Source organism: Onychostoma macrolepis, chromosome 04 (assembly GCF_012432095.1).
Source record: "Onychostoma macrolepis isolate SWU-2019 chromosome 04, ASM1243209v1, whole genome shotgun sequence".
Classification (NCBI taxonomy): domain Eukaryota; kingdom Metazoa; phylum Chordata; class Actinopteri; order Cypriniformes; family Cyprinidae; genus Onychostoma; species Onychostoma macrolepis.
In genome coordinates this window covers 35,026,658-35,098,746 of record NC_081158.1, presented here as the reverse complement: position 1 = coordinate 35,098,746, position 72,089 = coordinate 35,026,658, and the positions used below count along the sequence as shown (strand labels likewise).

Here is a 72,089-nt window from a genome sequence, read left to right as displayed (position 1 = left end):
CAGCTTCAATCACTCTCCCAAGAAACTGTAGATTGAGGATCAACCCAATTATGAAGAGCCGTAAGCTGGAACGACCAATAATACAGTTCAAAATTTGGTACAGCCAGTCCTCCTGCGCTATTAGGATGTTGTAATGTGGTAAGTTTAATTCTGGGGCATTTATCATTCCAGATAAATTTAGAAATTATGGAGTTGATCTCCTTAAAGTAACCTGGAGGAGTTGAAAGTGGTAGCATAGAGAAAAAAAAAATTAAATCGAGGTAACAAATTCATCTTAACTGTGGAGATTCTTCCTTGAAGGGAGACTTTAAGATTCTTCCATCTTTGAATGTCATTTTTGACCTTAACTAAAATATTATTAAAATTGTCTCTGGCAATCTTATGAATGTTTTTATATATGGTAATGCCCAAATAGATGAAAGATTCCTTAATAGGGATAAATGAGGGAATAGAAGAATTAACTTTAACATTGTTAACTGGCATTAAAGCAGATTTGCTCCAATTTATTTTATATCCTGATAAGCTACTAAAATTATCAAATTCCTTAATTATACTAGAGACTGAAACATCAAACATTCATCCCTTGATGAAACCAGTTTGGTCCTCCTTGATCAAACTATGAATTACCTTCTCCATACGAAAAGCAAAAACTTTAGCATAGATTTTAAGATCACATGGGATAAGCGAAATCGGTCTGTAGCTGGAACAATCTAATGGGTCTTTCCCTTTTTTAAGAAGTAATGAAATCAGTGATGTTTTTTGATCTCTATGAAATACCCCATGTTCAATTGCAAAATTAAATGAATTAAGCATAAGTGTCCCTACCAAATCCCAAATTTCTAAATATAATTCAGGGGGGAGACCATCTAGACCCGGCGATTTGCCCTTTTGAAGGCTTTTTAGAGAGACGTGAAGCTCCTCGAAACTTAATGGGGCCTCCAAAGATTCTTTATCCATCTGTGAGATCCGAGGAAGTTCCAATTTATCTACATACTGCTTACAAATCGGTTCATCAAAATCAGTTTCGGCTTTATACAGATTCATGTAAAAACCTTTAAATATGTCATTAATTGCCGCAGGGTTCGTGGTGACCTGATCATCCGATGATTTTATTGCGCTAATATATGCCTTAGACTCGCATTCTTTCAACCTAAGGGCTAATGGGTGACTAGGACTCTCTGATTCAAAATAATATTTTTGCCTAGTCCTATGTAAAATAAATTCCGCCTTTGAGTGTGAAAGTAAATCATATTCTTCTTTTAAAGAGGACAGCTGTGTAGCCTGTTGATCAGTAAAATGTTGTTTTTGTAGGTTTTGCAATGATTGGATTTTATTTTCTAATTGTGTAAACTGGTGAGTTTTCGCTTTGGCAAGAGTAGAAGAAAAAGATATACAGAATCCTCGTATGGCACACTTAGTCAATTCCCACATTATTTGAGGATCCACATCAGAGGGCATATTGATTTCAAGAAATTCCTTAAGATATTCTTTTAGTGAAGTAATGAAAGTCTGATTACTTAATAATGATATGTTAAAGCGCCATCTAGGGGACTTGGCTTTAACATCGGAAAGAGGAACACTGCACAACACAGCAGAATGATCAGATAATAAAATTGGTAATATAGAGATGGAGGAATTAGACGAAATTAAAGATGGGCTGAGAAATATGTAGTCTATTCTAGAAAAATAAGAGTGCGTGGCCGATCGGAGCCTCTCCCTCCGTCATACACGCGGTGTGCCCGGTCAATCTCAATGTCACGGCCCCTCAAGGAAGGAATCCACTTGGGAAGATTAACTCTGAGGAAACCAGCCGCGTCGGATCCCTCAGCCCCCTCTGGCAGCCCCACCAGTCGTACGTTGTTCCTCCTGCACCTATCCTCCATATCCGCTCCAGCTGATTTCTTACGTCCGTGACTGCCCTCCTATCCTCACGTGCATCTGCTTGAACAGAATCAGCGCGGTCACGTGTCTGCTTCGCCGCGGTAGCTATGGCCTCAAACTCCTCTCTTAGCTCTTTAACAGACTTGTTGGTCGCTTGTATGTCCTCACGCAGTTCGCGCAATGCTGGAATCAGTACAGAGTCCATCGCATCTCTTACTGCCGAATTCACAACCGAATTCAAAGTGCTTTGCTGCTATTTAAATGCTAGTTCAATATGGCTAGCAATAGCATCGTCGAGATCTTCTCTGGAGATGGCGGAATCTCTGAATTTTTTCTTCATTGGCGATTGCTCAGTCTCTCTTTTCTGATCCCCTTTGTCTGCCTTAGCACTCATGATGGGTCCAATGCAGAGTGGTTCAAATTTTACTGTTTACTGACAGGATCATATAATATATGGCAAAGTGAGCAGAGCGAAAGACTAAGCTTGCATCGCCGTCGAAGGGTCACGTGATCCCCCCCGTTTTACATTATTTTCGTAATGTTCTTTAATTTCCTTTTCTGTCTTTAGCATTGTATGCAGTTCCATTTTAATCAGATACACATCCGTTTCCCATTTCATGTTATCTATTTCCCAATAGCCTATTTTAAAATAAAATTTAACTCTTGGTAAGATCATTTTCTTTCGCCATATCCAGGGATATGTTTTATTCAATTCTACTAGTCTTTATCCATTCTTCTACATTCTTTTTAATTTTTATAACAGAGATAGATTTCTCTTTTTCCTTATTTCTCTTGCTTCTAAGTGGAGTGTGTGAAAGATGGCAATTAAAAATGCATGGTTTTATTGACATAACATTACGAAAAGACGATAATGGTGTGTTCCATATCCCTTGGTGGATCAAATTATGTGTGACGTGGTCATAACAGGCAGGGTCAAACAGTGGCAAACAGGTATAACATGGGCGAGACAAAGAGTAAACAGAGACAAGCGTGGGTCGACGATCGGCGTACAGAATCCAAAGGGGCAAGACAGGAGAGGTAATCCAAAACGTTAGCTATAGTCCAGGCAGGGGAAAACACAATCCGACAAAGGCAAGGCAAGGCTAGGCGAGGCGAGGCAAGACTAGGAAAACTAACAGGGCTCTGTAGGGCAGCGATAATGCATACAATACTCGGCAACGAGGGAGAGAATGTCCAGGGTTGAAATAGTGTGTGTGATTAGTGATGCTGTGTGATCAGGTGTGCAAGGAGCTGTGTGTCGTTAGTGCAATGAATGATGGGAAATGGAGTCCATGTGATGTGTGGTGTGAAAGTCCGTGTGGTGAGCGGGTGACCTCTAGTGGTGAGTGAACGGAAGTGCAGACTGGATTCGTGACAGAGTCCCCCCCCTAAGAGCGGCTTCCAGACGCTCCACACAGTCTATAATCCAGGAGGGAGGTGGAGCGGAGGCGGAACAGGGGGAGGGATGGAGGGCCAGGTCCTTGTGGAAGCGGAGTGATCTGGGACCGAGGTAGAGCCGGCAGAGCAGGAAGCCAGGGCAGAGCAGGCGGGACTGGAGCCCACCAGGGCGGAGCAGGCGGGACTGGAGCCCTCCAGGGCGGAGCAGGCGGGACTGAAGCCCTCCAGGGCGGACCAGACGGGGCTTGAGCCCACCAGGGCAGACCAGAAGATCTCCACGGCGGTGCAGAAGACCACCAGAGCCAGACAGCAGACCACCACGGCGGCGCAGATAGAGCAGGAGCCCACCAGGGCGGCGCAGAAGACCACCAGAGCCAGATAGTGGACCACCACAGCAGAGCGGGTGGAACAGGTGGAGCAGAAGACCACCAGAGCGGAGCAGACGGACCCGAAGACCACCATGGTGGAGCAGATAGAGCAGGAGCCCACCATGACGGATCAGGAACCCACAGCAGAGCCTGGGAACTAGGGAGAACGGAGACACAAGGAGAAGACAGAACATGCACAGACCCAAGGATAGAGGCAGGGAACACAGAAAGCACATAATAGGTCTCCATAGCTGTGACAGGATAGAACGAGAGTTCATTGACGGCCTCCCTAGCCGTGACAGGACAGAACGAGAGTTCATTGACGGCCTCCATAGCCGTGACAGGACAGAACGAGAGTTCATTGACTGATACCGCTGACACCCCTGGAGGTTCTGCGGCGGTTGCCGCCACCTCTGGAGGTTCTACAGTGGTAAACACAGGACACAGGGAGAGTTCAGTAATGGTCTCTTCGACCGCAACACAACAGGCTGACAGTTCATTGCTGGGCGCCACCACCATACGAGGAGCTGAAGTGAGCACCGCTGCGTCGGGAGGTTCTGCAGCATGTACCGCCACCTCTGGAGAAACTGCAGCGGGCACCATCACTTCAGGGAACACAGCAGTGAGCGCCACTACCTCAGGAGGTTCTGCAGCGTCAGCCGCCACCTCTGGGAGTTCTGTGGTGGTGTATGCAGCCCAAACACACCAAAATGCGATCCCCATCAGGGGAAGCGTTTCAGACAGGGGAATCAGTTCAGGAACAGGAGGGCTAGAGTGAGTGAGTTTGGGGATACCAGCTGCGCGTGCAGACACCAGCGCAGAATCCCTCACACTGGATATCAGACTGGGATAATGAAAGACTGACCTTGATGATCTGGGTGTGTCAGCCCGGACGTGACCCGACTCTGGAAGGTCAGCGGTGTCGTGCTGCTGTGACTCTGGACGAACAGCTGTGACGCGACTTGACTTTAGGAGATCAGCTGAGACGTGAAGTGACTCTGGACGAGCAGCTGTGACGTGGTGCTGTGACTCTGGACGGACAGCTGTGATGTGGTGCTGTGACTCTGGACGGACAGCTGTGACGTGGTGCTGTGACTCTGGACGGACAGCTGTGACGTGGTGCTGTGACTCTGGACGGACAGCTGAGACGTGGTGCTGTGACTCTGGATGGACAGCTGTGACGTGGTGCTGTGACTCTGGACGGACAGCTGTGACGTGGTGCTGTGACTCTGGACGGACAGCTGAGACGTGGTGCTGTGACTCTGGACGGACAGCTGAGACGTGGTGCTGTGACTCTGGATGGACAGCTGTGACGTGGTGCTGTGACTCTGGACGGACAGCTGTGACGTGGTGCTGTGACTCTGGACGGACAGCTGAGACGTGGTGCTGTGACTCTGGACGGACAGCTGAGACTCGGTTGATGACGACCAACTGTGACTGGACTGGGCTTTTTAACAGCAACTATGACTTGACTTAGCTCATGAAGATCAGCTCTGACTTGGCTTGACTCATGAAGATTAGCTTTGACTTGGCTTGATTCGTGACGATCAACGGTGACTTGACTTAGCTCATGAAGATCAGCTCTGACTTGGCTTGATTCGTGACAATCAACGGTGACTTGACTTAGCTCATGAAGATCAGCTCTGACTTGGCTTGATTCGTGATGATCAACGGTGACTTGACTTAACTTGTGAAGATCAGCTGTGACTTGTCTCGACTTGTGAAGATCAGCTTTGACTTGGCTTGATTCGTGAAGATCAGCTTTGACTTGGCTTGACTCGTGACGATCAGCTTTGACTTGACTTAGCTCTTTGGCATTAACTTTGACTTGACTTGGCTCTTGAATGGCAGCAATGACATGAAGGGGTGAATTTGTGGCCGCCATTTTGTGAGCGTGCTCTAGCGTAGCTGCCACTACATGAGTGAGTGCAGTGTCGCATTCCTCCGCGACACCCACAGTGAACACTGAACCAACACTCAATAAGGCATAGTCCATAAAATCACTCAGAGACGAACTTCTGTTGTGCAGCACTTTGCCAAAAATAAAAGTTGTTCAATTTTAATTTGATAACATTTTAAAACATTAATTAAAATGTTAACGTGTGATTATAGATATACATAAGGCTTATAGCTTTATTTTTTAAATTAAAAAAATAAAATAAAATTCACAAATGAGACTTACTTTCATTAAAATGGTTTTTGTTCAATCAAATAACTTGTTCTTATTCTTATTCTTTTAAGAGTCATTGTTACAGATGTAATCCTCTAACATATAATAAATAACTTCTAAGCAACTAAATATTATCTCTTCATGTAATATTTACAATCATAAGTGATCTTGACTTGAATTCATTAATGCTGCAGCAGATATGTTCAAAATTTAAGTGACCAGATATGTGTTCATTGAGTTCAAAGTGATAAGTTTGTGTTTAACAGATGAAACATCAGGACCGTGTCAGGATATTCAGGAGGAAACGTCATTATATACAAATATGAGATGGTAGAAGAGAATTCTGTGATATAAAGTGAGGAAAAATGATTTGATCCCTGCTGATTTTGTACGTTTCAGTCTATAATTTTAATGGTAGGTTTATTTTAACAGTGAGAGACAGAATAACAACAAAAAAATTTCCAAAAAGTTATAAATTGATTTGCTTTTTAATGAGTCAAATAAGTATTTGACCCCTTCACAAAACATGATTCAGTGAAGCCCTCTTCACTGGAAAGCATAATGCTGTAATCAAAGGGATAGAGTAAGTATACAAAATGAGTATTAACATTAACTACACGCTCTCTTTACATTTATTTATGTTAGGATCTTCATTGATTTATGCTTTTTTTTAAAGCAAGTTTTATTGCATTTTTTTGCCAGGTGTTTACAGTAGCTATATTTTGTCAGTTGCAAAATATTTGCAATTGCAATATTTTATAAATATAACTTCAAAACGATATCAAAATATTTTTCTTCCCCTGTATGTGTATAAGATGAAGACTTTAAATTTGCTTAACAAAAATGAAAAAAAGTGGAAATTTAAAATTTACCTCAGGAATAAAGTAATAAATTTATAAAATTAAGCCCAAATAAATATAACCCCCAACTGACATTTGTGATGTTGCTAGAATTTCAAAGAACTGTGATATGAATTCCCGGTTTCTGTAGGCCTAAAAAGTTCTTAAAATGTCTTAAAAGTAGTGCTGTCTAATTGATTAATTGCATCCAAAATTAAAGTTTGTGTTTATATAATGTGTGTACTGTGAATATTTATATTGTTAAGACCCTGTCTAAGGTAAGGCTGCAACATCTGGAGCATACACCAATTTGCACTTGTTCTGTAAACAGCTTAGATTTCATGAAGTTTTCATGAAACTTTAGTCCACATAAATGTCTTAGTTGAAAATGGCAAGACACTATCCACTATGAGAGACTGGCTTGCTCCCGTGTCCCTCAGTACAGTGATCTGCCTAGGTTTTGATTTCTTAGTGAGTGCTACTGACCCAGACAACATGAAAGGCATGTAGACAGAAGACTGAGTTGAAAAAGGGGAAGAATCCATGACAGGGTGAACAGATGCAACACCAACACATCTGGATTGAGCAAACGGATTCCTCTGTTTCCAGGCCTCACAGTCAGCTACAAGATGATCTGGCTCAAGACAGTAGAAACAATCACCATCTAAACAGATGTCTTCCTGCTGACGCTCAAAGGTGGAAACTGTCTTGTGCATCAGATAAAACTCATCGGCTAACACTGCAGCTTCAGAGAGAGAAGAGACTTTTTGTTTATTTAGATGACACACACCGTTATCTTGCAAACAACTTTTAACCCTACATCGCCCCTCGAGTAGGGTTTACTTTTAAGGTCCTTGGGGTCAGATAGACCCCAAATTTTTACAGAGCGATTGCATAAGGAAATATAAATTTTTTATATGACAAACTATATATCATTTTTTATTTACTTCTCAACTATACATTTATGCTGCGTTTTTGTGGATATTTGATAGTTTTTTACCTATTTACTGCACAATTATTCAACTACGCCATAAATTGGCTTATGAAAAATTAATTTTTTATTAAAAAAAATCACTTAAATTATAACCTAAATTAAAAATAAATGGTTTCTAGATATTGGCCCATGTGTTAGGGATAGAATAATGCCATCTGCAGGTTAGAATAAAAACTTTAGGAATTACAGTTAAAGAAAGAAAGTGCAATGACCACATATATCCAGCAGAGGTCCATAGGGACTCATTCATTTTCAGTTCGGTTTCAAGTCAATTTTTCTTCATGTTTCAGCTTCTCCTTGCAACTTTATGATATATATTTTGTGAAAATATATTTAAAAATTCTAAAATATATAAAAAAAATCCATATTTTTGTCAAAGGTTAGAATTTGTTGTTATTGTCTGGGGTCTTTTGAATGGTCTGCTTTTGCAAATTATGTTACATAAATTTGCAGAAATGTCTCTCTCTCTCTCTCTGTGTGTGTGTGTGTGTGTCACATTGTTATGCATTTATGTTCTGTGCATTTTATTTGCCAAAATCTAAAAAATGCACTGGACACCTATGTCACACCTGTGTGTGTGTGTGTGTGTGTGTGTGAGAGAGAGAGAGAGAGTGAGTGAACATGCTTGTTCCATGTTGCATTTGTGCTCTAGTACCAGTCCTTCATTTATGAGTGGAAATTTTCAGATTTATGCCAAATTTGTTGATTTTATATGCCAATTTCTATAAAAATGCACTCTATTGCAGTCACACACACGTGTGTGTTTGTGTGTGTGTGTGTGTGTGTGTGTGTGCGTATGAGATAGAATGTTCGTTCCAATTTGCATTTGTGCTCTAGATCCAGGCCTTTATAAAAATGTAAAACTTTTCAGATTTATACTGGGTTTACTACATTTTTTTTGACAAATGAAACAAAAAAAAATCATTTTTTTCACTTTTCCCATTCATTTTCAATCTGACCCCAAGGACCTTAAACGTTTTTTTTTTTTTTTTACACACCTTTAGAACAACCAAATCAAGTCCAGTTTTTTTGTGTGTGTTTAGATATTATTTAGAAAAAGTCACAGTCTCATGCCCCTGAGATGAAGGGAACATTTTTAAAAAATAAAGGAAAATTCCATTGGGGTCAGATAGACCCCAAGGACCGATTAAGGGTTAAAGTCATCTAATAACAACAACTCACACAGTTGTGCAAAATCAAATTAACTTTGCTTGCTACACACCGCTTCTGAAACAAAGCCTGCTTCTCATGGGCAAACTCCACAAAGGTCTGATTAGCTGACTTCATGTAGGCTCTAAATTGCTGCCTGTAAGTCTCAGGTACGCATTCATAAGCCCTTAACACAGCAGTCTTCACAACTTCATAATCCAACCTCTGTTCAATTGGTAAAGCGGAACATACTTTCTGGGCCTTACCTACCAACCTATGCCACAGCCATATCACCCTGCAGCCCAAGACCGGTTGCCCATGGAAGCTAAGCAGGGAAAACTAGGTAGCTGTTGGAAGAGGTGTTAGTGAGGCCAGCAGGGGGCGCTCACCCTGAAGTCTGTGTGGGTCCTAACGCCCCAGTATAGTGACGGGGACACTATACTGTAAAGAAGCACTGTCTTTCGGATGAGACGTTAAACTGAGGTTCTGACTCTCTGTGGTCATTAAAAATCCCATGACACTTCTCGTAAAGAGTAGGGGTGTATGGTGTGCGGTGAGCGCTCTGGCGCCGTTGTGCTGTGGCTGCCGTCGCATCATCCAAGTGGATGCTGCACACTGGTGGTGGTTGAGGAGAGACCCCCCACATGATTGTAAAGCGCTTTGGGTGTATTGCAATACACAATAAAGCGCTATATAAATGCCTCATTCATTCAACCTGCACCTCATGGTAGCTGCTACTTGCTCAAAAGCAGTGAAGTATGTGTCCACCTCAGCTTCCCTGAAAGGAGGCACCAACTTAACATGCTTACTAGCATCAGATACAGATGGAGAACTGATACCATACACTGGTGTTGAAACTCCAGTGAGAGTAGAAGTAACAGCTACTGTGGGCTGAGCAGAGGTAAAAGAGCTAGGTCTATCAACAGTTGGTTCTCATGCTCTTGTCTTTTTATCTGCAATTCAAGTTATTTTAACCTGATTGCCAACACGGGATCATAGTGAGCAGCAAGAGGACTCATGTCAGAGGAAGCCTCCACCGGATGCAACAGCCCTCTCTTTGTCACCAAGATCTGCATGTCCACAGCTGTGTCTGCTTTTATTCAAATGTACATGCTGCACAAATAAAAACATTTTTCTCAATGAAATGTTCATTTTATTTAGAAATGTCACATTACTTCAAATGCATGTCTGACAAATGAAGTTTTAGAGGGCGATTTGCATATTTTCATAAACATGAGCTTCACCGTCTACTGAAAGATGTCACTTTGTCAAATATTGTCATATGAGTGTCAATAAAGTCTCTCTGGGTTCATGAGATCTTCTGGTGTTTCTCTTGAGTGAATCTTGAAGGAATAAATCATAAATCAGCTCATTTCAGACTCATAATCAGCTACAGCAGCAAACACACTGATAAAGGCTGCTTTGAGGACTCACACACACACACACACACACACACACACGCAAACACACACACACACACACACACACACACACACACTGACTCACGGCATCAGGTTGTTTGTCATTTCAGTTTCTTTTCTTTGATTCTTGTTGCAGTTTTAGAGCCGTATGAAATCTGTTTTATTTTTTCCCAAATTCTGTGATTACTCTTTTAATTACTCTTTTAATTTTTTTAATTACATTTAAATGATTAAAAATGATGTATTCAATTGAATTCACAAAATTTTATATTTTAGAATATATCAATATTATAAATTTTAACAATAATAGTGAACTATTAAATGTGTTTTAGTTTTTCAGAAATTCTGTGTTGCCTGTGTAACTTTTTCTGGGTTCTGTTTAATGATTTAATACAAATGTATTATTAAAAAGTACATCTAATCAATTGAACTCATAAAACAATTTAATAATTTATTACAATTTGAACAATAATAGAACCATATAAAATATCTAATAAATTGTAAATTACCATGAGAAGCATGTAAAATGACCTCTTTAACTTATTTACATCTGTAGTTTACATTTATAATTCGAGTTTCATCGCCCTCCTGTGGTGAACTGTGTGAATTACATTAATGCGATTTATTTCTACAGATATACCGCGACTCAGAGGAAAACCTTGCACTAAATTACTTTCCATTTAATAAATAAATCATCTGGAAAACCGCCCTTTTATTGAGTAGCATTGGCTTTTATTCTGTAGAAATATATTCTTATATCTGAGCGCCTTCCTGTGCTAAATTGTGAGAATTACACTGTTTGAAACTTCATGTTAAATATTTTTTTCATTGATTCAAACTCATTTAATAAATTATTGATCATACTGTGCGGCGACAAAACATATTTTTCATAAATATAACATTTTTAAAAATGCAAATGAAATGAACTCCTGCGGTGAATTGTATGAATTACACTGCTGTTAATTATTTCTACATCTTTAATTATAGTCATGGGAAAACATTAAATGCATTAAATTATTTTGCATTGATTTAATATTTAATAAATTGTCTATTACCACGAGAAGCATGTCAAATTACCCCTTTAACTTACTATAAATATATTTTAGATCTGTAATAAACATTTAGAATTCGAGAATTGTATGAAAATTAATTAATGCATTAATGTAATGTACAATTATTGTGCAATACTTTAAAAAATTGTCGATTACCATGAGAAGCAAAAAAATATCTTTCCCTTTTAACCCCTCATAATTCCTTTACTATTTATTTACTAAATATCTGTTATATCTGTAATATACATTTTGAGTTTCATCGCCCTCCTGCGGCGAACTGTGTGAATTACATGGAGTTTATTTCTAGACATTTCCACTATGTATAAAGTTTTTTTTCCCCTGACATTTTTATTAGTTATTTACTTACTTTTATATTGCTTTATTTAGTGGTTCTATAGTGTTGATTATAATAATCTGTGCACTTTTATCCACTTTGTATTTGCGTTTGTGAACATTCACTGTTTCGAAATTTCAAAATAAAAGACTTTTATTTTGAATATAATCCGCGTATCCGGTGGTGCAGAAGTCCTCTATACTCTGCTCATTTCAACGATAATTAAATATGATTTTAGGCGGATTTTACAAAGCGTCAAACCTTGTGAAGTGCTTCGGGGTGTCTTGGAGGATCTTGAGGAGGAAGATGAGCGCTGATTCTTCATCTCTGACCCTCAGAGAGCAGCAGGACGGAATCAGGTGCTGGAACTCGCGTGACCTCTGACCCCAAACAAGCCCACTTTAAATTCTGCAGTCCTTCGATATTAATGCATAGTTTATTACTGTGACCTTAACATTATTTGGACACTTAAATCATAATTAGCTCTGTCTCAAATGCCATTGTTTATAGAGAAAACAGTGCACTTCACAAACAAAACAATTGACATAAAGTTTATTAGGCTTGTCGAATTGTTATTGTGAATATGCATTTTTCTAGTTATTATGATGTGCACTATATTATATTTCATCAGGTAAATGTCTAGCATACACTTCAGCCTCAGTTCGTGAATCATTCTTTAGTCTGCCCTGTCACAAATTAATCTCTAACTATTCACAAATCAGTGTGAACAGTTATTCTATTAATTATTATTATGTTAACTGGTTATAAAATGAAGACTAATATGTTAGTTTTAAATTACTGCAAAATAACATCATTTTTTAAAAACTATTTCCAAATCTGAATTATTATTCAACTATTATTATTTATTTTTTAAATTATGAATAAATTTAAACATTAAAATTTTACTCTAAAATTAAATATTCATATTTAATTCTAAATAATTAATATTATATAAAATATCTAAAATATTATCAAGTAGTAAGACAAACTTAAAGGAAATAGTGAATGTACTGTTATAAATTACAATTTTAAATTATTTTAAGCTATTCACAAATCAGTGAATTATTATAAAAATATTATTAGTTATTCAATAATTACTATTATTATGCTAAAAAATTTAAAATGACGACTGTAATACATTAGTGTTGTAAATTGCAATTGTACTGTAAAATAAAGATTAATTCAGTGGAAATGAAGCAGTAAATCTTACCTGGTGTGTGTGTGTGTGTGTGTGTGTGTTTGTGTCTGTCTGTCTGTCTGTCTGTGTGCGTGTTTGTGTGTGTGTGCATGTGTGTCTGTCTGCGTGTTTGTGTCTGTCTGTCTGTCTGTGTACGTGGTTGTGTGTGTTCGTGTGTGTGTGTGTGTTTGTGTCTGTCTGCATGTTTGTGTGTCTCTGTCTGTGTGCGTGTTTGTGTGTGTGCGCATGTATGTCTGTATGTGTGTCTGCGTGTGTGTGTCTGTCTGCGTATGTGTGCATGTGTGTCTGTCTGCATGTTTGTGTGTGTTTGTGTCTGTCTGTCTGTGTACGTGTTTGTGTGTGTTCATGTGTGTTTGTGTCTGTGTGTCTGTCTGCGTGTTTGTGTGTGTGTCTGTCTGTGTGCCTGTTTGTGTGTGTTTGTGTCTGTGTGTCTGTGTGCGTGTTTGTGTGTGTGCATGTATCTGTCTGTCTGTACGTGTTTGTGTGTGTTCGTGTGTGTGTGTGTGTCTGTCTGTCTGTCTGTGTGTGTGCATGTGTGTCTGTGTGTGTGTCTGCTTGTGTGTGTCTGTGTGTTTGTGTCTGTGTGCGTGTTTGTCTGTGTCTGCGTGTTTGTGTGTGTGTGTCTGTGTCTGTCTGTGTGCGTGTTTGTGTGTGTGTGTGTGCATGTGTGTGTGTGAATCCAGGAGGATCGTCCTGAATAACCCTGAGAAGAGGAACGCTCTGTCTCTGGCGATGCTGGAGTCTCTGAGAGAGAACCTGCAGACAGACTCACACTCAGACGATCTGCGCGTCATCATCATATCAGGCAAACATTCACGTTCCTCTGCAGAAAGATGCGTGAGACCCCCGGCGTCCGCAGTAACCGTGTGTGTCTCTCTGCAGCGCGGGGCCCCGTGTTCTCCGCCGGTCACGACCTGAAGGAGCTGAGAGCCGCTCGGGGCCGAGACCATCACAGCAGGGTGTTCCAGACCTGCTCAGAGGTCAGAGGTCAATCACTGCGTGTGTGTGTGTGTGTGTGTGTGCAAAGTCCCTTTCAAGGAGTCCTTAGCCATCTTCAAGAATCGGTTAAAACACATCTCTTCCATCTTTACTTGACCCTCTAACTCTAGCACTCTCTATTCTAATTCTATTCTAAAATAAAAATAAAAAACTTTTTAGACTTGCACTCTATTCATTTACTAACTGCTTGTAACACTAGCTCGCTTTATTCTTTTTCTATTCTATCTGTTTTCTTTTTATTTATTATATAATTAAAGCAAACCTTGCTGTGTGTAGCCGAGACTTGTTATTTGTTAGTTTTGATTGCTTCTTTTGTCCTCATTTGTAAGTCGCTTTGGATAAAAGCATCTGCTAAATGACTAAATGTAAAAACTGCTCGCTGAACTCACAATTAAATTACATATTTCAAATCAGCAACAAAATCTGAAATGAACTGCTCCGTGAATGTTATTTCTTCTGCTCAAATAGCGTTTAAAAAGCTGATTTTTCAGGCTAGACCAGCCGCTTAAGTCTGTGCATTGGCTGGTCCAGCCTCAGGTTTCTATGGGAACCGGAGCTTCTGCAGTGACACGATGACTTTACCGATCAGCGATTGGCTGTTTCATTTAGAAGGCGGGACTATTGCAGTTTCTCTCATTCATAAGCATAGGAGTGAACCGTCTTTGTGTTTCTATAGTCTTTGGTGTGTGTGTGTGTGTGTGTGTGTGAATGCAGTGGAATAAACTCTGCTCTTTCTCAAAGGTCATGACCCTGATCCAGGACATCCCAGTGCCGGTCATCGCTATGGTGAACGGTGTTGCCACGGCGGCGGGTTGCCAGTTAGTGGCCAGCTGTGATATCGCTATAGCGTCGGATAAATCCACTTTCGCTACACCTGGAGTCAACGTAGGCCTGTTCTGCTCCACACCTGGAGTGGCCATAGGACGAGCGGTGCCTAGAAAGGTCAGCTCACTCCTCTGTGTGTGTGTGTGTGTGTGTGTGTGTGTGTGTGTGTGAGAGAGAGAGAGAGGATGGTCATAACCTTCACTAACATTTAAATGGATCTAAAGAAAGATACTAACTTGAAGTACCTGCTGAGATTTTAAGTTTATATTTCATTAATTTAATGCCACATTAATAATAATATTAATACTATTATTGATAACAAGACAATAATAATAGCCATAATAATTTAAATTATTATTTTAATAATACATATTTTTGTTATTATTTTAACTAATTATAATAAAGACTGAAATATATTAGTTGTAAATTACTATTGTAACAAATAAAAAGATAATTATAATATTATCAAATAATAATTATTGTTATTACTATTTTATAATTTTACTATAAAATAAATTAGTGAAAAATACAAAATGTATATTTGATAATTATAATATTATCAAAATATAATGATAATTAGTAATGTTAATTACTGTTGTCAATTACAGTTATACTTTAAGATAAGAATTATAATATTATTAAATAATATCAAACCATTTACTAATAATTAGTAGTAGTAGTATGAAATAATTATAAAAGGCTGTACTGTTGTAAATAACAATTGTACTGTAAAATAAATTAATATTTGATAATAATTATAATATTATCATATGATCAAACCATATAATAAGAATATATTTTAACTAATTAAAAATGTCATTGTTGTAAATTGCAATTTTACTGTAAAATTGAAACTGTCCAATTATCAAAACATTATTATTATTATTTAAATAATTTAAAAACTGGAATATATTACTGTTGTAAATTACACTTTGACTCAAAAATGTAATATTAAAATATTTGATAATAATTCTAAAATATTAAATATGATAAAATATCTAAAATGTTATCAAATAATAAGACAAAGAAGAACTATTTGAACAATTTTTAAAAATAATGAATTTACTGTCATAAATTATAATTTTGCTGTAAAACTAAAAATGCATATTTGATAATTGTATTTTAAACTACAAGTTACAATATTAATATTTCGAGTGAAGATAGAAGAAGAGATATTATATTATAAGATAGATAGAAGTGAGTATTTCAAAAGTCTTGAAAAAAAATGCTGGACATTTGGACAACTTTAAAGGAGATTTTCTCAATGTTTAGATTTTTTTTTGCACCCTCAGATTCCAGATTTTCAAATATTGTCCGATCCTAACAGACCATACATCAATGGAAAGATTATTTCTCAATTATTATCTCAATTTTACAAAATTGACCCTTATGACTGGTTTTGTGGTCCAGGGTCACATATGTAAATGTAGAAGAAAGTAGTATGATTATGTGCCCTGTGTCCAGGTTGCAATGGAGATGCTGTTGACGGGCCGCCCCGTCTCGGCTCGGGACGCTCTGCTGCATGGTTTGGTCAGTAAGGTGGTGCTGGAGGAGCAGCTGGAGCAGGAGACGCTGGCCGTGGCCCGGCGGGTGTGTGAGAGCAGTCGGCCCGTGGTGGCTCTGGGGAAGGCCGTGTTTCACAGACAGATGACTCTGGGCCGGGACGCAGCCTACGCCTCTGCTGCCGAAGCCATGCTGGAGAACCTGACCCTGCGGGACACTCAGGAGGGCATCCGGGCGTTCCTGGAGAAACGCAAGCCTGTGTGGAGCAACACTGATGCTGTGGACACAAACACTCGCTGAGCCACAGAAACACTCAAACTCTGTCCGTCTGCAGATTCAGTCCATGCTGTTTGTGCCTTAAACACATTCATCACGTGGAATGCCTAAAAATAATTATTATTATAACCATGTGAACTCTAATTCTAAAAAAGACTGAAATATATTACTGTTGTAAATTACAATTGTACTGTAAAATAAAAATGAATATTTGATAATTACTGTCTTATCAAATAATATTATCAAACTATTGTTTAACTCTGTTTTAACTAATTATAATTTTACTGTAAAATATCAAACACCAAATCATCAAATAATATCACACAATACTAATAATTTTGAACTAATGAAAATATTTAAATATATTACTTTTGTAAATTACAATCGTGCTGTAAAATTAAAAAAATGAGCATTTTATTATTTTAAGTCTAATAATATTTTTTAAACTAATTATTGTATTTAACTATAAAAAGAGAAGACTGTTTTACAGTACAAATGACAAAATATAAAATAAACAATTATCTAATAATATTACCAAACAGTATAATAAAATTATAATTATTATTTGAACTCCAATTTGAAATATGTTACTGTTGTAAATTAAACTTTTAATACAAATTAAATAACATTTGATCATGGCAATGTAATCAAATATTATAATTTGACATTACTGAAATATAATCTCAGATTTGACAAAGCAATCAAACTCACAACTTAACTTTTTATTGAATGTTGTTTATGCCTTAAACACATCTTGCACTATAATGCATCATTTGTGTTTTTGGGTGAATTATTCCTGTAATGAATCTTTGCGGTGTGTTTGTCGGTCTGAATGTCCCAGGAATGTTTTAATTAATGAAGAACAAAAAATAATGATCTCTTCCTGTTTAGAAAAATAAGCATTTAAAGTGTTCAAATGAAACCTCTCCTGATGTCCGCCGGTCGACTTCCTCCCGGCCTCAGGCTCCGTCGGCCAATGGGAACGCCCAACCCTGGCAGATGACCCGGGAGCGGGCCAATGGGGTCGAAGCGTGGGCGGGGCAGGATGACGGGCGCCTGGTCGTAATCTCCGCCGATGATGCCGGGAGGATAGAGAGGAAGAGGAACCGGAGCGGACGGGACGGGGGTGAGAGGGAAGATCGGAGGCACGTGAGGCGGGTAAAAGCGGCATCTGCCCCTGCGTTCATTCTCCTTCCTCTGCTTATACTTCTTTTTGTAAAGCTGAGGACAAAAAAGGACAGTTAGGAGTTTAGAATTGTGTTAATTAATACAATTACAAATATAATATTCAATTTAGTTTGGCAACAGGTAATACATAAATCGAAATTTCTTCATTCATTTAGTTATTATCATAAATTATAATAATTGTATTATTGCGTTTTGTTTTTATTAATAAATATTATAATTGTTAATATAATTAACCATTAATTTATTATTATTTATTTTTTTTTAAATAAATGGTTACATTATAAAATCACTGATTATTATCTATTTATTTCATTTTAAATAAATGAGAATAGTGGGAGAAAAAACAATGAAATCAATAATAATAATGTGAAAATCATTATATATATATATATATATATATATATATATATATATATATAAATAAATAAATGCAATTATTAATTTCATATTGTATATAAAAATAAATAAATTGCTAAATTGAATATTGTGATTAATTTATTACATTTTATTTAATAATCACTACATTTATCTATTTATCTATTATTAGTTTCATTTAGGTAAACTAATAAACATTCATTTATTTTACAGTACAATTGTTATTTACAACAGTACAACAATTCAGCTTTCTTTTATAATTATTTCATAATACTACTACTACCAATTATTATTATTAAATGGTTTGATATTTAATAATATTATAATTATTATCTTTAAGTATAACTAATTGACAACAGTAATAATAGTAGATGAATTAATAACATTACTAATTATCATTATGTTTTGATAATATTATAATTATCAAATATACATTAATTGTAAGGTTTCCATTGTAAAATGGAATATAATGACAGATTCCCATCTATTTATCAACATGATCATCATTCATTTCTCTGTATTATTAGTTTCAATTTGGTTTTAAATAATTGTTACATTTTACATTATAAAATCACAGATTTTTTCAAATGTATTTATAAGTATTATAATTTAATTTTAAATAAATACAAAATATTAATTTAGATTGTATCACAGCTCAGTGAGAAATCAATTATAAGAAAAACAGATACATCAAAAATGCAACTATTAATTATTTTATAATTAAAAATAAATCAATCTGAATCTGATTACTGAATTGCCATTAATTTCTTCAATTTGGTTACTTTAATGAATGTTTCTGATTATAAAGTTGCCGATTCTTATATTAAAATGATCCTAATTAATTCTCAGGTTTTTTTTTAATGTTTATTAAGTGACAATAATGAGCCATTATAGGATTTGGTTTATAAGTATGAATAAGAGCTGTGTTTGGCTCACCTCCGTCCAGTCAGTGTCTCGGTGTTGATTTCCTGCAGGTAAACACACTGCAAAACAACACAAAACTCGCATTACTGACACTTCATCAGTGCACAATAACACATAACACAGGGTGTGTGTGTGTGTGTTTGTGTGAACTTGATGATGTAACAGAAACTATGGACTCTCTCTTTTCTAGCACTTTAGATACGGTTGCTCCTTTACGCTTAAGGAAGATTAAGGATAAGAGTCCAACACCGTGGTATAATGAGCACACTCGCGCCCTAAAGAGAGCAGCCCGGAAAATGGAGCGCAGCTGGAGGAAAACTAAATTAGAGGTATTTCGTATAGCTTGGCGGGAAAGTACCCTATCCTACAGAAAAGCATTAAAAACTGCTAGATCTGATTACTTTTCGTCTCTTTTAGAAGAAAACAAACATAATCCTCTGTATTTATTCAATACAGTAACTAAATTAATGAAAAATAAAGCATCAGCAGGTGTTGACATTTCACAAGAGCATAGCAGTAATGACTTTATGAACTACTTCACTTCCAAGATCGATACTATCAGAGATAAAATTGTATCCTTGCAGCCGTCAGCTACAGTATCGCATCAGATAGTGCACTATAGATCCCCTGAGGAACAATTCCACTCATTCTCTACTGTGGGAGAGGAAGAATTGTATAAACTTGTTAAATCATCTAAACCAACAACATGTATGTTAGACCCGATTCCATCTAAACTACTAAAAGAGCTGCTTCCAGAAGTCATAGATCCTCTTTTGGCTATTATTAATTCATCATTGTCATTAGGATATGTCCCCAAAACCTTCAAATTGTCTGTTATTAAGCCTCTCATTAAAAAAAACACAACTTGACCCCAAAGATCTAGTTAATTACAGACCGATCTCAAATCTCCCTTTTCTGTCAAAGATACTAGAAAAGGTAGTATCCTCACAATTATATTCCTTCCTAGAGAAAAATGATATCTGTGAGGAATTCCAGTCAGGATTTAGATCGTATCATAGTACTGAGACTGCTCTCATTAGAGTTACAAATGACCTGCTTCTATCATCTGATCGTGGTTGTATCTCTTTATTAGTTCTACTGGATCTTAGCGCTGCATTCGACACTATCGACCACAACATTCTTTTGAATAGACTAGAAAACTTTGTTGGCATTAGTGGAAGTGCCTTAGCATGGTTCAAATCGTACTTATCTGACCGCCATCAGTTCGTAGCAGTGAATGAAGAGGTATCATATCGATCACAAGTGCAGTATGGAGTACCTCAAGGCTCAGTACTAGGACCGTTACTTTTCACGCTTTACATGTTACCCTTGGGAGATATTATTAGGAGACATGGTGTTAGCTTTCACTGTTATGCTGATGATACTCAGCTCTATATTTCTTCGCGGCCCGGTGAAACACACCAAATTGAGAAACTAACGGAATGCATAGTCGATATAAAAACTGGATGACGAGTAATTTTTACTGCTAAATTCTGAAAAACAGAGGTGTTAATTATCGGACCTAAAAACCCCACATGTAACCTAGAACACTATCTAACACTTGACGGCTGCTCTGTCAATTCTTCTTCATCAGTCAGGAACCTAGGTGTGCTGTTTGATAGCAATCTTTCATTTGAAAGCCATGTTTCTAGCATCTGTAAAACTGCGTTTTTTCATCTTAAAAATATATCTAAATTGTGACTTATGCTCTCAAAGTCAGAAATGTTAATTCATGCGTTTATGACCTCAAGGTTAGACTATTGTAATGCTTTATTGGGTGGTTGTTCTGCACGCTTGATCAACAAACTACAGTTAGTCCAAAATGCAGCAGCTAGAGTCCTTACTAGAACCAGGAAATATGACCATATTAGCCCGGTTCTGTCAACACTGCACCGGCTCCCTATCAAGCATCGGATAGATTTTAAAATCTTGTTAATTACTTATAAAGCCCTGAATGGTTTAGCTCCTCAGTACTTGAGTGAGTGTGTGTGTGTGTGTGAGAGAGAGAGAGAGAGAGAGAGAGTGAGTGTGTGTGTGTGTGTGTGTGTGTGTGAGAGAGAGAGAGAGAGAGAGTGAGAGTGAGTGTGTGTGTGTGTGTGTTTGTGTAATTTTTGTGACAAATGAGGACATAAATTTGTATAATGACATAGGTATTACAAGGTGAAGCTGACTTATGAGGACATTGCCCCATGTGCCCACTTTTCAAAACACTTATAAATCATACAGAATGCACAGTCTCCTATAAGGGGTAGGGTTGGGTTAGGGCAGTGGTTTTTTTAAGAGCGACCCAATTTTTTTATTTTTAAATTGACACGACCCATTTATATATATATATATATTAAAAAGAAAGAAAGAAAATAAAGACAGAGCTCTGGAAGGATGCTCTGTTTCAGAATCAAATCCCTGTAGGTGCTTCTGAAATTAGTGAGGGTGCTTTGCTTTCATGCACATCTATTTTGACATATCATATTTTGTCCAGTCCATAGTTATGATTATCACTATGTCAGTCATTGCGATATTTCGAGAGAATATGCGGATGTCACTCCCGAAACTATGCTGCAAGTACACCGCATTGGTCCTCTTAGCAGCATGAAAAACAAAACTTTTATTCAAATTCTGAACGGACAATATACAGCAAAGAAAGTGTGCAAAGAGCGAAGCTGTCACTCATTTCAGTTTATTGCGATCTCAGAAAGTTCCTCTATAATCGATGAATCTGTATACACGGCATAAATAATGTCTTATTTACATCACCGCTACACTTAGTTCATTATAATGATGATAATTCGTGAGCTTCCAGAACTCAGGACTGAACAAGAAGAACACTGACGTTCTGAGCGGTGAGTGATTCTGACTCACTAAAACTCCTCTGATTGGCCATTGCATTACAGAAATCAACAGATATGTCTGTGATTTGCTACAATGTTCAGCGCTGCACAAAATATTGTTTGGTCAGTATAAAAGTAATAGAAGTCAATGGAAAATCCCCACAATTCACAGAAACAAACGTGTGTGTGTGTGTGTGTGTGTGTGTGTGTGTGTCTGTGTGTGTGTGTTACCCCGGAAGTCTCTGTGCAGCAGGTGTCTCCAGAGTGAAGGATCATGGGTAGCGACGTTCAGGTCTCGGCACACGGCTGACAGTGAGATGAGAGAGACGACGTCCAGCAGCCGTAAAACACGCAACAGCAGCTCAGGAGGAAGAACAGCCAGACCGAAGAGAGCCGGCAGACCCAGCGCTGCACACACACACACACACACTCATTAAACCCTGCGTGTGACATTAGCACTGAGAGAGGAATCGTAATAATCACCCTGTCTGGCGGCAGCCATGAGCGGATACACCAGCTGATCTTTAAAGAGACGAGACAGTCTGCGCAAGTCTGTGTAGACGACGCCTGCGCAGCCACCTGCAGAAACACACACAAAACCTGCTGAGATGCTCCGATTAAAAACAGCAGCAGCTGTGAGATACAGACAACTACTAGAGAAAATAACAAAAGAAAAAATAATACAGTTTGTCCAAAAAATAAAAGCTGTGTTTACATGAGTGTTATTTTAGTATCATTGATATACTATTAGTGCTGTCAAACGATTAATCACATCCAAAATTAAAGTTTTTGTTTACATAATATATATGTGTGTACTGTTCATTTATTATGTATATATAAATACAAACACATGCATGTATATGTGTGTGTATATATATATATATATATATATGTTATATTGATATATTAACCAATAACCCTAACCAATATATAATATAAATTATATAAATATATACATGTGAATATTTTCAAAATATGGGTGTGTATTTATATATACACAATAAATATGCACAGTACACACACCTATATTACTATATTGCGATTAATCGTTTCACAGCACTAGTATACTATTATAGGTTTTGTTAATATTTTAAAGGGGTCATCGGATGCCCATTTTCCACAAGTTGCTATGATTCTTTAGGGTCTTAATGAAAAGTCTATAACATACTTTGGTTCAAATTTCTGAATGGTAGTGTAAAAAACACCTTTGCCCTGTCAAAATCAGCTCTGTTTTCAGCAAGCTGTTTTTTAGTCCATGTTGCTTTAAATGCTAATGAGCTCTGCTGACTCCGCCCCTCTCTTGTGTGGCGTGACAAGCAGACTGTAAGCGAAACTGGTTAACTAGCACATCATTAGGAAAGGCAATTTGTAAAGATTCATAAATTCCTGATTTGAGAAAACTTCCTGATTTGAGAAAGGGGATTTAAAAAAAAAAAACACTTGGTGTATTTTTATCATTACAGGATGGATGGATTTATGTTCAAACAACTTGTAAAGTGAATGTTGCATCCGATGACCCCTTTAAATTTGATTTTATATTTTCACTTTTCACTTTAATTTTAGGTATAGATATTAAAAATATCTTTATTACTTTTTAAAAATGTCTATAATATAGTTTTTAGAATGTTTTCATTATTTTAACTATTAATATAATTTGTGTTTATAATATTGTCATATCCTAACAAACTTATTTATTCAGCTTTCAGATGTTGTATAATTCTCAATTTCAAAAAATGTACCCTTATGACTGGTTTTGTGGTCCAGGGTCACATTTAGTTTTTAGAATTGTATTTTTATTAACATAACTATTAATATAAGTTGTGTTTACATGAGTGTTATTGATATACTATTATATTGTTAATATTTTTTAATTAGATTTTATTTTCCATTTTCACAAATTTTAGTTAAAGTTTTACTTTTGTTGGTTTTTTATGTAAATTACCTTCCCAATCAGCAGTCACATGATCCTCTGGTTTCAGCACCAGCTTGCGTGAATTCTCCATACTCTTGTCCATCTTCAGAACAGCTGTTTCACAACAAATAAATAAACACTTGATCAAATCAAACGAAGCAAGACTAATAACAGCTGCCGTATGCAGATGAACGCACCATTAATGACGAGGGTTTGTCCCATCGGCACGGCGACCGCCGACACCACGCTGTTCTCCAGAAGTGGGTGGGCATACTGAAGTCTGTACACGCCCCCTGCTGCCCGCCAGCCAATCGGCATCTCTCCTGATTTCACATTACAACCCTAGAGAGAGAGAACAACCAATGAGAGACTCAGGAGTTCTGTTCAAAATGATCTGTGATTAATGTGTCTTTAACTGTTGATTTATCTTATTGATTTTCGATTAATAACATTTAACAGACTAATATGTTGTTATGCATGTTAAATGTTGATTTTCAAAGAAAAAAACGTGAAGTTAGAATTTGGTAATTAATACTGAATGCATGCATTAAAGTCAACTTTAAATGTAAGTTCATACAGTGTCATAATTTGAAATTTAAAGCGCAGAAGAAATGTTTGGAAATGTTGTTCAATCCATTAAAAAAAAATTTTTTTTTTTAGTTACTTACTTATTTTAGGACCGTATGAAATCGTTTTATTTATTCCCAAATTCTTTTCATTGTTATTTTTAAATTAAATTTTAATCATTAAAAAGAATGTGCTTTCTGTATTTTCTAGATACAATATAACATTAATAATAGCAAACATTAATCAATTAAAATGCTCTTACTATTTATAAATGGATGAAACTACAATTATAGATATTTATTAAGAATATATTTCTGTAAAATTCATATTTACATTGGAGTCACAAATGTGTTAATGGTATTCTGTGTTGTTTGTTCTAATTTTTTTATTACATTTTAATAATCAAAAAGAATGTCTTATCAGTTGAATTCATAAATTGAATACAAATGAATAAATAAACTGAACTAATTTTAACAATAGTAGTGGCCAAAGGTTTCTTGGAAAAAGAATAAGAGTTTTATTTTTTTACCAAACATTAGTCTATTAAAATGCTCTTACTATTTATAAATGGATGAAACTACAATTACAGTTAAGTTATATATTTCTGTAAAATTCATATTTACACTGCAGTTAAAAATGTGTTTAGAATTTGAAAATCTGTATGTATTCATGTAAATGATTCATCGATTATTTGGTTGTTCGTTTGAAGCTCTATTATGATTATGAAAATCTCTAAAAATGTACATCCCCACATCAGATTTGTTCGATTCTGTTAATTAATATCATTGACTCTAATTGAATGTGCTGGGGTTCGGAGAGCGTGCGAGGGGTCAGCAGGGGTCGTGACCTGCGGCAGGAAGCCGGTCTCCAGCAGCAGCAGATGCACCGTCAGCATCAGACAGTCAGACGGGTTTCTGCAGCTCGAGGAGTCCAGCAGCCGCTCCAGCGCGTGAGGAATCACTCCATCCTCCGTCTCACAGCACAGCAGCGGCGGAGACACACCCTCCTCATCCTCCACCCACTCCTCCATCCCAGAATCCCTCACACCGCTGCTGTTCGATCCACCGCTGGCTTCAGCCTGAGACAGCACACAGACAAAGGCTGCTGTGAGGACTCAGATACACACACACACACACACACACACACACACACACACACACACAAACACGCTGACTCATGGCATCATTTCAGTTTCTTTTCTTTGATTCTTGTTGCAGTTTTAGAGCCGTATGAAATCTGTTTTATTTTTTCCCAAATTCTGTGATAAATTATTTATTTTTTTTACATTTAAATGATAAACAATCAACACAAACTCAGCACACCTGAGAAATTGATAGGTGCGTAAGAAAAAACACTCCAACATTTAAATGATTAAAAAAAATTATGTATTCAATTGAATTCACAAAATTTTAACAATTTAATAATATATCAATATTACAAATTCTAACAATAATAGTGAACTATTAAATGTGTTTAAGTTTTTCAGAAATTCTGTGTTGCCTGTGTAAATTTTTCTGGGATCTGTGTTTACTGTGTAATTAATTTATTATTAAAAAATATGTCTAATCAACTGAACTCATAAAACAATGTAATAATGTATTACAATTTGAACAATAATAGAACCATATAAAATATGTTTTATATTTTCAGAAATTCTGTTTCGTCTGTTTTTATTTTAATGGATTCTGTTTTATGATTAAAAAAACAATTTATGATTATCAAAAACAATGCCAATCAAATTAATTCATTAAACACTAACAATTTAATAAGTCATAATTTTAACAAGCCTTCTGGTTTTTTTTTTTTGTGAGAAATTGTTTGTAGTCCATTGTATGTTTTTTTATTTTATTTTGTGTTTTATGATTTAATACAATTTATTATCAAAAAACGGTGGTAATCACAAATGCACAAAATGTTAACAATTTAATTAATCCTATAAAATTTAATCAAATCAGAGTTATTATAGTTAACTAAAACCATAAAATATATTATTACTTTCAGTAAAATAAAAATTAACTGAAAAAAAATACACAAAAGCAAAAAACAACTTTTCTTATTTTTATTTAGTTTAACTTGATGTACTAAAATAACTTAAACTGAAACAAAAAATAATACTAACTATATGGACATATTTAAAAAAATAAATAAATAAATAAATTAAATATTTGTAAAAATTTATAATAGTATGTTGTTACTAAAATAACACCGAATCGAATCAAAATTTGACAATTTCTTTCATTTTGCATAAATATTAACATCATCATGTGAGGCACAATATTTTATTCTGCTAAATATTTTATAAATAAATATTTATTTAAAAATATTTAAATATCTCACAATATTTTAAAATTCTAATATTCCTTAAAAATAATGTTGTAATAAACTATTATTATTATTTCCGGTCAGAGCTCACCTCCTCGCTGGACGTGGCTGTGTTTGCTCTGCTCGAGGTTTCTGGGGCAGTCTGTGTTTGCTCGGGCAAGATCACAGTGATCATATCACCAGAAACAACCCCACACGAGGAGAGCGTCTGTCCCGTGTCCAGCAGAACCTCCTTCCCGTTCAGAGACAGACTGAAGTCCACATCAGACCTGTGCAGACACACACACACACACACACACACACACACATGAGAGCTGCTTCAGATGGACAGAAGAAATGAAAGTGTGAGCAACATGACTGTGCAAGATCAAAACAAACCCATCTGGAAAACCCAGCTAATAATATTAACAGATATTATAGTAACCAGCATCACATGCATTCAGAACACAACATGGGCTGTTGACCACCAGAACAACTAATGTTAATCCATATCTGATCAGAAACCCAAACCTAACACACACACAACCAAGAGAAGCGTCTGGAACTCACCCGAGTCCGCACCGAGGCAGCAGGGCGTCTCTGACCCGGCCTCTGAGCTCGGACAGCGTCGGTTCCGGTCCGTCCAGCTCCAGCCTGCTGCTCTGTTTGTTGATTCTCACCCTGAGCTTCATTCTGCACCGAAGCAAAGCAGATCCGAGCTCACATTCACTTTCATTTCGCTGAGCATCGTGTGACGTCACTGAAACTCCGCAAACATCATCTTTACCTTAACTCAACAGCCGAACTATAAAGCAGTATTTCAGCGTCAGTTATTGCATTTAGTCCAGTGTTATTAGGCGACTGTAAATTAAACAGGAAAAGCCTGTGCTGAATGTGTTTATATTTAACAAAACAGGAACCAAAATAAACGTACCTTTCACGTTACGTCAAAGTAGCGCAGTGAAGCCGGAAACTCCGCGGCCGAACAAAACAGCTGCGCGAGACTTTCAAAATAAAAGTCCGTCAATTATTATTATCAATGCTTTATTAATTCAGTGCCACAAGAACAAGATGAATGTGATTAGCTGGCAGAGAAAAAAGAAAATTGAAGAAACAATAAAAAATAAAGGAAGAAAATTACATGAATCTCAATGCTTTCAGAGCATTACGTGTTTCCAGTGCTTTTTTTTGTTTTTGGCTTGTTCCGAGAGATTTACATATAATTTAAAGTTATTTATAAAATGTGAACATTTTTGTCTACATTGAACCCACTTCTTCTAATGTATATGTAATTTTCCTAATAAAATGAACAAATGTATGATATGTTGTTCTTTACCATTCAAATTTTCGTTTTCTGTAAAAAACAAAAACAAATGCACATCAAATATACAAATTTCTATCATACACTATTAATATAGAACTCCAAATCCTTCCAGATTTTATTGCTTATAATTTTTTTCAATCAAATAATACATATGCATTGTATTTTATGAATACAATACAACCAGAAGACTAGTCCGATTTATTTAATTCTTAAATTGATTTAATTCTATTTTCGTCAGTTTATATAACTTAAAATTATTTTAAATGCATCTTTATATTTAAAACTTTTGGATATATTTCTGTTCATTTTCTCTATTTACTATATTAATTGTAATAACCTTGTGGAGCGTTAAAATAATCTCGTTAGCCAGTCCAATAACATTAAAACGCTTGTAATTTTGTCAAATTATTTTATTACAGTGCTGCAATATACTGTTTGCGAGCAGCAGGTGGCGCTGAAGATCCCGAACACAGCCGCGTCGGTCTATATAAAGCTAGAGAAGAAGAAGGAACTTCCGGCGAAGCATAGAGTATAGTTTGCTGTCAAAAGTGCGTTTATTATTTCTATTTTAAAATGAGTCGCACTTATAACGATGAGCTTCAGTATCTGGATAAAATCCACAAAAACTGCTGGCGGATCAAGAAGGGCTTCGTGCCGAACATGCAGGTAAATCAGCCGTGTTCACTGTCGGGTGTGATTCTGTGACGCATATAATATATAAACATGGATAAATACTCCAAATATTCAATCACTACATCAACAACAGAATTAGTAGCACAGTACTTTAGTGTGTCTCTGTGCTGATTACTAACTGTTTTATTCAGCTGTACATCAGATTATCGTGGTGTTAATATTAAATGTTTAATTAAACTGAATGAAATGCTGAATAATGTTTGTTCTTCAGGTGGAGGGTGTTTTCTATGTGAATGATCCTCTGGAGAAACTCATGTTTGAGGAGCTGAGAAACGCCTGTCGTGGTGGAGGTGAACTTACAGCACGCTTTTGATTAGATATTTTCATTAAAAGATCTTTACAAACACTTTGGCAGCCTCTATATATATATATATATATATATATATTATATTATATTTAAAAAATTAGGTTTGGTTCATGGCTTAGAAATAATAGAAATACTTAAGAGCTTATACATGTGAGCTGTTGAAAGTCATAAAACACACCTTACACACAGTCTGAAGGTCCGTCCACTGTGACAACAAGTACTTATAATGAGGACATGTAATGCAATTATAATTAATGTATTTGATTACATTAATTCAACATGTATTTGCTCTGAATCTGCTTTGCAAAAGCCATTATAACTGTGTAGATTCAAAGTGTTTAATGCAAGTATATGTGTATATATATATGCTGAATAAAATAGAAACATTAAATAAAAAAGCTAAACTAAACAAATTAGAAATGTTAAGTTTAGGTTGAACTAAAATTACAAACTGGAAATAAAAAAATAAAAAACCAATAAAATTAAATGAAACCTAAACAGTAATATTTAAAATAAATGACTTGCTGTTATTTTTTTTAAGATTAATATTTAATATGATTAACACAAGTGCAGCCTGTATTTGTTATATCAGTTCTGAATCACATTGAGTTGATTGAAATGGTAACCGTTTAAATTGCATATAAAATGTGAGACAATGTTAGTGAAAAATACTATTTTGACAGGGTTTGGTGGTTTCTTGCCTGCTATGAAGCAAATTGGAAACGTTGCTGCCCTGCCAGGAATCATACATGTGAGTTAAACGATCAGGATTTACGGTCGCAGGAAACGCATCATGTTGCTTCATCCTGTTTTCTCGTTCCGCAGCGGTCCATCGGTTTACCAGACGTCCACTCCGGATATGGTTTTGCTATCGGAAACATGGCTGCGTTTGACATGGACAACCCGGAGGCCGTGGTGTCTCCCGGTACGTAATCCAGCCGCGTTCAGATTAACGTTACAGGCATAGTTCACCCAAAAATGGAAATGTGATGTTTATCTGCTTACCCCCAGCGCATCCGAGATGTAGGTGACTTTGTTTCTTCAGTAGAACACAAACGAAGATTTTTAACTCGGTCATATAATGGCAGTCAATGGGACTCACGGCTTTGAGAGAGAAAAAAACATACACAGACAAAACCAAATTAAACCCCGCGGCTCGTGACGATACATTGAGGTCTAAAGACACGAAACGATCTACGAGGGTTTAATTTGGTTTTGTCTGTGTATGTTTTTTCTCTCTCAAAGCCGTGAGTCCCATTGACTGCCATTATATGACCGAGTTAAAAATCTTTGTTTGTGTTCTACTGAAGAAACAAAGTCACCTACATCTCGGATGTCCTGGGGGTAAGCAGATAAACATCACATTTCCATTTTTGGGTGAACTATCCCTGTAACGATGTCTCGTCTGCAGGTGGCGTGGGGTTTGACATTAACTGTGGCGTCCGTCTGCTGAGGACTAACCTGGACGAGGGTGACGTGCAGCCGGTGAAGGAGCAGCTGGCTCAGTCCATGTTTGACCACATTCCCGTCGGAGTCGGATCCAAGGGCGTCATTCCCATGGGAGCGAAGTAAGCAATACAACACAACCGTTCCAACAGCACTTCTTCATTTTCCAGTCTTTTTATATTTTCAATCTCAATTTGTTTTTGCTCTGAACTTACTTGACAACAGTGATTAATTGTTTATTGCAAGAAGTCAAAAACAGATGGAGCCTATATTTATTACTAAAAGATTTTAATACATGAAAATGTTTTGTGAATATTTGAGTAACGGTGCAACAAATCATAAAACTTTGTAAAGGAGTAAATATTTGCTTTTAATAAAACTTTGTTAATTGAAAAAAGCTGAAAAAAATATAAACATTAAATGAAAATGCTAAACTAAACGCATTAGAAATGTTGCCTTGGCAACTAAAATAATTTCGCTTGAACTAAAATTACAAATTGTAAATAAAAAAATTAAAATAAAAAATGAATTCTAAACGGTAATTATAAAAAATCTAAAAAAAAAAAAAATGGAAGCAAATAAAATTAATGTAATAAAATTAATAATTGAACTTATTTGATACTTGCCAAATTAAAGCACTAAAAATGATTTAACTGGAAATAAATAGAAATTAAAATTGAACTAAAACAAAAAATAAGTTAAACCTAAATAGTAGTAATAAAAACAGAAATTAATTCAAATGAAAACTAAAACTTTAAAAATAAAAGCTAATTCAAATCATTACTAAATTGTTGCAGTACAAATAATACTATAATAAATACTGGAATAAGTTCAAGCACTCACTCAATTTAACCTGAATGGTTATCCTAATAGTATATATTAAAAATTGTTATATTAAGCTAGTGTCCTGAGTGTTATTATTTTTGTTCATATTATGAATTGGCTTTTGTTCTTATATTAATTTTATGCACATTTGTTCATGCAGAGATCTGGAGGAAGCTCTAGAGATGGGTGTGGACTGGTCTCTGAGGGAAGGATACGCTTGGGCCGAGGATAAGGAGCACTGTGAGGAATACGGCCGAATGCTGCAGGCCGATCCCAACAAAGTCTCGTCCAAAGCCAAGAAGAGAGGACTGCCACAGGTACACGCACTTACAAGATAAACTCATGCAGAGCAGGTTCTCTCCGATCTCGTGTCATGTTCTCCTGCTGTTGTGTAGTTGGGTACGCTGGGTGCAGGAAACCACTACGCTGAGATTCAGGTGGTGGATGAGATCTACAACGATTACGCTGCCAAGAAGATGGGCATCGACCACAAGGGGCAGATCTGTGTGATGATCCACAGCGGCAGTCGGGGCCTCGGCCACCAGGTGGCCACAGGTGAATAATTACTTTAATGTTCAGATACTATTATAGTTTATTTTTACTAACATTTTTTCATTTTAATTACTTTTTCTAAAATGTCTATATAGTTTTTATAATTTTTTTTTTTTGTCAAGTTGTTGTTTTTAGTTTATTTTGTAAATGTTCATTTAAATTTGTTAATTTTTTTTATTTTATTTCAGTTAAGGGTTATTTATTTTCAAGTAACAATTTTATGGTTTTAATTAACTATAATAAAAAAACAAAATGACTACAATTTTAACTAGTTTTTTTTTAAATGTCTTAACTAGTTTCAACATTTAGTTTTAGTTTTTATTATATTTTAGTTTATTTAGTTTAATTTAGTTGTTAGTTTTTTATTTCAATTAAAGATTTTAAGTAGTTTATTTACTTTTTTATATAGTTTGTTCATTATAGTTAAAGTTTGACATTTTGTTGTTTTTGTTACTTATATTTTTATTTTGTTTTTTGTGCCTTTTATAGTTTTAATCCATTTTTAATTAAGGGTTTTTTTAAGTTTTAATTCAATTTTTTCCAAAATATTTTATTTCCGTAAAGGATTATTTTGTCAAGTAACTTTTTTTTTTTTTCTTCTTTTTTTTTTAAGTTAATAGTTAAATTTTATCATTTTGATGTTCATTTTTCTTAGTAAAATGTGTATATAGTTTTTGTAAAAAGAAATTGTAGTCTTTATTATTATTATTTTAATTACATTATTAATCTTAAAGTATTTTACTTCAGTTCAATTTTATTTTATTTCAACCATATTTTTATGGTTTCAGTTAACTATAGCTGCTTTTCCACCGTAATTACCCGGAACAATTTGTCCCAGGAACTTTTTTATTTTCCCGCAGACCTGTTGCTGTCTGTTTTCATTTTCATTGCGGTCTAACGTACAGTAAAGATTAGGCAAATAGTCTGGTGATGCAAGTCTGCGCGCATTTCTCAATACCAAGTACACAAATATCGGTAATTCTGCAAACAGCAGCATACTTGATAACATCAGTCAGCTTGCCTCGGCTACTGCAATTTTCCTCCCTGTATTTACAGTAAGATGAAATATGATATAAAACACCACTGCCTCTTTTCGTTTTCATTTAAACAGTTCAGGGAACGTACATGCATTACAATGAAACGAAATATTAAATCAAACCGTATTGCCTCTTTTCATTTTCATTTTAACATATTAACAGAATAATACAATAAAGACCAAAGGTTACCTGTTAGATTTACCCAAAACAAATTATATCTTATGTTTAACCACTACAGAGCCAGCGGTAAGTGTCAGAAGGACTAGCCGAGTTGAGGCTGCTCTCATTGGGATACATGAGCACTGAGCGCCTGCTGATCGCATGGATCTCACGTCTCCGAAATCAGCGACGCACATTTTCAAATAGGGGCTGTCTTTATAAATAAACCGCAGATTTGAGTTTTAAACATCTACATTCTCGCCTGAAATACTTTTAAAACTACATTTCATGACACAATAACTGTTATATATATATATATATATATTTATTATTATTTTTTTTTTTTAATTATGCAAATAAATACAACGCTGCGTGGGCTCAACCAATCAGCATCAGCGCTCAAGTCCCGCCTCCGAAAGTTCCGGACCTTTGAAGAAGTACTACCTCGCGAACAGGGACTTTCTGAGGGGCAGATTTTTAACCGGAACTTTTATATCCTGGGGCCGGATTCACGAAAATCTTCTTAAGAAATTTCTTAAAGGGGTCATATGATACTATTTTTAAAGATCGTTATTCATGTATTTGGTGTAACAGAATATATTGACATGCTTTAATGTTCAAAAAACACATTATTTTTCAAATACTGTACATTATTGTAGTTCCTTTATGCCCCGCCTCTTTCAAACGCGTCGTTTTCTACAAAGACCCTCCTTCTGACAAGCACAGCCTGCTCTGATTGGCCAGCTGACCCAGTGCATTGTTTTTTTTAAATTGTATTTTATTTTAAAAAAAATGGAAATAGCCTTGGTGCAGCCAGCCTTGTACTCTCCTAGGTTCACGAAACTGTCGTCCATAAAATGCGTTGCACAAATCCGAACATTTGGGTTGTGCTGTTCTGTTGTAAACAAATCTTAACCAATACGTGACGCTCTGATATTGCGTTTCATTAATTTTCATGTGTTTTTTGCACTCTCATCCGAGTAAACTCTTCCAGTAGGCGCTGCTACAGCAAACGCTTCCTGCATTCACATGCACTGAACACTGTCGTATTTATAGGCTAAAATAAAAAGCGTCCAGTTAAAGCTCCCTATCTGACTCTGTTTTTGTAGAGTTGCTACTGAGTTTTGAAATCAGCAGAAAGTAGCGTCACACACAGGCTAATCACGACCGATCATTGTTTACATTACCAATCATCGCTGTCACTTCAGAAAACTCGTGCACATCCCTATTAATAGTCCTATATATTATATGTAGCTAGTGTTGTTGTAATGCTTAAATATTACAATTAATTTTAAATAACCCAATAAATTCATTAAATGAGTCTGGGGCTATCCTAAATTTAAGAAGTTGTTTACAATGATTTTTAAGATTCTTTTCAAGAATTTGAATTCTTAAGAATTTTGGGGAATACAAAAACTTTCTTCTCAAGTTAAAAAATAAGAAAATGGCATGTAAGAAATTTCTTCTTAATGTTTGGTGAATGCTGCCCCTGGTTCCTGCGGTGGAAGCCCTGCTTGACATGTCTCACTCTGCCGTTCAGATGCATTGGTTGCGATGGAGAAGGCGATGAAGCGGGATCAGATCATAGTGAATGACCGTCAGTTGGCCTGCGCTCGCATCATGTCTTCTGAGGGTCAGGACTATCTGAAGGGCATGGCGGCCGCCGGCAACTACGCCTGGGTCAACCGCTCCTCCATGACCTTCCTCACCCGACAGGTGAGTTCTCACACTCACAGGGGATAAAATATCACGTACCATTCCTGCTGTGTACACTGTGCTTTAGTGTGCATATAAATATAGTCAAGCAGCCGTAGATGTTTTAACCCTCTGGTATTGTTCATTTGGGGGTCACTTGTGGTGTTCGCGGCCTGACCGAACACCCGAAATGTAACTTTTATTTATTTTCAGTAAAATCAATGTAATATATTTTTGTTCCATAATATTTTTTGTATTTTGAGAGCATTTCATGGTACTAATTGATATTTATGCAATAATTATGATCAATATTTTGCCATTGGAAATACAATTTATTTATTTTTTTCTAAGATTTTGATATTACTTTTCAATTATGGCAGTATTTCATGTTAAAATGGAGACAATACCTTTTAAAACCCTATTTTTGAAGTCAGATTAGTGCCATCTGGTCGTTGTATATAAAAGGCTTATAAACTCTCTAGTGGTTTTTAGGTATAAAGACTTCTTTTCATCAAGTTGTGGATCTGGATATATATATATATATATATATATTAGACATTCTCAAAGACAACTTTTTGTAAAGGTTTAGGGTTTTTTTTTCTTTGAAACGTTAGTTTTTGCATTAATTTTACTACAGTCAAATCTATAGATAAAAGCATTTTGTTACACATAACATCAAAATTCAACAAAAGTGAACAGGAATGCTTTTATCAGAGATTAATCAATCTGATTTCAACCTCTTATTTGAGTCTTCTGGCTCAATTTTGCCATATTGTTACAGCCACACCAGTTCATTTGTGTGTGTATAATAGTGAGTGTGTGTTTCTGTTCTGTACTCTTGATGTTTTAGTGTGTAACACCTTCCTTGGTGTCTGTGTTTTGACTGCATTTTTGGCCGAATTATTGATTTTATTACATGCGTTTGCAGAAACATGCTTTGTGTTACAGTCACACTAATTCATATGTGTGCGTCTATTTTGCACTGATATTTTAGAGTGTCACCCCTTTATTGCTGTGCACTCTTTTTCTGCATTGTGAATGATTTGTATATTGTACACGCACACAAATTCTGTATATTTGAGTATTTCCCATTCATTTCCAATGGTTCCAATTTTTGTTTTTTGTTTTTGTGGTCACGTAGCGACTGCCATAAAAGTCACCAAGTGTCGTACCATTCCGATGAAGTAGCGATTTTTAAAAATTCTAAACTTTTTTTTTTTTTGGTCTAAAATGACCACATGGCACCAGAGGGTTAATCATACAGATCATGTGCATACTTTGTACTCTACACACACAGCATGATTAACATCCCATGAGAGTTTTGCTGCTGAACGTGTTTGTACTGACCTTCACTGCAGGCCTTCTCCAAAGTCTTCAACACCACACCAGACGATCTGGACATGCACGTCATCTACGACGTCTCGCACAACATCGCCAAGGTGGAAGAGCACATGGTGGACGGCAAACAGAAGACGCTTCTCTTGCACAGGAAGGGATCGACGCGAGCGTTCCCGCCTCACCATCCACTCATACCCGTCGACTATCAGGTGACTTTCTCTTTTCCTCAGCATTATTGTTGTTTGATTACTGACGAGATCATAAACCGTAGCAGCTTTAGGCTAATAGGCTGCATTTACACTAATGCACAGATCTATTTCTGAAAACACAACAGTTTATGCCTACATCAATTTCATATCGTAGAAGTATTCGGAGATACAAGTGCGTTTAACCTGAGCTTCAGGACAACAAACACAAGTGTGTGGAGCGAATCTTGTGCTTTGCAAAAAAAACCTCTACTTTCAAACAATTATTTTTATTAATAATTAATGACCTCTTGGGTGAAATTACTATATCTGATACTAAATTAAATTGTCTAATCTTTCATTTTTGGTACTCGATATTGTCGCTATGCATAATGCCTTTGCATTTTAGTATTACAATATATTGTGACACGATATATATTGTTTTGAATGTTGAACAATTGTATCAACTTATGTATATACTCTGTGTCCTGCGATCCAACAGAGGATAAGAGGTACGGAGAATGGATCAGTTTTTATAAGGAAAGACTGCCTAGTTAAATGTTTAGCCATGTCACTCCTGATTTTTGAACTAATCAATAATGTTAACAAGTTTACAGCACTTATTGTGAATTTCACTGACACTGTAGTAGGGTCGCTTTGTGAAAACATCTAAATGGTTAATTATAGAGATAGTAAGTCAGAAACTCACCTGTTCCCCACTCATATTGGTCTGCTGTATTCCCCAAACAGGTATAAACAGGTGTTTCGGGAGACTAGCGTAAATTGATCGACAGCGCCATCTGCTGTTTTTGGAAAAGGAAGTTGCTCAATTGCATTTGTGAGAGAATCTGCCTGCACGCATTTGTGAGAAAATCAAGCCATTTCCTCATAAAAAGGCAAATGAGTCTCACAGTTGTAACACACAATACATATATTTGTCCATACATCTTTATTTTCTCTCAAATAGAGTTTTGCGTTTGTTTGAAAGTCGAGTTTTTCTTTGCAAAGCAGATTGTGTTTATTTGCAAAACACTGGATTTGTTTGAATATTGGCACAAGATTCGCTCCATACAAGTGCATGTAAAAGTCTGTCAGTGCGTGAGTTTTGTGCTTCTAATACATCATTCCAAACGACAGAAATGAAAGTAAAACATCTACATGTCAAGCGCATGTGCGAATGAAGTCGGTAGGCAGTAATCGATTATGGTCTATTACTGCATCGATGCAGAATTGTCCACGTCGCGGTGCATCGATGTAACGATTAATTTCAACACCCCTACTTCATATGTAACAAATCAAACATAACCCTGTTTACTTTAATTCTTGTGAGTGATTAATGCATGTTATTCTGAAAGTTTGGAAATGACTTTCGATGTTGTTTTCTCTCTTGCAGCTGACCGGCCAGCCGGTTCTGATCGGAGGAACCATGGGCACCTGCAGTTACGTGCTGACCGGCACAGAGCAGGGCATGACGGAGACGTTCGGCACCACGTGTCACGGAGCGGTGAGTCATGTGATCAGATCTGCTGCAGTGATTGTCGTTGTGCTCACCCGTCTGACGCGTGTTTGTGAACGCTGTAGGGTCGAGCTCTATCCAGAGCCAAATCCAGACGCAACCTGGACTTCCAGGACGTTCTGGATAAACTGGCAGACATGGGCATCGCCATCAGAGTGGCGTCACCAAAGCTGGTGATGGAGGAGGTGAGGTTTCTTCATTCTGTCACAACCAGAAGCTCCAGCTCTATGCAACCAATTCCAACTAAGTATTCAAAAACGCGAAACAACTTTTGTTTTTCAAAAAAACCATGCTACACAAAAAAAAAAAAAAAAGATTATTATACTTGGTAATTATATTACCACTAAGTGGTCACAAATTTTATTTTTTAAGCAACAATATTTTTATATTTTATACCTTTTGCAATAGTTTTTTTTAATCATGTAAAGAATTATTTTTTTTAAACATTCCAATTTTTAAGCATCAAGATGCAGAAACAATTTTTATATTTTATACAGTTTTTGAATAATCATCCTACAATAAAATGCATTTAATGATTTTATGCTATTATAATTAAGCTGCAACTCAATTTATTCTAATCTTTATATTAAAGTTGCTTCATGATGTAAATTGTTGAAAATTAATCTTGTTTAACTTAAGCTGGAGGCTCAATATTGAAGAATCTATTGAGTAGAACAGCCATTAAAAAAAAAAGTCTTATCAATATGCATGTTTTTAACAAATTTTCTTGCACATCAGGCTCCTGAATCCTACAAGAACGTCACAGACGTGGTGAACACGTGTCACGACGCCGGCATCAGTAAAAAGGCCATCAAGCTCAGACCGATCGCTGTGATTAAAGGCTGAAACATCAAGAAGCTGCACGCAAGTTTCTGACCGCAGAAGACTCTGCATCTCAAATATTTAACACATGAAGGTGATGTGGCTCAGGCGTTATTTGTGTTTTGTTTTGGGTTTGAGGGTGAATGTTTACACCAAGAGCTACTAAAGTGGAATAAAAGCGTTGCATCAGCACCTCAGCTTGTTCTCCTGAATCTGCACAAGTACATGAACGCAGCCGCTTCAAATAAACTTCCAGCCGGAAATCAGACGGAGATTAGTAAATACTTTATTGGTCATGACAAGAGATCCACAAAAGAGAGTGAGAGGGCCTGTCCCAGCATATCAAAAATAAATCAAGTTTACACAGTCTACCTTTTGTGTCTTTCTCTCCTCTTTTTTGGCATAAACACAGTGGGTCTGACGAGCATTACTGGAGCTTAAGACTGAAGCAAAGTCTCATGGGTAATGAAAGAGAAACAATCTTTAACAGTCATTCTCATGTTACATGTCAGCTTATGGCAAAGTGCTTCATCCAGTTTGTTTTGGGTTAAGCTTTTTTTCCAATCATGATTAAAGCCAATGTGACGCCGAGACCCAAGAAACGTTTGGGTCCAAATCTTTGATGGGTGCTTCTGTCTGAAGTGGGATCCAGGGCTGAAAGGGTTAATACATGTGCAGCGTCTCTAAAAATCCAACACAGATTGTCAACAATGTCATTTTGTCAGCCATAACGAGACGGAAGTAATAGCAGAGAGAACTGAACTGATTGTCTCTCTGGTGAGAGTTTAAACTTCACACACAGTACATTTCCAAACAAAAGAATTGCTAGCAGCACAACTTAACCAAAACATTCCCACTGCAGATCCAAAGATCAAACCACCTCGTAGTATTTTCACAGTTCGTAACATTGCATATTTCAAATAGGCTTCAAAAGGCATTAAACAACTGAATCTGAGACTGTGATGGAGCGGATAAACGTTTAGTGTTGGGAAACGATACGAGTTACAGTACAGCTCTGATGGGAATGCCATATGATATGGAAAATTAGAGGGGATTGCTGATGATTTAGCAGTTTATTAACAATTAAAGTAAAAAAAAAAATTCTTTCCCAAAAGCAAATAATTTGCCGGGTTGAGCCCACATCAAGAGCACTTCCGTTTGTTAACCTCATCACATCAAACTAAACCCTATGCTTCATTTATGCAAGTTAAAAAAAGAAAGAAGAAAAATTAGCAATGAAATATTCTTAAACCGGCCCTTCTTAAGCTGAAATTTGAGAAAAATCCAGATTTCTAGCACACACACAAAAAAAACAAAAACATTTCATTAAATTCATTCTAGAATTTTCTGTAACATGTAAGTTATATTTCCAAACGATTGATGTATTTCAAATGGAAACGCATTTTCCCTTGAAACTGTGTCCAGGACTGAAGCCCCGCCCACCCTCACAAACCCCATCTACAGTATGGCGCCTCATCCAATCGCAGACGTCGCCTCCAGTCCAGGTGGCTAAACCTCCATGGAGAGCACAACTCTGATTGGGCCAAGGTCGGTGTGGGGGCGTGGTCACGTCACATGACAGCCAGTCCCCACGTGACTCCTGTTGGGGGTCCGTGTCCCGCAGACAGGATGGGTGTGGTTACGCTTCTTTAAGTGCAAAAGTAGCTCCTATGCTAAGCTCTGTCGTTATGGTGGTCTGTAAGTGGCGTTGACTCCTGAGCTCCTGAAATGCTCCGCTTGACAGTTCCAGTTTTAAAGTTTGGCCTGCTGAAAGAAAACCTGCACACACACACAATAGAAGTGTGTTAAAACGGCCACACAAAATCTAACACTCAATCTATGGCTGGGCGATATGGCAAAAAATCTAAATATCGATTTTTTTAGAACATTTGACCGATTCTCGATTTTTAACTAGTCAACTTGAAAATGCAACTACAACATAATTCAAGTATTTTTTTTCTTTATTAACCCTTGAAGAAAATTCTATTCCAAGTGCACCACACATGAAGTTGTCGACATGATGTAAATGTTAAATAAAACACTTTTGCAGAAAAGATGCATGAACTACAAACTCGTCTCATCACAAATTTGTATTATACATATGTTCATACTGTTATCACCAGCGTACTGTCAAAGTGTTTAATTCTAACATTTGGTAATATTTCTATTCAAAAGTGAGATTCCTCGATTTATAAAAAATAAAATCATGGCAAAACATTACATTCTAATTAATGGATAAAATCGCCCAGCCCTAACTCAATGGTATATGAAGAAAACACGAAGCCTCCTGAAATACCTTCATGTAGTTTTTCAGAACCTTAACATCCGGCTGCTGAAGCACCTGACAGAGCTCCTGAGGAGAAAAACGGTTTGATATCAATCAGATACGGACTCATCATCTATGATACTGCAGTCTAGATCAGTCTGTACTTCCTTTTAGAAGATTCAGCATCCTCAAATAGATACTGGGCCACAGATTAAGCAAGAAAAAAAAAAAAAATACTGAATATAGATAAAAATTATGTTTAAATATGTGAAGCCACTGTGTTGTAACGTTTTTAAGGATTACAGTAGGTGCTAAAAAAAAATGTCCTGTTATGAAATTTTTTATTTTTCACATTATATTTTTTTTCTTCCTAAATTCAGTTTTAATTTTTTCCAATTTAATGGATAAATTAAACTTTTGTAATCCCAAAAATTAAACGTTTAGCAAAACTAACATTTTTAGGGCTGCATGAAATCACATTTTAAACAAATTTTTGTGAATTCCATTTTAATGGATAAATTAAATGTTTGTAATCAAAAAGCATGTCTAATCAATTGAATTCATAAAACTTTAATAATTTATTAACATTTTTACAGTAATACCCTTATTTTTAGAAATTCTGTGTTTTAATTTATTTTTTTTCAAATACAAATTTATTATAAAAAATGGTGGTAATCAAATAAAGGCATTACACATTAATTTAATCTTTTTAATTTTAATCAAATTAAAATTTAATTCCTTTTATTATAATTGTTAAACAAGTAAAAAAAAAAAAGTTAACTATCATCACCATCACTTTGACAAGTACTACTTCACAATACTAAAATTTGTCAATTTCCTGAAGTTAAACTGAATGTCTATTTTGACATGTTTTAGTGAAAACCATTGAATTTGTGTGTATCTGAGAATAGTTTTAATGAAATGAAATGCTTGAATCCTGTCATTGATCCTAATGGAAGCAGGTGTGTCTCAGTTACCTGTGTGATTTCAGGTGAGACCTGCAGTGACGGCAGATACTCCTGAAGAAACTGAATACACTCCGGCCCCTGTGTGAACAGCATTTAAACAGCCTGCAGTTAGATTCATTAACTATTAACTCAAGTCATCCCTAACGTGAATGTAACTGGTTTCAGGTCTGAATAAGACGATCAGTTGATTTCCGACTCACTCTTTTGAGATGAATCATGTGCAGAGTCAGCGTGCACTCGGACAGTGTCTGAAACACAACAGCAAATCATTACAAATCACCGTCAGACATTTAATGCGAGCGGTTTATGAAAGCCTTGACTGACGTACCAGAACAGTCTGGGCATCTGAAAGGTCAAAGGTTGGTTTCAGAGGGGCCATGAAGCATGCTGGGACGATATGCTTATAGATGAAATCCGGAAATCCCACCAAACCGTCTTTTCCACCTGAGAAAGAGAACATGTTAAAAGCAGTGTATTACAAGTATTATTATATACTATTATAGTTTTTATTAAATGTTTTGAATTCACTTTTTTCCATTTTCATTTTAATTTATTCAGTTTTTAATCATTTTATGTACTTTTGTGTGTTAGTTCTCATTAAGGATATTATTTAGGTTTAAATTATTTTAATTAAAGCTTTAGTTCAAATTATTTTCTTCTCAAATCTATTTTACTTTACATTTTACAAAAATTATTTGAATAGTTTTATGATAACAACCCATATTAAATGTCTTGATGCTGCCTGAAGAATAACATGTTAAAAGCAGCGTAAATTTAGTATTATATATTATAATTTATTAATATTTTGAATTAGCTTTGCATTTTACTTTTTCATTTTTAATTTAATTTGTTTAATTTTTTAATAATTTTGTGCTTTTGTTTTTGGATTATTATTTAGGTTTAATTTAAACTTTTAATTTTTATTTCCAGTTAGTAATTTTACTTTAACTTAATTTCCTTTAGTTGCCAGTTTATTTTAACGTTTCGCCTAATATTTATAGTGTGTTATTTCAGTTTTATTTCAATTAACAAAAATATTTTCATAGTTTTTAGGGATGCACGATATTATCGGAACCGGCCGATAATGGCTTAAAATGTAAACATCGGCATAGGTCCGATATGTACAATTATGCCGATATGTCATGCCGATATGCTCAGGGTGTGCTAGCGATAAGATCAAGTCAGCACTATGGTCATTCTTAAAGCAAATGTTTGCCTGAATGGTGACTAGATTAGCTGTTTTTTTGATCGCTGCATTTAAACTGAGAATGCATGAACAGAATAACTTGCAATAGATTCAACAGTCACTAGCGCATGCAGCAATGCGAGTTTTAATTCCCTAGCGGGTGCTGTTGGCCTGCTTGTAATTAAATGAAAGTAAAATACACAAATAACATTTAGATTGTATTTTTGATTATCTAAAGCAGTAAATGATGCCATAAAATCACGAGTATGTTTTGATTTAAAGGTCAGAAGATATAGCTTACATGAATAAAAATCACAAACATGACACTTGTAAATTAAATATATACACATATATATACAGATTTATTCATTAATGTGTAATATGTTTTTTCAATGTATTCATATTATAAAAGAACTTCATTATTGTTTATTTAATTCTAACAAATAAGTTTTTGTTAAAAGCTAACCAAAACTACAAATAATTTGTTTAGAATTTCTGCACAGGAGACACTTGGTGTTGTTTCCAAACAAAAGGAAATATATCGGTATCGGCAAAAATGAGTTGAAAAATATCGGCATATCGGAAAAAAAAATGCAATATCGTGCATCCCTAATAGTTTTAATGATAACCACCCTTATTAAAAGCCTAGAAGCATAACATGTTAAAAGTGTTATTTTAGTATTACTTATATATATATATATATATATATATATAAGTAATACTAAAATAGTTTTATAATATTAATATTTTGAATGAGCTTTTATTTAGTCAATTTTCATTTTAATTTAATTCTTAAGTTTTAATTTCTATTTCCAGTTAATAATAAATAAATAACTTATTTCAGGTAGTTGCGAAGGCAATTTTAACAAGTTTTCACCTAAAGTTGTATATTATTTCAACTATTTCAATTAACAAAAATTGTGTCAATATAATACAGAAATATAACCCATATATAAGTTTTAGTTACCGATAACAACCCATATTAAAAGTCTAGATGCTGCTGAATCTGCTGTGCTTGAAGTGTTTTCGTACCCCAGAGTTCCACCAGTCTGGACAGGATAATGAAGCAGGTTTTCTGAGCGATGGGGTCTGGGAAATCCACAGCTCCCTGGATGATGGTGAACAGCACACGCTCGATATTCTCAGCTCCTGCCAAACAGCAACATAAAGTCAGTTCACATTTTCAGGCACAGGTTTGCTGTCTTTCTGAACAGGACAGCGCCTCACCCTGACTGGCCATGACCTCGTTCATGCCGCTGCTAGCGATGGTCTGAATGAAACTGAAGTAGCTTCTTCTCAACATCTGCTTCTCTAACGCAGCCGTCTGGTCATTCTCCTCTGCTGGACGAGACAACACCTCGAATATGGCCATCACTAGAGGCATGAAGATCTCCTGGAGGAAAGGAGACACCTGGTTCTGGGAGAGACGGAGAGGCCATAGGAATTATTATACAAATTGTATTATTAAAATTATATTCATATATGAATTTGTTTTATTAACCACTGGTAAATGTATAAATGCAAACCATCTTGTAGCACTACCATAATTAAATGTCCGCGAAAGTACAACTGCATGATTTGGGGAGGAAAAAACAAAACAAAAAACACCTTGTGATTTTTCGAATAAAAATTGTGACTGAAAAAACTAAATACAGGTTTGCTAAGCTTGTTTGTGGGGCTGCACAATTTGGCCAAAATTGTGTGATTATATATCAATATGGATATAAAATAACAACAACAATAATAATTAATAATAAATTACAGGACAGTTAAAAACCATATAAATGTTATATATTGTATAATTTATTACTACTAAATAAAAATTACTAAAAAAACAAATGGTACTATTTGAATATTTCACTGTAAAAGAAAAAAAAAGTTAAAAATGATAATGTAATTATAAAATTTGAATTATTATTCTTAAATTTTATTATTAGTAGTAATTTTTATCATTATTATTAAATAAATTATTAAACAAAAACTATAATTGTTACTATTTGAATATTTCACTGTAAAAAAATATAATTATATATATTTTAAATATATTTCACTGTAAAATAAGAAAAACAATTCACTGTAAAAACTGTAAAGTTACAACACCAACCATAATATTGTTGATACGCACTAAGCATATGATTTTGCATTCACAAATGCACGTTTAACTGACCCAAACTTGGGACAGATGTACAGACTGAGTTTGTGCGGAGCAGCGTTTACTGTAAACTGGTTTATTCTGATTAATCGTGCAGCCCTGTACCTTAAACTTGGCGGTGATCTGACTGATGAGCGGGATGAACTCTTGCAGGTCTTTGGGTTCGCAGTCCTTCAGCATGTGCTGCGACGCCGCTGGAATGAAGGGCAGCACCTCCTCCTCCAGACAGATGATCATGCGGTGGAGGAAGGAGCGCACGGCACTGCGCAGAGACCCTCGCTGGACAGGACAGCTAAGCGCTGGAAGAAAGGTCTGCAGGCAGTCCAGATACACTTCAGAGCAGCCACACTGCTTCACCGTCTGCTTGTTACTGAACGCCTTACTGGTGCGACTGAGGAAGAGGAACAAATCACCATGCAATGATTAGAATTTCTTCATTTGGTCCAGCTTTCTTAAATTGCACCTGCTCATGTCATGACTTGTGAGTCTGAGAGCAAATAACAGGCAAGACACCATTGTTTTTTCAGGCAAGCGCTGTTTTACTATCATTGAGATACCATTTTAATTTTATTTTTGTATTTTTTGCTTTCATGTTAATTTTAGTAAATGTTTTACTAATTTTGTTGCGTATTGTAATTTTTATTAGTTATTATTTTTAAATAAATATATAGTATATATAGTTTATTATATATATATAGTTTATTTTTTCAAGTTTTAGGTTATAGTTATTTTAATAAATCAAGTTAAACTTAATGAAACAGAGAAATGTTGCCTCAGAAATTAGCTGAAATAATTTTTTTTTATAATTTAATAAATAATTAAAAAATAATTTTTACATTTTTAAATATTTTTGTGTTTTTAAATTTAGGTTTTTAATATTTTATTTTAGTTGACATTTTATACTATTTAATTATAATAACCATGTTTTAGGCACTGGCCAATTTTAAGATTTTGGCAATTCTTGCTACCAATAACATTCAGGCTAGCGGAAAGAAAACATCTATAATTCACAATTGTGCGTTTATTTACTTTATCTATTTGCATTTGTAGATTTAAGAAACAATACATAACTTTAAAGGCCACAAGTTCTCTCTACACTTACACACCAAACTGTTTTACAATTGGACAAACAATTTGTCCATACATCATTCATCTGATTTAACATTTACATTTTGTTTTCTGGCTGTTGACAGTTTTTTTTCTTATATATGAAGTGATAAAAAAAAATAAAATAAATACAAAACCTCCTCTGTAAAAAAATAAAATATAGGGTCAACAAAATTAAACAAATTTTAAACCTGGATTTATCCAATGTTCATATTTCTGTATGCATTCTGTACTTCTGCAAATATATGAAAATTAGTACATTAACTGGGGTCTTATTTGCATTTTTATGAATATAACATTCTGTCTTACTGAACTAATGATTAATTAGAAACCCAGAAAAGCGCTATATAAAATGTAACATTATTATTATTATTAATTAACTAGGTTAAAATATTTAGCCTTGTCGCATTAAAAGTTTGATTCAAGTCAGTTCAACACAACATCTACTTAATCTTCATGTTGTCAGCGTTGTGCGTTTACCTGGCGAATCCCACAGCGTGACTCAGACAATCGGTCAGCACCGCCTGTCTCTCTTCGTCGGCCTCCCGCGGCAGTTTTGCGAGCAGCATGCGAAACGCCTCCATCAGCGGCGTCAGGAGACTGCGCATCAGAGCCTGCTTGCGCTCGGCCGGACTCTCTCCGTTCACGATCAACACGCCGGCCGTCTCGAACATGAACAGCTGATCATCACTGCTCAGCAGCGCAGGAAAGCCATTCTCCTGGACACACGAAGAGAGATGAGCGATCACGCAGCTGTTTAGGGCTGATTTACATGCTGCTTCATATGAGTTTTATGAGCCGTTACCGGTGGAGCGAGCTCTAACAGGTCCTGTATTCTGCTGAGTATGTCCTCGATGAATGCATTCATGTGTTTACTGCGAAAATAAACAAGAAAACAGCATTATTATCAGTGCAAGAACTGATTAAATGCATGCATTGAATGCACTGTAAAAGCGTCTGTTAAATGCATAAATGCAACATTTACTAGAGATGCATGAACATAGAAATTATTTCCTTTAAATTTACATTGATGCATTTAGCAGACGCTTATATCCAAAGCGAATTACAAATGCAGTGTCAAAGAGCCAACAATATGTGTAAAGTATAATGCCAGGCTTAATAGACAAGCTACAGAAGAGGAGAAATGCATGAAAGAAAAAGTTCTAAAAACCATTATAAGAACTTATATATATATAAAACACATACAAAATAAAAGACATGAAAAGTATAACATAAAATTATACATATATATATAATCTGATAACTAAGCAGTTTATATTATATATATATATATAAAATTTATTAACAGTTGCAGAATATTAAAATAAATTATAAAAAATAAAGTCTATTTCGGTGATTAATATCTGCCAATTAATAACTGTTTAATGTTAAAAATTAAAATGTAAAAATGAATGATAATGATGAATGATTTTTTAATGTTCTGTAATTGTTAATAATTGAATAAAAACAATTTGATAACTTGCAGTTCAGGTCTATTAAATGTTAAAAGTGAGGCTTTCAATTGTACTGTAAATGTTAAATGGCTATAATTACTCATTTTCAGAAAAAGAATTAAAGAATTAAAAAGATTGTTATAAAACATTTAAAATAGACTGTTTTGTTGTTATTAAATAAATTCTGAGATCTATCGATTAATTACAGAAAAAGTCTGAATTTCTGTATATGTTTAACTGACTGACAGCCCTGTATAAAAAAAATAATAAAGGGTATATAAAAATAAACAGAAATTGCTAATATAAATGGACCCTTTCACCTAGTGTGTGTGCATGTATATAGCTGTAGAGTAACTCACTGCAGGGTTTTGATGAAGCGTGAGAACAGATAAGCCACTCGACTGCGCACCTTTGGACTGCTGTGCCTCAGACCACGATGGTCTAAAAACGCCATCTAAACCAAACACAAAACACAGCTTAAAACTAAATCTGACTGCATCGTTCTCACATCTCAACAGTGTTTAAACTATGGAGTGACACACAAAACCGCTGCAGGGTAATTGAGTGAAATTAGTCAGAGGAACAGGCTTCAAACACTCACCAAAACACTAGGAATGTGCTGCGGCTCAACGAGGAAGAACTTATCATAACGGACGACGGTCTCGAAGAACTCCAGAGTCACAGAGGAATGCTGATACTCGCTCACACCACAGGAGATCAGCTACACACACACACATCATGTATGTTATTTTGTGCAGAGACTGATTTGTTTAATCTGCCTTTTCATTCAGAAAGTAGAGTAGATGTGCATGTAATTGTGTGTGTATATATATATATATATATATATATACACACACATATATAAAATCAGTCTGTGAGTAGATATGTATAGTATATTATATGCACTTGCATATCATTGCTCTTTTGTTGATTTTGATTGCTTCCATTGTCCTCATTTGTAAGTCACTTTGGATAAAAGCATCTGCTAAATGACTGAATGTAAATAAATGTAAGAAAGCTTTAGAGAGAAACATCGCATGTTATTCTCACAGTTCTCATCATGGACTGCAGCGTGCTGGTTTTCGTGGTGTCTCCAGAGAAATGCGCTCCGTGAGACGCAGGAAGAGCTTCACCCAGCATATACAGCAGCCTGATGGCCACCTCCACCTCCATGAACTGCACCGCCTGCCAGTTCCTGCGCACACACAAATCAATAACAACATGTCTTTAAATGGGCTTTCAAGTTTTGATTTGTTAAATATGCGTCACACGAGCTCAGGGTAGTGATGTTATAACCGTGAAGACATCCGACCAACCTGTTTTGCAGGTTTGTGGAGTCTTAACACTAGAGCAGGGGTCAGGAACCTATGTAAGACACACCTGGCTCTTTGACAAAAATCATGTGGCTCGTGTGGTCTCTCACCCTTTACCAACAAATGATCTATTACAAAAATTACACATCACTAGAGATCAGCAATTCATTTGTTGTATGAGCTTTAAGTATAAGCTTATAAAAGGTTTAAAATAATCTTTTTTTTTCAGTGCTGTTCGCGAGAGTCATGACAGCAAACCACTGACGTTTCTATGGTGACGCCAAAAAGTGGCTCTTTGGTCAAAAAAGGTTCTCAACCCCTGCACTAAGAGCGTCAAACTCATCTCAGAAGAACAAGGACAACACTCTTTTCTGTGATATTTCCCAGCATGCTGTGCAGGTGTGTGTCTTACTGCATGGTGGCGTTGAAGACTCTGTGCACGGCTTCCAGCAGAAGCTCAGGAGAGACTTGAGCCAGTCGGTCCAGCAACATCTTTAACTGTTTCCTGTATTCGACAAACATGGCCTCATCCTCGCCCTGAGAGAAACAGACAGACTATATTTTAGGTTAGGGCTGAACTATTTATCACAAAACGAAAAGCACAATATGGCTTAGTGCGATTGTAAAATTAAACAGATGGGTTGTGAGTTTCAGAAGTCGTTTTAACGTGAATTTGGGAATGCAATAAGCGCCAACCGTCTTCCCATAATTTAAATGAGAAGTTCAAATGAACAAAAGACAGTTTTTAAGGCCTTCCTGCAGTTTCTGTCAAACTTTTCATTTCACTAAATAATTAAAGCATTTTATATATTTGATACTGATATTTCCATATCGGCATTGAAGGCTATATTCATGGCAAATTCAAAAATAACAAAATGTAAAATAGTCTAAATAATAATAATCAAACGAATTGCATGTTATAATTAAATTTTTATTTTTTTTTACAAAAAAAAAAAGAAAAAGAAAATAGATAAATAAAAATAAGCAATCTTTCAATTTGATATTTGATAAAGATTGATATTTTGGCAGGAGAAACTTTAAAAAAAAAAAAAAGTAACTAATTTTTCTGAGTAAAAACATTTCCTAATATCATTTAAAGCAGGACACTCTAATAAAATGCTGTACAGTCAAGAAAGACTTTTAAAAAGACAAATCACATACAAGTTCAGTTCTGCTCATTTCTTCCATCTAAATAAATGTTACATGATTTAAGATTTTAAGACGGCTATAAATATTTAATTTTTATTATAGATAAGAATAACGTGGTAAAAAAAAGTATTTTATATTATTACACAGTTAAACTGTAAACACTTTATTGGCACAAACAAAAACAACAACGAAAAAAAAAACACGCTTTCCACACTGACCTCATTTTCAAAGTTATACTCGTCATCGTACTTGAGTTTGTTCATCACAGCCAGCATGATCGCCTGTTAGCAAGACAACAACAATTATAAACAGCAGCATTAATTTACACTCATGCAGCTGAGATATGAGCCTGTGATGCTGCCGTACCTCCACGTTGCTTTTCTGCTGCTCATTGAGAACTGGAAGCTGAAAAACACAAACACACAGCAAGTTGAAGATGAGAATCACGGGTAGATCATCCGTCAGTCTCAAAATGAGAGGTTAGCATGTGTACCTGTTTGAGAACATGCAAGTAGTCATAACACAAGCCCACGATGTTGGCTGAAATATCATCATCTTCATGAATTAGCAGCTGCAGCATCAGGGGAACCTTCGCCTCCACAGCGCGCAACGTTTCCGCCGAAACCTTGATATCTCCCATCTTACTGAGTTTAGTCCAGCTCAGCACCAGAGACTGACCCATCCCGTTAACCAACCGGGAGAACTTAGCCAGAAAATCCACATCCTCCTCCTGATGGACGTGACAGATGAGAAATCAGTCTGATTAACATGCAACTTGAGATATAGCAAAATCGATATCACGATACGCCTTGTGTGATTGTAATTTAACAAATATATGGGCAACTATATGGGGTTTCAAAGTGAAGAGCGCCACTCGAGGCAACCTGCCGAAATAAAATCTTGATGGATTAATAAATAAATGAAAATTATTATAATTTTTTTTAATTAAGGTACAGATATTGGTAATGTGATTTTATAGTTGTACTACAAAATTGTATTATATACTTTTTATTTTAAAGCATAATTGTGTTATTACAATATATTTCAGATTTTGTTTACAATAAAGCCATAATAATAATAATTATTATTTTATAGAGCTACTGAATTGGTCAAGAAACAGTGAGAACGTAGCATACAAAAACTCAAACTCAAAATTGTATTTTTATTTTTTAAACTGCTGACTTTATGGTTACTAAAAGAAGTCTGAGGAAACCAAAGTGTGAAAACAGATTTTTCAAGTTTTCCACAAATCAATCAGCCCCAAAAATTAGGGCTGTCAAAAAAAAAAAAAAAAAAAAAAAAATTGAATTTCGAATATTCATTGAATTTAAAATAAAAGTCCACATTCGAATGCAAAAACGTTGCATTTGAATGTTAGGTGTGCATCAGGCTGCATTATCAGTGTCGGACGAGATGTGATGACGATGTAAGTGTCATTGCATTGTAATGCTTTTTTTAGTCTATCCAGTTAAACCCACTAGATGCAGCGCTGCTACGTTGTTCATTCAAAATATTGCGGAAAAAGAGAACATCAATACGGAGATGATGTTGTTTACATCAAAACTGAAACCAAGCCGTTCACATAGAACGCATATTTATCGCATTTTCTAGAGCAGAGGTCCCCAACCACCGGGTCGCGACCCACTACCGGGCCGTGGAAGAATTCCTACCGGGTCGCGAGAAAGTTCTGGGGAAAATGTGTATATATATGACGCTCTGTTATTTATTGTGCATAAATGATTTTTCTAATTACTCTTTATTTTCGTTGTATGCGATTGATATCGAGTAGCAATTTGACGATGGTTAAATTAGTAAATAAAAGATTGCTCTGATCTGTCATAGGGCTTAAACGGATCGCAGTTGATCCGTGATATACGGACCAGGTCCAGACCCCACCGTTCGGCATGTGATTCGCAGATTAATTTGCCAATTTACACGTTCAATCTATTTAAAACCACAAGAAGAAACGAAACAGAACTCAATTCGTTACTTGCGCGCTGTACTCGCACACACCCGAAGCATGCACAAGCTTAGAGACGTGTTTCAGACAGTGCGGCATACCGAATTGATTCCTCTTTCATGTATTCATGTAGTTTATACAGTAGAAGGCGAGCCAATGGATATCACACAAGCAACGTGCAAACTTTGCGCAATAGTTATGCCGGTGAACGTCTTAACTTCAGTCATATAGAAAGTGAAAGTAAAAACTGACAGAGCATTAACAGTGCATATTATCTCAGAGACAAGAGACGAATCTACTTCAACATGTGCTGTTAACAGTATAAAAGAATAGAGCTGTTTTAAAGACCCTATCCACAACACACACCCCCCCAACCCCCCCGCCTCCGGTCCGCAAGATTTTTTTCAAACCGTAACCGGTCCGCGGTGTAAAAAAGGTTGGAGACCCCTGTTCTAGAGGGACATCTATCACAGCTGCACTCGCGTCTCACACAAGAGAGCTGCATGTTTAGAAAGTTAAACTTTTAAAAAACGTCGAGACTTTACGTCTGTTTTTCCCCAATCCCACTGCATCATAGTACTTACTGAAAAAAGCACTATTTGTGATTGGTTTTTGGTCGTTTGTATGAAACTATACATACATGATGCTGATTTGTTTCTAATTGTTTAAGCAAATTAATTATATATGGTTTATAAACATTATTTTAAACATTATGCAATTTCTTCAAAAGATAGCAGTGTTATTTTATCGCTTTCAATAAACGTGCATTAGTAATTTTTTTTTCCAACATTGTACTGTAAAATTAAAAATAAATACAAACTTTCTTTTTAACGCCATGCCAGTTTCTATGGCTATATTCACGGTGAGAGTCAGGTTTAGTTTTTCAAAGTTTCATTTTTCTAAAAACTCTAAGACTGAATTGGATTTACTTGGTTAAAAATCTTTTTAAATGTATCAACAGAATAAAACAAGTTCCTGAAAGGGGTTTTTGACAAGATGAACAGTTTCCAGAACAATTATGTATTCACACACCTGCTCGATATTGAAGAACCCTGCGGACTGCAGCACCTGACACAGAGACTCCACCAGCTTGGTTTTGTCAACAGGATCCATGCCCTTATTGACGATCTCAAACAGACAATCGCACGCCTCCTCACGCAACTCCTCCATGGACATGTGGCTGAGCAACAGATTCACAAACCTACACAAACACACACACAGCTGTCACATAAACAGACAGAAAGCTCAAGGAAGGTCATTGGAGTCAGTCTGACAATATATGTGACCCTGGACCACAAAACCAGTCATAAAGGTAAATTTTTCAAAATTGAGATGTATACATCATCTGAAAGCTGAAATAATCTTTCCAGTGATGTATGGTTTGTTAGGATAGGACAATATTTAGCTGAGATACGACTATTTGAAAATCTGGAATCTGAGGGTGCAAAAAAAAAAAAAAAAAAATTAAAAATAGAGAAAAATCACCTAATTGTGCAAATTAAGTTCTTAGCAATGCATATTACTAAACAAAAATAAAGTTTTGAGGTAATTTTCTTCATGGATAAATATCTTCATGGAACACGATCTTTACTTAACCCTTGTGCGACCTTTTGGACATTTTTGTCCTTTTCAGGTTTTTTTTTCTCCCTTCATCATTTTTCCTGTGTTATTGCCAGCTGCATAAGTTTTGGCACAGGTGTGTATTTTTATTGGGATTTTACTATTTCACCCCCATTTCCTTTAATAAATCTATTTTGCACTAGGTACAAAAAAAAAGTTCCTCTCAGGACCTTAAGGACAAAAATGTCCCCATTGAAACCCATTAAAACTGCTATTTTTTTTTTTTTTTAAATCGCAGTGCCATTTAACTGTAAAATGATGCAATTATCTGCCATGGGTCTTCTTTAAAATGAGACCAAACTTAAGCTCCCAAGCTTCAAATTTTTATGACAGTTTTTTGACATGGACATTTTGTGTAACTTTTTTTTTATTGACGCACAAGGGTTAATATCCTAATGATTTTTGGCATAAAATAGAAATCAATCATTTTGTCCCATACAATGCATTGTTGGCTATTGCTACAAATAAACCTGTGCTACTTATGTCTGGTTTTGTGCTCCAGGTCACATATGTCTGACCTTTATCAGAGCTGCTCTGACCTGTCATTGGCGATGAGGTTGAGGTCAATCCAGGACACGTACGCACCCACCACCTCCAGACACTGGCAGGTCAGCTCGCTGTGGGTGTGTTGGTACGTCTGAAGGATCTGGAACCAGGACTCCACTAGCGCCGGGATGCACTGCTCACGCATACCGTCCTTAATCAAAGTGTTTCTGCGTGTCTCCTGAGGTAGGAGAGAAAGAGACGTTTTAATGGCATTACGGGACCAGAAAACAGATTTCTCCTTGAGTTGGGTCAGTTTTACCTCAGGACTGTGCAGGATGTCCCGATCAACCACCTCAGCATCGATAGCCATCAGCGTGCGCAGGTAAATGTCCACACCGTTCGGATTCAGTCCCACCAGATTGAGGATGTCAAAGAAGAACTTGGGCCACAAAGTCACATACTCCATCACAAACGTCAGGGCCAAAACCTGCGCCGCCTTATTCCTGATGAAGGGCTTCTCTGGACGCACGTTCATCAACTGGACAAACATGCAAATACATGCAGACAGGAAATCATATTTCAAATGCACATGTAGCTTGATTTTTAATGAATATCAACGAAACAGTACTAACCTGTGCCTGCAACCATTTCATCAGGGTCTCTCGGATCAGCTGCTGTTGAGCTGCAGTGAGTGACCCATGTCTGCGCAAAACAGCATTGATACAATTTTGAAAGCTGCATGAAACTCTATCCACCTTATTTTTCAATGCTTCTTAAGCAGCATAAAAGACCGGTTTTGCACATGTTGAAAATAAGGTTGATACACAGACATTTTAGGGACGTTTTAATGAAATCAAACCCAGACCAAGAGCTGTCAATTTTATAGCCAAGACTAATTAGTTATGTGATTAATTCTACATTAATTAGCTAATGTTTAGTATGTGACTGACACAGTCTCCCTCTAAACACAAATCATTCTCTTTCTTTTCAAGGTTTAAAGTCAGCTTGACATTAAAATTCACCTTATTAATGCACTTTATAGATCTTAATGTGAACATCAGTGCATGTTACTTTTTTTGGATCTTGTAATGTTTAATCAAAACATCATAATTTAAACATTCATGCATTTGGTAGACAATTTTATTCAAAGCGACTTACATTGCATTCAAAGTATACATTTTATCAGTTCATGCACATTTCGTGTGTTTGCAAAGATTCAGTAATACCTGAATTTGATCTGGTGCTCCAAGACTTGAAAGCAGAAGAACTTTACATGATCGTCACTGACAGAGAAACACACACAGATTGCATTAATCAATATTGTTGTGTGAAACACAGCAGTATGGCACATATGTAGCAGCAAGGCCTGCTATAATCTTACATAAATAAATACACTAGATTCAGCCGTTTCATGCTCTGCTGAAGTCTATTTTACCTGTAAACCCCTTTAGCCAGGGCTTCAGCACACACCTCCCATCCATCTAGAGACTCTTTCAACTGCTCAAAATATGCTAGCGCCTGAAAACACACAAGAGAACGTAAGTCAAGAATGTGTTTTACTTGCTCAATGATGCACTAAGAGTATTAGTTATGGGAAATATGTAAACGACCAGTTTGTGAATGATGTGCACCTAAATTCAGACAAAGATTGCACGCAATACCAAACCGTCTGTGAGTAAATGCATGAATTAAGTGTGTATATGTTGGCGTGATCTAGTGGTTTGCGCTCACCCTCTGCCTGTAGCAGGCATCGGCGTTGGGGTTCAGTCCCATGAGGGCCTGCTCGTCCATGATGGCAGGTAACGCCGACTCGCAGGCCATACGTGGGTTAGCTGCTGTCCTCGATCAGTTTATCCCAAATCTCCAAACAGGACACACACATCTGAGAGAGACACAGGCATCCACATAAACATGAGTCAGACTTTAATATCTTCCAGTACACACAATAACAATAATGTAAATAAACTCTTACAAAGGAAAAAAAGTGGTTGACTGATAATTGGAATACTGATAGACAGCAGGACGACCAATGGCTGATATAATATTGATATACAGAATACAATTTAATTACTATAAGACATTAGTCGTGGCCTAATGGTTAGAGAGTCGGACTCGTAATCTAAAGGTTGCGAGTTCGAGTCTCGGGCCTCGGGCCGGCAGGAATTGTAGGTGGGGGGAGTGAATGTCCAGCGCTCTCTCCACCCTCAATACCACGACTGAGGTGCACTTGAGCAAGGCACCGAACCCCCAACTGCTCCGGGTGTCTGTTCACAGTGTGTGTGTGTTCACTGCTGTGTGTGTGCACGTTGGATGGGTTAAATGCAGAGCACAAATTCCGAGTATGGGTCACCATACTTGGCCGTATGTCACTTCACTTTCACTTTCACTTTCACATTAAATGACTAAATAAGTAATGAGCAAGTTAACAACTGTTAATACAACAAGTGAACATTTCGACATATTGATTCTGATCAAAGAGGCCTTATTAACCGGTCAATATAACAATCAATCATTAAAAACTGTACTGTTGTGGTAAAATGGCAGAGAGATCACACTGGAAAAACATTTGATCACATTTTACTGTGTTCAATCCACTTAAACATGTAAAATGTATTAATTGTGTTTATCAACTATATGAATAATATTGTTGCATTAACCGAAACTGCATGGGTGGATCAAAAAAGTATGTTTATTAACTTTACTAATTCCATGTGCAAAAATGTAAAAAATTTAAAAAAAACTTTTTTGTGTGTGACGTAATAATAACAGTATTAGCAAGGTAACATATTGAATATTAAAGTATGACCGTTTCAGGTCATACATCCATGTAAAATGTCATCTTTACACCATATTTACACAGCAAAGGTGGCACAGAAGCGCTTCTGAAGTGGCATTTAGGTGTCTTTAACACAGGCTTTTTAATGCTGCTCAGCATTATTTAGTCCAGCTTTGCTCTTTACCCTTAAGTTTGAGCAGCCGTAACTCATCTGTGTAGTCACATTTATTTATCATTATTTAGAATGAATTAAAACAAAGGGCTTTGACAACAAGCTGTTAGATTATTATGCAATTCAACATCAATACGCACTGAATAATTTGAAGTGACCTCATCAGAACTACTGATATGTGACCAAACAAATACACACATGCTGAGTCAGCTCTCTTTCAGCACGACTGACTCACTCTTTCTCTTCCTCCTTTATTCCCTCTTTCACTGTGTATACACACTAATAAAAGCGTCAAAATATCCTGGCATGGCATTATAACGCTTTTAGGACGTGGTACCATAGTAATAATACCATAGTCTTTTGACATGCATCATGACAGTTCTATAGTACTCTTTAAGTGTACGTTAAATACTATGGTAATCTACTATCATGGCATTTCCACCTGACAGCACCTCTGTTGTACTTTTTCTGATGCAACACGGGCCCAATAGTGAGGTTAATCAACTCCACATGATGCACTAACCCAAAACACTATTACATATGCACTATATTTACCTCAGATTAATTATATTTACCTCAGATATTCGCTTAACTCGCGACAACGATCTCGTGTTATCAAAATAACCGATTTATTCCTGCGCGCTCGCGCTGTTAGCCGACAAGCGTGTCACGCGCGTGCCGAATCTCAGCGAACGTGGCGTGACAGACTGAGAAAACACGCCGAAATAACGACAAACATCCGTCGTACGGCAACCGAAATACAAAGCTGACGCGCGTGTGTAGTGTTAACTAACACACGTGGGTAGTTTAGTGAGTTATCGGCTTAATTGGCGGATAAGATTGCTGTGAATGTGATGACGCCGCGCGCGCTGTCAGACAAAAGACTCGAGCGAAACTTTCATATAAATGAATAAAACCGTGTAAACGTATGGATAAGGTAAAGTTTACCGCACCTTACCGTGAACTTTACCGCTCCATCATCATCATCCGCCCAGCTCAAGCGACTCAGTGCGCATGTAACAGACTCAACAGCGGCGTGTCGGCCAACCGGATATGCGGGGTATGAGAACAGGAAGAACTTCAGCGCGTGGACGCGCGCGCGCACGCACGCACGCTTTACGTATATAATTTAGGAGGACGTATCATTTTTATATAAAGCTTTATATAACGACTACAGTCTGACCCCAAAGAAAACGTTTCGTACAATAAAAATACATTTTTTATTTGTTTATTTTTTAAATGAGTATGGAAAAATGACACATTTAGGCTACAAGTGTATGTACAAAAGAAATGAGAAAATATAACTATGATGAGAACCATACGAAAAGGTGTTATTAAAGAAATAAAACTAAATAACAAAGCTGAAAACTAAATGTGAATTCATATTAATGGCACATTAAAAATCGTAAATTCATTTGAAATTACATTAACTGTGAAAACTATGTATGTTGGCGGAAGCTGAAGATTTTATTTTATTTTTTTTTTTTTTGAAAGGTACACATACAATCACTAATACATTCATACAATCTAATAAATATTTATTTAACAGAAAATCAGAGCTGTGCACTACATAATAAACCTGTTGTGTTAATTTCTTTTCACTAGAGGGCTCTGTTCACCAACTAATGAGAGGAGATTTCAGACTAGAGGACGGTAACATCCAAAATACACTTTTAAGTGTTTATTTCATTACACTTTATCTATACTGCATCTGTTTATCCATCTTCAAAGGCTTCAGCAGCACTTTACACCAAACTTTAGGCTACATAATATAATTGATCAAGATTATTATTAAAAAAAATACTTTAGTCAACTTTTAGGATTCCAAGAAATGGACGAAAGGACATCTACTTTAGTCATTTTCTGTGGATTAAAATCATTTTCATTATTGACATCTCACACAGCCCCCAGATTGGAGTTGGGTGGTATTTTCCTAATATTCAATTAACGTTAGAGCAACAATCAGACATTAGAGGGGTGCAGCTAGTTTCATGTTTGAACTGATTTTAACTGCTCTGAAAATCACACTCGGCTCTCTTTGTTTGTAAAAGATTCGAAGCCGGGCTTAAAAACACGATCCTGTGAGCCAAGCCCGTTTTTTCCCCCCTTCTCTGTCGGTATAAACCCGTTCGTGTTTATTTAAACGGAAAGCTTTTTCATCGCAATCCACGGAACCGTGTTGAAAAGCAATCGGCTCACACTGCTTCATTTCTGTCTGAGGCGCTACGCTTCCCGCCTCACAGGATCGTGGCGCGCAGGTACAGAGGCGGGAAATCCTCTGAACCAATAATCCCGGGTAATTTTCATGGCTCGGCAGCAGCCGCCCATCTAAATTGTACAGATGTTTCCCACGCTTGCGGCCCGATTGATTTCCCTGCTGGTTGAGGTAATTGTCCGATCCAGTTTGCTCGGACAACGCGAAAGCTTCAAGTCATGGTTTCTTCTTCCCGCCAAAAACCGCAGCCAGTGCGGCCGTTAAAATTACTCTGCTGAATTTGAAAATCGGCCGTTGGTTTGCGCGGTAATTAGGTCAATTAAATAACAACCATGGAAGACTCGAGAAAAGCACGTCCGTTCTTTATACTCTAGAGTTCATGGTTTAAGTGTGTTTGAGATCTTGCAGAACATCAAAGAAACGCTCAGATTTTCCACCATTACAGCTCCATTCTCTCTCCGTCTCGTTCCCACACGCTGATAGTGTTTTACAGGTGGGCTTTCATTCCCTGCTGATTATTTATCCTGCTTTCCTCCACAGAAGTCCTGCCAGCTCTGAAATAACGTCCGAGGCCTGTGTGTTGTCTCTGACCCGCCTGTCACAACAGCTGATTATTAGTCTGAAATACAGCCGACAGCCTTTGAAATCAGCTCAGCTCCTTCATTGAGTTCTAGGCTCGAGTTCGTTTAGTCATTCGCAGGATTTGTGTACTGGAAAACGCTCAAAAGACAGACATGACCGATGGATTTTGAGGACGCTTTGTGATTTTCCAGGATGGCTGTGCCGAACTGCTTTTTTGTTTTGGCTTGTGGTGTACCGAAAGGCGCCGAAACGCAAGCCAAACTCGAAACTACTCGACTTTGGCAGGTGATGCCACACCTATGAGTGTTTTAGCTGAAATCTTTGAGAAAACTTTATATGTTCAATGGAAACAAAACACCAGACATCTAAAACAGATCCTTTCTAGAGGAAATGAGACTTCCATCATGAATCAGATGTTTTTCCTAAAATTAAAAATAACGATTGATTTAGAGTAGATTATAGTCAACAGACATATCGCGTCCAGAGCTGGTTTTCCTGGCACTGATATATATTTATATGCCAATGTCTTTGAATCGAATGTGAGGAGCTGCAACTAAAACTAATTTCATTAAAACTAAAACCAAATTAGAGAAATATTATAGACCCTAAAGAGTTAATAGTCAACATACTAAGAGTATAGAGCTTTAAAATAACATGTCTCATTATTTGCTTGTTTGGTCAATTTGATGAGAAATGTTTGACTTTTGAGACTCTTGATCGCAAACTTTATTTTTTCTGGCAAATTTTGTCTGAGCATCATGAGACATTGTTGAGATCTCTTTCGAAACAGTCGTAATAGTCTGGATGATTTTCTGTAGCTAATATTTGATTGATTCAAACGTCTTTGAGCCAAATGAGGTACCGCAACTAAAACTTTTTTTTGGCAAACTAAAACCAAATGAAAGTAAGATTATAGACGCTATTGGGTTAATAGTAAAAAAAAAAAATACACCAAGAGCTTTACATGGAAACCAGCTTAGATCATTTGGTCGTTGAACAGTTTGATGAGAAATGTTTGAGTTGAGATCTCTGACTTTTGATCGCAAACTATTATTCTACCAAATATGGTCTGAGCATCATGAGACATTGTTGAGATCTCTTTTGAAACTAGAGGAGAAACAAGAGATTAGTGGGGTCTTTTTTGCAGGAGAAACATAGGAGACTTTAGCAAAGGCATAAATTTATTCTCCATTTTTATATTGCTGATGCAACACAGTGAATCATCTGGGCTTGTAGGAGCTTTAATGTGATCTTCAGATAGATTTTTTGCAGCTGATGTGTGATTTATTATAAATGTCATTGAGTCTAGTGTGTGTGTGTGGTCTCACCGTACCGCGTTCCCAGCGCTCTTACATCGCTTTAAACTCATCAGATCTGAGGGGGGTCACTTTACTGACTGGATTCTGATCCACGTGTGTACTGATGTGTGTACAGAGCCTTCAAGGGGGGAAATCTGCTGGTATGTTATCCTGAAATGATCCCAAAATGAGCAAATAGTTCTTGTAGCCTGTAAAAGTTGTGTGAGATGAGAGCTGCTGGAAAGTGGGAAAAGCGAGTAAATCCCAGCAGCGCGAAGCTCCATCCGTACGGCTGATCTCAGCCTTCATTAACTGCTGTAAGCTGCTTGTGTGACTTTCATCAAAGGCAAACAAATAAATGTCAGAAAAATTGAATTCATTCCCAGCATGCTGAGTGCCAAAGACCCCCCTCTGCCATGGAAAAGCTGAATGTTGATGCTCTGGGTTTTGGTGTCTTGGAGAGAGAGGGATTTGGGCAATGGTGCTCTGGTTTTTCTAGCAAACCCTGCATAAAAACTCAGGAAAAGCCAGAGACAAATGCATGATTTGTTGAGGCTTTCGTATGTTTGAAAATAAATGTATAAAATATAAAACAATTTTAATGCATATAAATTGACAATAGCTATAGAGACAAATGCATGACTTTTTGGGCTTCCATATATGTTTAGAAGCAAACAAATATGTATGTATAAAATAAATATTTTTCTAATGCATATGAACTCAAGAAATGCTAGAGACAAATGCATGGCTTTTTTGGGCTTCAGCATGTGTAGAAATAAATAAACAAAAATATATTTCTAATGAATTTACCTTGAGAAAAGCCAGATACAGATGCATGGCTATTATGGAATTCTTTGGAAATAAATATATGTGTTGTATAAAATAAAATATATTTCGTATGCATATAACTTGAAAAAGTCTATGCTTTGTGGGCGTCCATATAAAAACATTAATTTAATATTATAAATAAATTAACATTATAATACAAATTAATTAAATATTATATATTTCTAATGCATATAAACTTAAGAAAGGCCAGAGACATATGCATGTTTTTTGTGGGCTTCCATGTGTTTAAATAGGCCTAAGTATAAAAATAAGTATTTATTTTATATAAGTTTTTAATTTAATATATTTTTGCAATTCCGTTTGGTGAAATTTTTGTTTTGTGAATTAGGCCTGAAACATAGTCTGCGTAAGTACTAACAGACCATGATTTATCACACAGTGTCAGTATGCACTGAATTCTCAATAGTATATATGAGATATGGCATGCATTAAAGTGACTTCTGCTGTCAGTTTTCTTTCAGATCAGCTACTGTCACATCAGAGCAACAGTCTGAAGACAATCTTGCTGAGCAAGTAAGTTAAAGTGAAGCTGTTGACATGTTTATAGGAGCTACCTGAAAAATAACACATATCTGGTTTGAGGGTACGAACATTTGCAGGAAACTCTATCGCCCCCTTGAGGACTGAGGTTTGCTGCCGCCGCAGCAGCTCAAGAACACACATTAAGTGCATTTAAGCCAACCGCCAAGTGTTCGCGTGCTCGCACAAAGTGCTTTTGGCCTTAATCAGCGATTTGTATTTCCACACAACTCTGAAAATCAATGGGCGAGCGGATGGACTACAGTTCAAACGCCGTCCATTCATTACGGCCTGATTTCCAGAAGATTTTTCCACACATTTTTGAGTCTGCTTCCCTGTGGAACGGTTTTCCTGTCTGCACGGGAGCAACATCAGACGCAAGTGGGTGAAAGAGAGCCAAACGCCCGGCTGGAGCTTTCATTGTTCACTCACACACACACACACACACACACAATCAAACATCCCACACACTGCAGGAAATGGTCAGATGTTTAATTCATTCAGTACAGGGTTTTTTTCTCTCTCAGTGCAAAACAACAAGAGTTCTTCTATAACGTGTGCTGGTCGTGTACAGATGCTTCTGCGGATTTGAAGGGAGGCCCTCGAGGCTGATACGAGGATGATGAGGATGATGATGTGGGGCTCGTCCAGGTCAGCAGCAAAGAAACCCAAAATAAACACATATACAAAAGCTCGGCTCCAAAACCTAGTGAGCAGCATCCTAATTTAAACAGAAACTCTGTGCACCACGAAAACAGTGAAGTGCACAGAAGAATCAACTGACAATTGAGTTTGACGTGCTAAATAGCATATTGCATGAAATATATTTAAATAGACATTTCTCTTAATTCTGTGGAAGCTTGTTTCTGCCACGGGATTAAAAAAAAAAAAGTAATTGTGACTTTTTATCTTACAATTTGGACTTTTTTCTTAATTGCAAGATTTAATACAGAATTGTGAGTCATAAACTCGTAATTCTGAGAAAAAAGACAATTGCAAGATATAAACCCAGACATCTCTGAATCTGATTTTTATTTTTTTTCCAGATTTTTTAATCTGATTCTGAGTTTACATCCTGCAATTCTGTTTTTTTTTTTCGCCATGCAATAAAAAATAAAGATAACTGTGACTTTTTATCTCACAATTCAGACTTTTTTTTCTTGCAATTCTTAAAAAAAAAGTTTCAAGACTAAAATCGTGATATTAAAATCATAATTACCATTTTTATCCCATGGATGAAACAAGCAATGCTTTTAATCCATCATCTTCAATAAAAAATATATAGGCCTAAATAAAAAAATTTAAAAACCATTTAGATTATACAGTTTTATTAAACTATTTAATGTGACACATGTTTGTCAGTCATACATAAATGAAGCTGGTCAGATGTCTGTAAGGGCATCAAATAAATGCAAAAATGAATAATAAATGATGCCATGATTTTCATTTGTGAATGACTGACAAATATGCATCACAAGTTCATGAGTATGTGTAACTGTGTGATATGGAAATTTTATATGAAATTCAAATCTTAAATTTAGGCCTTGAATATGTTTTTGAATGCTGATGATTGTTTTCAGCGAGCCTTTCATAATGCATTCTGTGACTGTATTATCTGTGAAGGGCACAAGCAAAGCTGCTCTCGTATTTGGCCAAAATGATGAATTGTGAATGAATCTGTGCTCCCTTCAGATGCCGTCTAGTTAGGCAGCTCACTAGGTATTGGAACAGATTCACAGAAACATGGATGCCAAAGCTGTTGAACATACAATGAATCAGAATGTGGGCAAACACAAGCATGACTATAGTCTTCTTCATTCAACTCAACCACAAAATACGTCCATTAACAAAATGACTTGTATATATTTCTATATTTATATATCTAAAGTGCATTATAGTACAAAAATATAGAAGGTCAGCAGCACCTTGATACCTTTACAAAATAAATACACCATTCAAACAAAATAAGTTACAGGAATTCTGACACCGTAATAGAGGCATAGTCCTAAAAAATAAAAATAAAAATAAAAAAGAATAAAAAGGAAAACGAAAAAGAAACAAAGCAAAGTATTCACAAGGATCCAAATGTGTGGCTCCGTGGAGCTGTAATAATGCTTTAGCAGTATCGTTAGTTGTCTTTGTCACTGTTCGGGTGCATTGAGAATATTTACAGACAATAAATATTTTCCTCTCTCTTTTACATGAACATTTAGGCGTCCATTTCAAATGTCCTCACGGATCTGAAAGAGAAAAGAGAAAACGGGATTGATTTAAAATCAGCACCTGTTCAGCTAAATTTGAAGTAATCAGTGATATTTTAGCATCAACGATCAATTATAGTTTTCGTTAATACTTTAAATTAATTTTAACTTGTTTTAACTTTAATTTACGTTAAGTTTTAGTACTTTTGTACTAAATTTTTATTTTACTTATATATTTGTATTTTTTTAATTAATTGATTTTTAAAAAATTTATGTTAAATAGTACTTTGGTATTAAATAAGAAATGTTGGCAACTGAAATAAAATTATTTGTTATTTATAGTACACATAGTATATGTTATTTTATTTGATTTATTTTACTTGATTTTTAATATATTTGACATACTATTATAGTTTTTTGTATATTTTCTGTTTTCACTTTAATTTTAAAGTTTTAGTAATTTATTGTGTTGTCTTTTTATATTAGGTTTTTTATATAGTTCTTATTTATATAGGTTTTATTAATTTTTATTTATTAGTTTTAATCGATTTAATTTTAGTTAAGTACTTCAACTTTAACAAAACAATACTGAGAAAATAGTTGAAATAAAACAAGTTTAAGTTTTTTTTAGTTTTTAAAAAATATATTTTAAGTTAACTTTTATTTAATTTTGAGAATCTTTTTTTATTATTGTTTTTAATATATATTTTAACTATAAAAACCCTGCAATGAATTCATAGGAGTTATCACTCACTTTTCACACAAAAAAATGGGATTTTATAGTAAGATAAATACTGTTGTTTATTGTTTAATACTTTGTCATGTAAATGTATATGTTTTAATGTAATAATAAACTTTATTTTCTATATTATCTCAAAGGACATACCAGAATAAAATAAAAATATATTAAAATACAAAATCCAATATGAAACAATTACAAAATAATCAGATAAAATCTACCCTAAAAAAGAGAGATTCTGCATTTAGATCAATATAATGTGATAACTTTCCAAATGCTAGCTTGGTTTTGTTAGTATTTTGATGATGAGTAGTTTGAAAGGATTTACCGTTGTCAAAGACTGACAGTGTTTTAGTGCTGGCCTGCAAACGGCCGCCGCTCCGGGTGGAAAGCGCTGGCGAGCTCCTGCAGCGATCGAGCCCTCCTCTTCCTCTTCTCCCCCTTCTCCCCCTCCCTCCTCTTCCCCGCACGGCCTTTCTTCTTCCTCTTGCCGATGGCCTTCAGCGTGCTCTCCTTGTACGTCTGGGACTTGTTGGTTTCCTGCGGGAGGTTGGTTCCCTCCTCGTCCTCCAGACGGAAGGTGATCGGCAGGTTCTTGGTGCCTCCGGCGGGTTTGGGGTGGGCGGTTTCCGTTCCTATGGACACGCCCACTCCCATCGGCACGGCACCAGTGAGGCCGCCGCCCCCTCCGCTGCTGGCCATGCCTCCTCTGGGCTGCGGGACGTCCCGTATCTCGGCCGTGTGAACTTCATGCAGCAGCTCCTGCAGCCACATGCGCCTCTTGAAGTCCTGCAGCGTCCGGCCCTTATCATGCATCAGCTGAGCGTGAGTCACTGAACGCCTCCTGAAACAGACAAACAATTGGGTTCAGAATTGCATTTGACAACTCGAAAACACTGCTCTATTCAAATAAAAACATCAGTCTTTGCAATAAAAACAGCTTTGCTTTTTAGCTGATTGCAATGCCCACTTTTCACAATCCAATCAATTCCCAATTAAATAAATCTCCTGTTTCACTCAGACATTTGTCAGATTACAGAAGTAAAATGGGTTGCAAACTGTAACATATTGACCTAACATTTTTTTTTTTTTCCTCCAAAGTAAACAACCTGCCAAATGCAATAAACGAAATAACAGCAGCAAAACTAACAAACAAACTAACAAACAAGCTATATTCTCCTGAGTCTCTCCTGAAATGTTTTTAAAAGTAAATTTATCGTTTAAAGGATTTTTAGCTCTTTTTACTGTAAACTGATCAGGATCACAATAATAAAGTGATTTGATGCAGTCAGGTTTGCAGTGAACTCAATGCAGCGCACATGTGTTCACTGCGTTTGAACCCGTGACCTCAGCGTCACTAACTGACTGTGGTTGCTATGAATGTGTTCATAACTGAATCCTCAGTTTCACAGATCAATGTGTGTGTCTCTTCTATAATTCATTCTGTTTGCTGCAATCTTATTAGCTCCACACACACACACAGTGCCTTTAACCTAAATCCAGGCTGTGATCAGTGAGCGTCTGTACCGTGGCCCCTGTTCAATGTGTTTTTAGTTAAATCAAGGGGGTTTGAGAAGGTCTGGCCCTCATCCAACACCTCGCTGGTGCCCGACCCGACCCGGGCCTCCGCTTCCAGATCCTGCATCAAACCCAAACAAACCAGCAGGAGTGCTGATGTGAAGCTCCTTCTCCACTTTTAAACATAGTACATCAAAACTGACACGATCCGAGACCAGCAACAGCCAATAATCACAGGTTGAGCTGATGAAACAGGCAGCTTAAGCACTCGGTGCAATAACTCTAATTAATGGTGCCATTGTGTCTCGGCTTAAATCATGCGGAGGTCCGTCCCGTCAGACACACGGCTCTCTGCTACCGTGTGCACTTTTGGATGCTCGGCTCTGTCCAAATGTCTTGAAACAATTACACATATCTCACAGCCAAAGTAAAGCATAAGTCAGTGCTGTCTGAAAATATCCAGCAGTCGCTCGGGTTCAAACGCCGTGAACACAAGGGGGCAGCAGAGGGCATCAAAGCCTGGTCACATCAGGACACACTAACACAGCAAATCAGTGAACAGCATGTCATTCATCCGTGGATTTTCACTCTGGAATGATGACTAGGGCTGCAATAACTAATAAAAACACTGATAATGAAAACAGTTGACAGTAAAAAATATCAATTAAAAAAATTATTACTATTTCATTTAATCTGAAAAAAAATTTTTTTTTTTGTTATAAAGCTATTTTAAGAAAAACATGTTATCATATTCCATTACTTTATATATTATTTTACTTTAAATATATTTTATCATAAATAAAAGTAGTTTTACTGTTTACTAAACTTATTTATATAACTAGCTATTTACCTATAACAGCTAATGAATCTGTCTTGCACAATAACATAATCTATCTTATAGGTGCTAAAAATAAATGATAAACTATAGGTGCTACATATAAAATTGCCCTTTTGATTAATTACAGATTAATTGATTATCTGTATACTTTTAAGTTGCAGCCTTGATTTACTAGGAGCACGAATAAAAATCACCAAAAGCGCATTTCCACGAGTCTCCTGGCCATCACCTGCATCTCCAGACTAAAGCTCAGGTGACTGTGTGTCTGTTCAAACAGGTAAATGACGCTCTGTTCTTCATCTTCTGGTCCATCTGAACCCGCTGTGCACAAACAGCCCTTGTTTCCAGGCTGGTTAAACCGATCCATGAGATCATTGCTTGCCAGGCTGTGGAACGATGAGTTTTCCTTTCTATGGAAAGTGGCTTTATTCCTCTCCGGTGGCTCCTAAATAACACTGTGCCTCCTGGCAGCTTGTGTTCTCCTCTTCACTGTCACCTCTTATTATTTTCTTAATGTACTGGGACAGATTTACGAGCGAAGAACGTCCTGAGAGAGCAAACCTTTCCCATGAAAGCCTGAACGCCAGATTCTGAGCATCTGCCGACAATAAGGAAAAACTCGAATCGGGACAGACGCTCACACTCTATCTATCTATCTATCTATCTATCTATCTATCTATCTATCTATCTATCTATCTATCTATCTATCTATCTATCTATCTATCTATCTATCTATCTATCTATCTATCTATCTATCTATCATCCGCTTGTCCGTCCATCCATCTATCTATCATCTATCTATCTATCTATCTATCTATCTATCTATCTATCTATCTATCTATCTATCTATCTATCTATCATCCGCTTGTCCGTCCATCCATCCATCCATCCATCATCTATCTATCTATCTATCTATCTATCTATCTATCTATCTATCATCTGCTTGTCCGTCCATCCATCTATCTATCTATCTATCTATCTATCTATCTATCTATCTATCTATCTATCTAGCTATCTATCTATCATCCGCTTGCCTATCTATCTATCTATCTATCTATCTATCTATCTATCTATCTATCTATCTATCTATCTATCTATCTATCTATCTATCTATCTATCTATCATCCGCTTGTCCGTCCATCCATCCATCCATCCATCATCTATCTATCTATCTATCTATCTATCTATCTATCTATCTATCTATCTATCTATCTATCTATCTATCTATCTATCTATCTATCTATCTATCTATCTATCTATCATCCGCTTGCCTATCTATCTATCTATCTATCTATCTATCTATCTATCTATCTATCTATCTATCTATCTATCTATCTATCTATCTATCTATCATCCGCTTTTCCATCCATCCATCCATCCATCCATCCATCCATCCATCCATCCATCCATCTATCTATCTATCTATCTATCTATCTATCTATCTATCTATCTATCTATCTATCTATCTATCTATCTATCTATCTATCTATCATCCGCTTGTCCATCCATCCATCCATCTATCTGTTTTGATCAATAAAGGTGGACTGGTGACCATGTTTTGAGGTTTGTGTAAGAATTATGTTCTTTCATCCTGTAGAGACTGATTCAAACAGGTTTTGTAAATGTTCAAAAGCTCTTTTGTTTTTGCTTGTACTCATTTAGTTGACTTTAAACACGAGGAGCACTAAAGCGAGCGGGAGAGAAAACTCTTAGCATGGCATCCTTCCAGCTGTTCCTTTTTAGCATACCTGAAGATAATTGCTGCTTTGTGCTGCTTTAATTAAAAAAACAGGCCAAGAGAGAGAGAGCGCAAGACCTGCTTTCACCCTCATCCGCAACGCATGCGGTCTGAAAGATCTCCGGCTCCGTGCGTTTCATCTTCGCAGGGGCAGCTGGCTCAGGTTCAAGTCAAACTCCAGTAGGAGGCATTGTCCTGGACGGCAGATGGACTTGTCAGCATTAGCTAGTTATAAAGGGTGAACGCCCTCTCTGATGTGCCGTGAGATCACTGTGATAAAAGCGCTAAAGTGAGTGCTGCTGAAAGAGAAACTTGTGTTGTTTGGCCACTGGCTGGATTTATGCGATACTTTGTCCTTCGAACAAAGCGCAGCTCATCCTAGGAGAGGTTTAATCAGAGCGACAGGCCAAAACATCATCAAAACGCACCGAACTTAAGGCCTAACCCTGTAACGCTCACTAACTCATTGACATTTACTTGCCTACAGATCAGTAATCATGTGTTTTAAACCTGGTGGCAAAAAGGTGTATTTTTGATGAATTACAGAAGCAATCACACACTTCATCTCATTTTATACAGCAACGGTCAAATGAAGTGAATAATAGTTTTAATAGCTAATTCATCATCTATTAACTGGTGTGTGGCCACTGTCTTCCAGACCGTTAAAATCTCCCTATTATTAAAAACAACTTACTATATACATTTACCTAGATAACTAAATAAAGACAAACAATAGACTTATATTGCACTATATAAAGCAAATAATTTAACTTAAAATGAAAGCCTTAGCACTTTATCCGGAGTGACTTGCAGATCATGGACATTGCAATTGCAATGCACTATTAAAGCATTATTTGCTTTCTTTTTGAGTATTTTTATGTGCACAAAGTAACCATTTCTAATGTAAATCCACAAAAACATGCTATAATGTGCACAAAACATCACAGTCATTGCATTAGTTTCTCAAATCACCCAAAACCAAAGTGCATGTTGTATTTATATAAAGCAACTAATTTAACTCTACAAATAAAAGCTTTTTGTATTTATATTTTAAATTTAATTTATTCATTTACCTAATGCTTTTATGCACATTTAAATCAGTGACATTGCAACTGCATTGCATTATTAAAACATTATTTACTTTATTTTTCTTTTTAAGTGCATATAGCAAATGTTTCTGAAGGAAACCCATAAAAACATGCTATAATGTGCATAAAAACGTCACAGTCATCACATTAGTGTCTCAAATCACCCTAGAGGACTAAAAGTGTTTATTGCATTTATATAAAGCAACTAATTTAACTCCAAATAAAAGCTTTTTGGATTTGCATTTTAATTTATTCATTTTATCTGATGCAGGAACATTGCAATTGCATTACATTATTAAAATTTTACTTTTGAATGTTTTTTTTATGTGTATATAGCTAATGTTTCTAAAGTAAACCCACCCAAACATGCACAAAATGTCACAGTCATTGCATTAGAGGATCAAAAGCAAAGTGTGTGTGTCTCTGGCACAAGCTGAACAACAACCAGCAGACGATGGGCGAACGATGTCTCACAAACACGCTCACATCATTAAAAGCCGATATGAAGTTAGGGAGGTCCTGGCAGCCGCAGGCGGATCGCAGACAGCGGGGGGAGCACGGCTTTCCAAAGCTCCGTGGAAGCATGTTTTGCATTCTGGGCCCTGCTGAGGGGTTCACAGGACATAAAAGCGCGTTTGCTCGGCTCGGCATAATATACTCCAGCGGGAGAGGCCCGTTTGACTTGGGCTGCCGCCGAACTTTGCATCAGCAATCTCTCTCTCGCTCTACGCCTCTCTCTCACGCCTCGCTATCAGAGGACAGCGTCTGTCACAAAAGCATCTCTGTGCATGCAGCAGGTGGCCCGCCGAGCGTCTGGGCGGCTTCCCTAGAGCCCCGTGTCCCGCTCGCCCTCAACCCCTGAGCAAACACGCAGGTGGGCGCAGACTATCAAAACACCTCCCAGCACGATCGACAAACCTGAGCATTTTCCAGCGCGTTACAGCCAAACGCCACACACAACAACAACAATCACTAGATTTATACATTCAGAACATGCACACATGCAATGCAACAGGCGGTTGTTTCTTGTTCGGCATGAAAAGAGTCCATCCTGTGTGTCTCTAGATAATCTTGGATAACTAATTCAGTTACATTTTTACCCGCTTCATCATCCGCCAGGCAAAAATCAGACGTTGGATCACTTGGCACTATTATTGAATATTGAAGTGAACTGAATCAACTTTGAACTAAATTGAATTGAATAATGATATTATTGTCTTCTGAAATTGAGTTTGTTTAATAATTGGTGAATTTTACAACGACGGCACTGTTATTGAACTGAATTGAATTAACATTGAACAAAACTGAATTGAATAACGATAATACTGTGCACCAGAATTTAATTAGTTTCATAATTGGTTAGTTGTTCAACATTGTTTTTTAACTTAACTGAATTAACACAGGACTGAATTGAGCTGAATTATGACTTTTGTAGAGCTGCTTTACCTATAGCAGAATTGAATGTTTTAAAAGTGATCAATTTTACTACATTGA

General features: G+C 36.3%; 5 protein-coding genes across 9 annotated transcripts in view; 2 read left to right on the top strand and 3 right to left on the bottom strand.

The window, feature by feature from the left end:
* The first annotated feature begins 11,774 nt into the window (after nt 1-11,774).
* On the top strand, nt 11,775-16,625 carry echdc3 (enoyl CoA hydratase domain containing 3). The gene is made up of 5 exons (XM_058773847.1): nt 11,775-11,965; nt 13,488-13,609; nt 13,687-13,784; nt 14,545-14,745; nt 16,093-16,625. Exons 1-5 carry the CDS (start codon nt 11,835-11,837, stop codon nt 16,429-16,431), a joined length of 891 nt encoding a protein of 296 aa, XP_058629830.1. The 5' UTR covers nt 11,775-11,834; the 3' UTR covers nt 16,432-16,625.
* A 483-nt stretch (nt 16,626-17,108) lies between these two features.
* Nucleotides 17,109-27,490, bottom strand: fbxo7 (F-box protein 7). Of its 3 annotated transcripts, none has more exons than XM_058773845.1 (10): nt 27,437-27,490; nt 27,073-27,195; nt 26,615-26,792; nt 25,049-25,279; nt 23,832-23,976; nt 23,665-23,748; nt 22,206-22,301; nt 21,954-22,130; nt 18,907-18,953; nt 17,109-17,628 (listed from the first exon to the last, which is right to left on the bottom strand). In XM_058773845.1, exons 2-10 carry the CDS (start codon nt 27,192-27,194, stop codon nt 17,320-17,322), a joined length of 1,389 nt encoding a protein of 462 aa, XP_058629828.1. In that variant the 5' UTR covers nt 27,195; nt 27,437-27,490; the 3' UTR covers nt 17,109-17,319. The 3 variants fall into 3 exon arrangements, with proteins under 3 accessions (XP_058629828.1, XP_058629827.1, XP_058629829.1); XM_058773844.1 differs by having other exon boundaries at nt 27,073-27,307; nt 27,437-27,451; XM_058773846.1 differs by lacking the exon at nt 27,437-27,490 and adding an exon at nt 27,290-27,430.
* An 818-nt stretch (nt 27,491-28,308) lies between these two features.
* On the top strand, nt 28,309-38,772 carry rtcb (RNA 2',3'-cyclic phosphate and 5'-OH ligase). Its single transcript, XM_058773274.1, has 12 exons — nt 28,309-28,492; nt 28,731-28,809; nt 29,510-29,577; nt 29,652-29,751; nt 30,238-30,394; nt 31,258-31,414; nt 31,493-31,652; nt 34,386-34,561; nt 35,899-36,087; nt 37,457-37,567; nt 37,645-37,764; nt 38,318-38,772. Exons 1-12 carry the CDS (start codon nt 28,400-28,402, stop codon nt 38,423-38,425), a joined length of 1,518 nt encoding a protein of 505 aa, XP_058629257.1. The 5' UTR covers nt 28,309-28,399; the 3' UTR covers nt 38,426-38,772.
* Nucleotides 38,672-58,121, bottom strand: xpot (exportin, tRNA (nuclear export receptor for tRNAs)). 3 transcript variants are annotated; one of them, XM_058773270.1, is made up of 25 exons: nt 57,969-58,121; nt 55,794-55,944; nt 55,498-55,580; nt 55,289-55,345; nt 54,695-54,764; nt 54,382-54,600; nt 54,116-54,300; nt 52,989-53,157; nt 50,490-50,726; nt 50,363-50,401; nt 50,215-50,277; nt 49,260-49,402; nt 48,585-48,729; nt 48,136-48,255; nt 47,894-47,988; nt 46,886-46,955; nt 46,561-46,799; nt 45,079-45,364; nt 44,049-44,238; nt 43,854-43,970; nt 41,964-42,079; nt 41,836-41,883; nt 41,645-41,713; nt 40,698-40,754; nt 38,672-40,180 (listed from the first exon to the last, which is right to left on the bottom strand). In XM_058773270.1, the coding sequence occupies exons 2-25, from the start codon at nt 55,881-55,883 to the stop codon at nt 40,154-40,156; spliced, it is 2,934 nt and encodes a 977-aa protein (XP_058629253.1). In that variant the 5' UTR covers nt 55,884-55,944; nt 57,969-58,121; the 3' UTR covers nt 38,672-40,153. The 3 variants fall into 3 exon arrangements, with proteins under 3 accessions (XP_058629253.1, XP_058629255.1, XP_058629254.1); XM_058773272.1 differs by having other exon boundaries at nt 49,260-49,384; XM_058773271.1 differs by having other exon boundaries at nt 57,964-58,115.
* A 4,220-nt stretch (nt 58,122-62,341) lies between these two features.
* Nucleotides 62,342-72,089, bottom strand: part of pthlha (parathyroid hormone-like hormone a) — a 12,049-nt gene continuing 2,301 nt past the window's right edge. Inside the window, exons 3-4 of the mRNA XM_058772297.1 lie at nt 65,742-66,257; nt 62,342-64,713 (exon numbers count right to left, since the gene is read on the bottom strand). Of these exons, the coding sequence (XP_058628280.1) occupies nt 65,765-66,257 (493 nt within the window). The 3' untranslated portion in view covers nt 62,342-64,713; nt 65,742-65,764. The remainder of the gene's footprint in view (nt 64,714-65,741; nt 66,258-72,089) is intronic.

Bases quoted from the DNA above. Each gene is read 5' to 3' on its own strand.
- echdc3 (XM_058773847.1), top strand. From the start codon at position 11,835: ATGATTTTAGGCGGATTTTACAAAGCGTCAAACCTTGTGAAGTGCTTC. The intron at 13,610-13,686 runs GCAAACATTCAC...GTCTCTCTGCAG, and splicing joins GCGCGTCATCATCATATCAG to CGCGGGGCCCCGTGTTCTCC. The intron at 13,785-14,544 runs GTCAGAGGTCAA...TCTTTCTCAAAG, and splicing joins TGTTCCAGACCTGCTCAGAG to GTCATGACCCTGATCCAGGA.
- fbxo7 (XM_058773845.1), bottom strand. From the start codon at position 27,194: ATGAAGCTCAGGGTGAGAATCAACAAACAGAGCAGCAGGCTGGAGCTG. The intron at 22,131-22,205 runs GTGATTATTACG...GTGTGTGTGCAG, and splicing joins CATGGCTGCCGCCAGACAGG to CGCTGGGTCTGCCGGCTCTC. The intron at 18,954-21,953 runs GTAACACACACA...GTTGTTTTGCAG, and splicing joins GCTGCACAGAGACTTCCGGG to TGTGTTTACCTGCAGGAAAT.
- rtcb (XM_058773274.1), top strand. From the start codon at position 28,400: ATGAGTCGCACTTATAACGATGAGCTTCAGTATCTGGATAAAATCCAC. The intron at 29,578-29,651 runs GTGAGTTAAACG...CTCGTTCCGCAG, and splicing joins CCCTGCCAGGAATCATACAT to CGGTCCATCGGTTTACCAGA. The intron at 34,562-35,898 runs GTGAGTTCTCAC...CCTTCACTGCAG, and splicing joins TGACCTTCCTCACCCGACAG to GCCTTCTCCAAAGTCTTCAA.
- xpot (XM_058773270.1), bottom strand. From the start codon at position 55,883: ATGGCCTGCGAGTCGGCGTTACCTGCCATCATGGACGAGCAGGCCCTC. The intron at 53,158-54,115 runs GTCAGAGCAGCT...GTGTTTGTGTAG, and splicing joins AACCTCATCGCCAATGACAG to GTTTGTGAATCTGTTGCTCA. The intron at 45,365-46,560 runs GTAAACGCACAA...CCTCTTCCTCAG, and splicing joins CACGCTGTGGGATTCGCCAG to TCGCACCAGTAAGGCGTTCA.